At 43.1% G+C, this 72,089-nt stretch overlaps 2 protein-coding genes across 3 annotated transcripts; both read right to left on the bottom strand.

Annotated features, from left to right (window-relative positions):
- Window positions 1-42,267: 42,267 nt before the first annotated feature.
- On the bottom strand, window positions 42,268-55,995 carry LOC130294066 (alpha-tectorin-like). Of its 2 annotated transcripts, none has more exons than XM_056543462.1 (4): window positions 55,893-55,995; window positions 45,857-45,915; window positions 45,696-45,749; window positions 42,268-43,061 (listed from the first exon to the last, which is right to left on the bottom strand). In XM_056543462.1, the coding sequence occupies exons 2-4, from the start codon at window positions 45,900-45,902 to the stop codon at window positions 42,649-42,651; spliced, it is 513 nt and encodes a 170-aa protein (XP_056399437.1). In that variant the 5' UTR covers window positions 45,903-45,915; window positions 55,893-55,995; the 3' UTR covers window positions 42,268-42,648. The 2 variants fall into 2 exon arrangements, with proteins under 2 accessions (XP_056399437.1, XP_056399438.1); XM_056543463.1 differs by lacking the exon at window positions 55,893-55,995 and adding an exon at window positions 51,096-51,226.
- A 5,694-nt stretch (window positions 55,996-61,689) lies between these two features.
- On the bottom strand, window positions 61,690-65,310 carry LOC130294257 (otogelin-like protein). The gene is made up of 3 exons (XM_056543853.1): window positions 65,271-65,310; window positions 64,154-64,201; window positions 61,690-62,172 (listed from the first exon to the last, which is right to left on the bottom strand). The coding sequence occupies exons 1-3, from the start codon at window positions 65,308-65,310 to the stop codon at window positions 61,802-61,804; spliced, it is 459 nt and encodes a 152-aa protein (XP_056399828.1). The 3' UTR covers window positions 61,690-61,801.
- Between the last annotated feature and the right edge of the window lie 6,779 nt (window positions 65,311-72,089).

Below are 72,089 nucleotides of genomic sequence, written 5' to 3'. Positions count from 1 at the left end.
TATAATAATAATAATAACAACAATAAACTCTATGATGTAAACTGCATGAGTTACTGTGTGTCTGGTAAATAACAATGAGAACCACATATAAGAGATCACATAGAGTCATGTATGAAGTCATAGGTTATAGATGAGACTTACCTCCTTATTGGGGGCATTGTTCAGCAGGAATACAGGCATTGTTATAGATCACATACCCCTTTGTTGTACATTTACAGCCTTCCTTACATACGGTCATACACGCGAAATCTTTCCGTGGACAATAAGCATTGCAGCCGGAGCACCCAGACCACACCGCTCCTGGGGGGCAGGACTCTGCAAGTGACAGAGAAGTGAGGATCAATACACAGAGAGACATGGGCCCAGATTTACAAAGACGGTTTAATTCCTACACAGTGTAGACAGTCTAAGAACCTACCAATATCTTATTCTTAGACTGTGTTGTCAAAGGGCCCTTTAAAGGTGTTCTGTAGTGGAACATAATGTATTCCCTATCCACAAGGAATCCCCTAGTCCACATCAGCCCCCCTTAAAGGGGTACTCTGCCCCTAGACATCTTATCCCCTATCCAAAGGATAGGGGATAAGATGTCAGATCACCATGGTCCTGCTGCTGGGGACCCCCGGGATCGCCGCTGCGGCACCCCGCTGTCATTACTGCACAGAGTGAGTTCGCTCTGTGCGTAATGACGGGCAATACAGGGGACGGAGCAGCGTGATGTCATGGCTCCGCCCCTCATGACATCACTACCTGCACCCTTAATACAAGTCTATGGCAGGGGCGTGACGACCGCCACGCCCCTTCCCATAGACTCGTATTGAGGGGGGCGGGCCGAGACGTCACCAGGGGCGGAGCCGTGACATAACGATGCCCCGGCCCCTGTACTGCCCATCATTACGCACAGAGCGAACTCGCTCTGTGCAGTAATGACAGTGGGGTGCCGCAGCGGCAATAACGGGGGTCCCCAGCAGCGGGACCGCGGCGATCTGACATCTTATCCCCTATCCTTTGGATAGGGGATAAGATGTTTAGGGGCGGAGTACCCTTTAAAGGGTTGCTCGGGTGGAAAATGGAAAACTTTTTTTTGTCATATCAACTGGCTCCAGAAAGTTAAATGGATTTGTAAATTACTCCTATTAAAAATCCTAATCCTTCCAGTACATTTCAGCTGCTGTATGCTCCACAGGAAGTTGTGTAATTCTTTCGGTGAGACCACATTGCTCTCTGCTGACACCTCTGTCCATGTCAGAAACTGTCCAGAGCAGGAGAGGTTTGCTATGAGGATTTGCTCCTACTCTGGACAGTTCCTGACATGGACAGAGGTGTCAGCAGAGAGCACTGTGGACATCTGGAAAGAACTACACAACTTCCTCTGAAGCATACAGCAGCTGATAAGTACTGGAAGGATTAAGATTTTTAGAAAGATTAAGATTAACAGAAGTCATTTACAAATCTGTTTAACTTTCTGGAGCCAGTTGATATGAAAAAAAAAAAATTTCAAAGTGTTATTGCCCAGCATTATTGTCGAGTCCTGACTGCCTCCTGAGCTCACATCAAAGTCTTATGGTGGACACAGGGGCGTACATGTACACTCTGCACCCTTTCACAGTTAAAGGGCCTCGGACAAACTTTCATTCTTTTTCTTTTATAATTAAAGAAGAAAATAAACAGATGCATTTATCCAGCTATTTTTTTTATCTAATTTAGAGAAAACAATAAAACAATATGAAATAGAAAAACTATATAATCTATGGCCATTCTAGAATGATACAATTTCCTATCTAAATAGATATAGTGCAAATATAATATAAATAGTAAGAATTTTAAGTAGTGAGGACTTACTTTCAGCAGAAACACTGCTCATGCCGATCAGAGACACAAAATATACTAAAAATGACCAGAAAAAAGTCGTAAATACAAGGAAAGTAAATCTGATGCATATTACACTATACACTGGAGCGTCAGTGAGAGATCTGAGAGAGAAGTCACTTATATATTCTGAGTATTATGTGTCTCACCTGCTAGGACAAGTCCAAGGAGTTTACGAGAAGGAGACATCTTTGATTTGTTCCCTAAAGTTTAAACAGAGACTGATGGGGAAGAAAGGAGAATGAAAGATTTACATATTATTATCTAGAGCAAGAAGGAGAAGGACAAGGAATAATGAAATAGGAGGAAAAGAAGAAGAGAATAGGAGGAGAAGTAGAAGAGGGAGAAGAAGGAGGAAGAGCAGAAGGGAGGAGGAGAAATAAGAAGAAGAGGGAGGAGGAGAAGGAGGAAGAAGAGAGGGGAGGAGGAGAAATAAGAAGAAGAGGGAGGAGAAGAAGTAAGAGGAGAAGGGAGGAGGAGAAATAAGAAGAAGAGGGAGGAGGAGAAGTAGGAAAAGGAGAGGGGAGGAGGAGAAATAAGAAGAAGAGGGAGGAGGAGAAGTAGGAAGAGGAGAGGGGAGGAGGAGAAATAAGAAGAAGAGGGAGGAGGAGAAGTAGGAAGAGGAGAGGGGAGGAGGAGAAATAAGAAGAAGAGGAAGGAGGAGTAGGAGGAAGTAGAGAGGGGAGGAGGAGAAATAAGAAGAAGAGGGAGGAGAAGAAGTAAGAGGAGAGGGGAGGAGGAGAAATAAGAAGAAAATGGAGGAGGAGAAGTAGGAAGAGGAGAGGGGAGGAGGAGAAATAAGAAGAAGAGGGGGGAGGAGAAGGAGGAAGAAGAGAGGGGAGGAGGAGAAATAAGAAGAAGAGGGAGGAGAAGAAGTAAGAGGAGAGGGGAGGAGGAGAAATAAGAAGAAGAGGGAGGAGGAGAAGTAGGAAGAGGAGAGGGGAGGATGAGAAATAAGAAGAAGAGGGAGGAGGAGAAGGAGGAAGAGGAGAAGGGAGGAGGAGAAATATGAAGAAGAGGGAGAAGGAGGAAGAGGAGAGGGGATAAATAATAGAAAGAAGAAGAGGGAGGAGGGGGAGAAGAAATAATAGGAAGAAGAAGAGGGAGAAGGGGAAGAGGGTATAAATAATAGAAAGAAGAAGAAGAGGGAGGAGGAGAGGGAGAAATAAGGAAATAAGTGAAAGAATACATGAAAAGAGGAAAGAAGAGCCAGGGTTTTTTCAGGGCTCACACAGATTGGGTAGTATTGTCCTCCTACTCCTCAGACGAGGTGCTTGATGTTGGTAGCTCCAGTTGGTTAATCCTGACTGCCCACCATCCATGGGGTCCACGCATTGGGAAATACCTTACTACCTCTCCCAGTTGTAGAGTCTTCTTGAATTTGAAGGCTGTAGCCTGCCACCAGGATAGGTAGAAATCTATTGGCTTTGGGTATTCCTGGTCCACCCATTCTTAGGACCTCTGAACTACATTCTCCTCTGTTCTCAGATGGGCTCACCGGGAGGCTGGTCATCTCAGATGGGCATCTGCCAACAGAGGCAGTCCTAGAGCTACTTGCTGGAGGCATACCTTATCCAAACAACCAGACTGGGATGATAGGCTGGTCTGGGCCTTCCTGGTATCTGATGTGGGTTCACAACTGATTGGTCCTTGGGCATTGCCAGAGCCACTGATGCATCATCTTATGGGTGTTCGGAGGCAGAAATCTTAGACATTGGTTCTTCACATTGGTGTGATGGATTTCTGGACCAGGCACAGGCCATTTTGGGTTGGGGCTCATCACCTTTGGATTCTTCAGAAGGATCCTAAGCAGGAGGTTTAGTCTCAGGTCCTGGTGGGGCGAGAACCATGTATCCCAGTTCATGGCCAATGGATACAACTGTTCACTAGCCATGTTCATGAAGAATGACCTCTCCCTGTTCCTGGTGGCTTTGGTTTCAACCACTTTTTCGCAAAGATGCTGCTTGCAGGCAATGGTCTTACCCAGTGGTTAACAGACTCCAGGTCTCCGGGTAGATTCGGGTGACATCTTGACGATGTTTCTTGGATTCCTTGAAGGGTGGCAGGACGAAGCTTTTACACACTGTGGTGGAGCAAGAAGAAGAGGAGGAGAAGAGAAGAAAGAATAGATAGAAGAAGAAGAACTGCAGTCTACAATCTCTGTAACCATCAGGTCTCACCGGCAGGGACAGGACACCGGGGACCTACTAAGAATGAGGAGACAATAAGAAGAGTCCAGTGATACCTGACTGGTGGTTCCTCCGCTCTGCTGTGACATCTCACCAAGGTGTCTTATAAAGGACCAATCATTGGAGGATCTAGGACACCTTTTGCATAAATCTTAAGGAAGGACTTGTTTCCTCCCTGGTGAGCGATTCGGGATGAGTCACATATTTTAAGTATTGTTTGTCCTCATACTGCAATATTCCTGTCTAGTGTTGTAATAGGAAATAATAAAGATCATCATCTGATATTTAATAAACTTAATGGGATGTCCCAGATACACAAAAAAACAACAACCCTGCTTTTTTTTATATTTGTTGCCTTTGAAATACGAATGCAAAAGAAAAAAAATTGGGTAAACAAAGGGAAAGCGCAAATAAGGAAAGGAAACAAAATACGTGTGTAAAGTAATCCAGATCTTTATACAGAGGGCCTTTCTATAATGTACCGGAAAGAATCTTGTGTATAACATCCCAACATATCCGTAGATCTATTAATTTATCTCATGTCTATGTATCTATCTATATCATATCTATCTATCTATCTATCTATATCATATCTATCTATCGTCTCATATATATCTAATATCTATCTAGCTCATATCTATCTATCTATCTCATATCTATCTATCTATCTCATATCTATCTATCTCATATCTATCTATCTAACTCCTATCTATCTATCTATCTCATATCTATCTATCATCTATTTATCTATCTCATGTCTATCTATCTCATATCTATCTAATATCTATCTATATCATATCTATCAATCTATCTCATATCTATCTATCTATCTCATATCTATCTATCATCTATTTATCTATCTCATGGCTATCTATCTCATATCTATCTAATATCTATCTATATCATATCTATCAATCTATCTCATATCTATCTATCTATCTCATATCTATCTATCATCTATCCATCTATCTCATATCTATCTATCTATCTATCTCATATCTATCTATCTCATATCTATCTATCATCTATCTATCTATCTCATATCTATCTATCTAGCTCATATCTATCTATCTGTCTATCTATCTTATATCTATCCACAGGTTAGGGAATAAGAAGCTAGATATGACCTTGCTTTCAGTGAGTAGCGTGCTCCATTCATTTCTATAGAAAAGACCCCAGTACAGTACTGAGGCATCATCGGGGCTCCCATAGAAATGAATGGAGCATGTGCCATCTACCGGTAGACAACACACGCTCCTTCACTGACAGCCAGGGTCCTGTTACGGAAATTGGGGGTCACATCGGTCATTACCCTAGCGATCAGTTACTTATGCCCCGTTCGGTGGATAGGAGATATGTTAATTTTGGCTGGAGTTCTCCTTTAAGTACGGGCATATCTTTAAACTTATGCAAAGTTTGGAGCCTACACCTTTCATATGTGAACTAATTAAGACAATTAAAGGTCAATGTCACATGCTGTAACACTACAGTCTCTATGTCAATGTCTATGACTGAACCCCAGGACTATCTATGGTTTATTGTCCTACTCACCACCAAGAAACCAATTATGCAAAGTTGTTCATTTTGTGAGTTTCGGTGTTTGCTTCCTAGTGGAGCAGGTTTGTAGGTTTGTCGGGGAGATGTGTTCAGGGAATATTGGGGGAATGTGTCAGTGTCAATCAAGTTGTCTTCACCCCCATTTTCCAGTGAGTGCGTCATGTGTTCTCCCCCCTATTTATCAAGGAGGTAAACGTTCTTCGTGAATGGCAAAATAGCTTAGATGAAGACAAATGTGGCCTGGGCTGGCTTGAGGATGTGCAAAAATGTGTGTGCTTGTGCAAAAATTTTTTGACAATTTAGGTGGTAATTGACAAATACCCGACCACTGCAAAAAGAGTGTGAGAGATCTAAATGTTCTAAAATTTTCTTGGATTGAGGTTTACCCATGAGATTCATGAGGGCAGTTTCTGTTTACTAGATGTGTTTCTCAGTCAAAATCTGAGAGTAGGGCTGGATATTAAGGTTTACAGAAAACCTACAGTGGGCAACAACCTACTGATCCTAGACCTTTGAAGACCGGCATTCCAAAAGGCCAATACCTCTGGATTCCTTGCAGTTGTTCCCCCGACGCTGCCTTCAGATATGAGGCAAAATAACTTGTCCCTCTCAAGAGGCTACCCTCCGAAGAAGATAGGTCTGAAACATCAGAATCCAATTCCAATAAAGTTGTGAGTGAGAACACACCTGCCAAAAAAAGACAATAAAGTTAAAAGAAGATTTTCACATGCTGAAAAAGGAATACTTGTTGAGGAGGTAAGTGAAATATTTGCCTATCGTTAGGCTTCACACATTACATTTTATTTGCAGTGCCGGTGCAGTACTACCGTGTATCAACCATGATATTCCAAAATCATTGTAAAAATTCATGCTGGGAGTTGTATTTTTGAGACAGCTGGTTGCACACTGGTTGGGAAACACTGCACAAACCTGTGCTCTGGCTCCGCCCCTGGAACCTATGGGTCCGCCTCCTGTCTCCTTACTGCAATGTCATTACATGTGGATAGAGAAGAGGGGCCAGGCACACAAGATACACGGAGAGGAGAAGCTCCCTGTCCCTTCTTCTCTAGTGTATACTGTATCTGAATCTACCAGAGACCGATATCATTTTGTTAAATGCTGAGGGAGGACATAATGATGGGGGGCTACTGTGTGGAGGTATGGGGAACACGGTGGGGGGGGCTGGTGTGGATGTATGGGGGATATGCTGATGGTAGGGCTGGTGTGGATGTATGGGGGATATGCTGATGGTAGGGCTGGTGTGGAAGTATGGGGGATATGCTGATGGTAGGGCTGGTGTGGATGTATGGGGGATATGCTGATGGAAGGGTGGGTGTGGAAGTATGGGGGATATGCTGATGGTAGGGCTGGTGTGGATGTATGGGGGATATGCTGATGGTAGGGCTGGTGTGGATGTATGAAGCACATGGTGGTGGGGGACTGGTGTGGATGTATGGGGTACATGGTGGTGGGGGGCTGGTGTGGATATATGGGGGGCATGCTAATGAGGGGTTGGTGTGGATGTATGGGGATATGCTGATGGTAGTGCTGGTGGGGATGTATGGGGACATGCTCATGGGGGCCTGGGGTGGATGTATGGGGGACATGGTGGTGGTGGTATGGATGTATGGGGACATGCCAATGAGGGGTAGGTGTGGATGTATGTGGGATATGCTGATGGTAGTGCTGGTGGGGATGTATGGGGCACATGGTAGTGGGGGGCTGGTGTGGAAGTAAGGGGGTCATAGTGGTGAGGGGCCTACTGTGGATGTATGGGGGACATGGTGGGGGGGGGGCTAGTGTGGATGTATGGGGGACATGGTGGTGGGGGGCTGGTGTAGATATATGGGGGGACATGGTGGTGGCGTGCTGGTGTGGATGTATGGGGGACACGGTGTTGGTGGGCTGATGTGGATGTATGGGGGACAAGGTGGTGGGGGGCTGGTGTGGATGTATGGAGCACATGGTGGTGGGGGGCTGGTGTGGATGTATGGAGCACATGGTGGTGGGGGGCTGGTTTGGATGTATGGAGCACATGGTGGTGGGGGGCTGGTGTGGATGTATGGGGTACATGGTGGTGGTGGGCTGGTGTGGATGTATGGAGCACATGGTGGTGGGGGTCTGGTGTGGATGTATAGGGGACATGGTGGTGGGGGGCTAGTGTGGATGTATGGGGGACATGGTGGTGGGGGGGCTGGTGTGGATGTATGAAGCACATGGTGGTGGGGGGCTGGTGTGGATGTATAGGGGACATGGTGGTGGGGGGCTAGTGTGGATGTATGGGGGACATGGTGGTGGGGGGGCTGGTGTGGATGTATAGGGGACATGGTGGTGGGGGGGCTGGTGTGGATGTATGGGGTACATGGTGGTGGGGGGGCTGGTGTGGATGTATAGGGGACATGGTGGTGGGGGGGCTGGTGTGGATGTATAGGGGACATGGTGGTGGGGGGGCTGGTGTGGATGTATAGGGGACATGGTGGTGGGGGGGCTGGTGTGGATGTATGGGGGACATGCTCATGGGGGCTGGTGTGGATATATGAGGGACATGCTAATGTGGGATTGGTGTGTATGTATGGGCGGATATGCTGATGGTAGGCTGGTTTGGGTGTATGGAGACATGCTCATGGGGGCTGGTGTTAATGTATAGACAACATGCTCATGGGGGGCTGGTGTGGACGTATGGGGGTCATGCTGATTGGGGGCTTATGTGGATGTATGGGGACATGTTGAGGGGGGTCTGGTATAGATGTATAGGGGTTATGCTGATGGGGGTCTGGTGTGGATGTATGTCCAGTATGTGACAGGGTTTTATGATTTATTGTTCACATATTTAGAATAAGGATCTGATGACAATATGAGGAGCCGATCATTTCTTCGGGCGGTCTAGACCAGATAAAAAAGAAAAAGACTACATAAAGACTTATATCATGTCTTTGTGCGGCCAAAGGGGGGGGGGGGTTCAATATAAACCTTTAGTGTTTACTCCTTGTGGATGCAAACCTGATCTGGTCATGTGATGGACCCCTCCCCCCCCCCAACATTCTGATCAAAGTCCTTAATGGGGTGGCTTATTGTATCTCCCTAATAGACCTATGAACATTACACCACATTTGTCCATGGGCCATGATGGCCTTTACTGGAATATCCACAATAGTGGAAATCCCAAATAAAGGAACAAATTCAACATTTAGGGTAAATATATTTTTATTTTGTTGGCATCAAAAGCAAAAGAGTTGAGTAAACAAAGTAAAACCACAAATTATCAGAAAATGAAACAATTGTTGGAACAAAACAAGACACGAGCATGAAGATCTCAAGTTCAGTGTCCATACAAAGTGCTCGTCTATAAGGATCTTGTATTATAATATCCTGACGTATCCAGTGATGGACGTATAATGACCTTCATCTCCTATTATCAGACTGATTTATAGGTTTCTCCCAATACAAGTATTTTTGACAATATGATCAGAATGACATTTACAGATGGAAACAAGAATACCCTCCGTCCCTACGTCCTGCCTCTGAGCTGCTTTCCCGTGAGCTGACTGACCTTGATATAAAGGGGTTCTCCAGGTTAGGAAGAACATTGCTGCTATATTCCAGAAACAGCGCCACTCCTGTGCACAGTCTGTGTGTGGTAATGCCATTCAGTTCCACTGAAGTCAATACCACACACAACCTTTGGCAGGAAATAGCCATTTTGTCTTATCCTGGACATAGCCTTGAAACATTACTAGTTTCTAAACATTAAAGGGGTACTCCTTATGACGCCATGCAAACGCTGAGCAGTGGAGTACCCCTTTAATGCCTGATAACTCTATTGAAGACTACGGCTGCTCCTAGAATCCAGACTGATAGACATCTCATATCTGTCTATCTATCTCATTTCTATCTATCTCATATCTATCTATGCTCCAGGGGAAGTTGTGCAGTTCTTTCCAGTCTGACCACAGTGCTCTCTGCTGACACCTCTGTCCATGTCAGGAACTGTCCCAAGCAGGATAGATTTGCTATGGGGATTTGCTTGTACTATGGACAGTTCATAACATGGACAGAGGTGTCAGCAGAGAGCAATGTGGTCAGACTGGAAAGAACTACACAAGTACAGGAAGGATTAAGATTTTTTAATAGAAATAATTTACAAATCAGTTTAACTATCTGGATATGAAAATATATTGTTTTCCACCGAAGTACTCCTTTCATACTACAATGTTCATGTCTATGATTGACCTCCAGGACTATCTATGGTTATAATGTCCTACTCACCACCACCACCACACCAAGAAACCAGTTATGCAAAGTTATTCATTTTGTGAGTTTTGACGCCAACAGGAACATCAAAGTCACCGACTATTGAGATGACCAGAAATATAATCTCAGAACTTTGAGACTGCAGCGGTATCAAGTGATTCTACTGGAGTGAGCTTCAAGCATTGTATAAACGTTATACATACTGGGACCGGAGCATTAGACAGAATATACCCATTATTACAGACACATCGGGGCTGGCAGGGTTTGATTAGTACTGGTGGTTTATTCCTAGTGGCGCAGGTTTTCCGGTATGATGTGATACAGGGGTCAAAATGCATGTTTGGAGGGCAAAGGACATTGCAACTGGACACCGGAACACAGACATTGGAGGTTGCCGACTGGAAGACATAACCGTCCATACAATCACATCCATAGATGTAAGGCTTTACACAGACTTCTGTTGTGCTGTTGAGGTTGTCGCAATTGTTGTAGCACGTACGCTTTATGCGAAGAATTTTATATTGACCAAGGCACTCAACTATAAGGACACAAATATGCAAACAATAATAGTGAGATAAAATAAGATATTTTCAGAAAATGTCATGCATTTTAGAAGTAAAGTCCCAAATTATACAGAAAGATTCCTAGTCGTCCTTTGTCTAAATCAGTGGTCTCAGACTGTGGCCCTCCAACGGCTGTCCGGGCATGCTGGGAGTTGAAGTTTTGCACCATCTGGAGGGCCACAGTTTGAGACCACTGATCTAAATGTAGGAGACAAGTCTGGGGTCGGTGGTGGATCAATAGTGTAAAATTGGAAGATAAATTGTAAGTAAGTGTGAATTCACACCACGATTCTTACATACAGTGACCGGATTCGGCTAAAAGTTGTGAAAACAGGGAGCTCCCGTATCCCGGCCAGATCCCGTCAGACTCGGCGCGCATCTCTTTCATTTGAATGAGTTGACCTCTCAGTATCCGGTTTTGTGACCGGACTGTAAACCATGGTATACTACGATTTTCAGTCTGGTCACAAAACTGAAAACCAGACAAAAATGAGCCGATCAGAGTCACTATCTGACTCCGGTAGGCTCCTTCAAATGAATGAGATGAGGGCCAGGTTCGGGTGGGATAAGGGAGCGCCAGGTTTTCACATCTTCCAGCCGGATCTGGTCATCGCATAATGGAATCGTGGTGTGAATGCACCCTAATCCAGACACTATTTCAGTTCAATAATGACGGCTTTGCACAGTTAAAAAAAATATACTAATAAAATAAAGCAGTTGAACTGGCATTCTACCACTAGACGGCACTTTAAGGCATTGAATGTGATTGGAGCTCCATGTTGCTCCTGAAAATTTTGATCCTCATTAACACACAATCCTGGTACTACAAACATTGGGCCCAGATACTATATACATAAGAAACCATAATCTAAAACAGTGAAATATAAACAGTATAATATCTCAGAGTCATGTCTGTAATCATAGGATAAAGTTATATATGTATATTAGTTATTATGTAACCAAAGCTTATAGTCATGTACGTAACCATACGCAAATATTGTTATTTCATTACATAATAAATAAATTCATTATGTCCTATATATATGGATCTGTGTCTTATAGCAGGGATGTAGGTGTAGGGTATGGTTGCATATGGTCATATGTTATAAACATGGAATTATAATCATTTATTGGTCTTGTTAAAACATATGTTAGCCATAGGTTATAGTCCCGTCACATAGTAGCCATGGGTATATTTATTTCTACAGTATTTTTTGGTTTAGTCATTTATATAGTCATAGGTCCTATATATATATATATATATATATATATATACATATATATATATATATATAGTCATCGGGATAGTGATATATATAGTCAAAGGTTCTAATCAGGTATATAGTCATGCATATAGTCAAAGAGATAATTATATATGGTTAGTCTGCCAATTATTTTTTTATTTTTTTTATTTTTTTATATTACTTACGATTTGGAAGAAGTGAAAGATCTGGAAGTGCATTTTGAGCTTCTACTTCTGTAGACAGATAAGCTATAAGAAAAAATAAATAGTTTCTTCAGCATTGAATTAATTTACAAGCATAATGACAGTAACCAGCCCTAGGGCTATGAACGTTATGTACAAGGTGGACTACACGTACCAAATATCCCGAGCTGCAGAAAGAAAAGACTTCTCCCTATGGCCATGTTTGGTTTTTACCTGCAACATCCCCATTCAATGAATTATGAATAAAATGTAAAGTAAATCGTAATAAAGTTGATATTTTTCTAATCCTCCACATAAACAATAAGAATATATCATTACAAAATAAAAAATAACATTAAATTAGAAATGACAAGTAAGGGGGGCTTAACTTTCTATGGACAATATGTACAAGACAATAATCACAATTTTCAAATAATAAATTATAAATAGAAAACAAACACAATAAAAAATATTTTTATTCTCAGGAATCTGCTATTTGAAAAAAATAATATATAAGTACATAAATACTTATAGCTGAAATGCATTATAAAATCTAACATTATAAAATCTAACATTATAAAATCTAACATTATAAAATAATGACATTATCATTTTAAATATTGTGTTAATTAAATGATTCTATCCCCCTCACTGTCTGTGCATAGTTCTATAAAACAGCCGCCAAGATGGAAATACATTTAGGGGGATTTATTAAACTGGTGCAAAAAAAATAAAATCTAGTTACCAAACAAATGTATTACATCCTGCACTTTTATACCTAAGACTAAACGTAAGACCAATACATTAGACACCAGTCTTAGTAAATTCCTCCCATTATGTTTAAAGGATCTGTTTATCTTTCATAGAGGATACCGCATTTCAATGTTTCTAGTTAATTAAAAAACTATGGATATGGAACATACCTATTGCGGTTTCTTGATGGTTGATCCGTCTGTTTAGGTCTATCATCTATTTATACTGACCAGAAGAATGAAAAGGGTGGGGAGAAGGAAAACAATATCTATAATATTCAAATGTTCTTTAGCTGCAGGGTGTTTAGGGAAAATCCCTTTTATTGAAAAGTATTTTGTTTTGTTTTTTTGCTGCGCCCAGACACCCCAGGCCGACATTTCATTCTTGCTTTGAAAACTATTCAAGTCTTTGTCCCCAAGTTATGGCATTTAGATAATGACTTCATAAAATCTATTTTGTCCCACGGTTGACCTGAAATCCATTCATAATTTACTGAACCATTCATCTCACAGTATTCAGTCCAATAAAAAACTAGGGAATTTTCTTTTTATTGGTTTTAAGTTACATTTTTTTAAAACTGAGTTTGAAATCCTGTATTTGTTGGGGCATTTACCTTCTGGCCCTAGTGGTGGCTGCAGAAAGACAAAATGTTATCACTTAAAAAAAGTTGTGTAAAAAAGTATAAGTATAATAATAAAATAATTATTATAACTTGTATTATTGTTTGTTTCATGAGTTTTTTCCTAATAGAAAATTCATTAATGTGAAAAAAAAAACTTAATGGGGTACTACACCCACAGACATCTTAACCAGTATCTAAAGGATAGGGGATAAGATGTCGGATAACTGGGATCCCGTTACTGGAACCCCAAACCCCCCTCCCCCCCAGGATCTTCATGCAGCACCCCCGGAATTTCAACAACATATACATGAATGGAGGGGTGTGACATCATGTCTCTGGCCACCACAACCCAGCGTTCTAAACATACTGTAAACATAATGGTATTAGAAATGTATATATATATATATATATATATATATATATATATATGTATATACACTACCTATATATATATATATATATATATATATATATATATTTGGCAGAATCTGCAGCAGAGTTAGCAGGAAAAGAGACAGGACGGTGATGACGTTTTTATTTCTGGAAGAGATGTCAACCAAAGATAAGTGCCCTTTGAACTCCACAGTAAAAAATTGGGTTGCCAAATCTGACGATAACCTTTCCCGGAGACCTCCAGTAATGACCATTCTAGAGACAATATATGTCATCCATAATACAATACAGGAATATGGGTGCACTACTGTGGTAGATGTATACAGTGACATTGGCTATCCCTCAACACTGATGTTAAAATTGAGACATTCGCCAGTGTATCCTTATTGTTACGCCTAGCGCTCCGGGTCCCCGCTCCTCCCCGGAGCGCTCACGGCGTCTTTCTCCCTGCAGCTCCCCGGTCAGTCCCGCTGACCGGGAGCGCTGCTCTGTCATGGCCGTTGGGGATGCGATTCGCACAGCGGGACGCGCCCGCTCGCGAATCGCATCCCAGGTCACTTACCCGTTCCCGTCCCCTGCTGTCATGTGCTGGCGCGCGCGGCTCCGCTCTCTAGGGCGCGCGCGCGCCAGCTCCCTGAGACTTAAAGGGCCAGTGCACCAATGATTGGTGCCTGGCCCAATTAGCTTAATTGGCTTCCACCTGGTCCCTGACTATATCTATCCTCCTCCCATGCACTTCCTTGCCGGATCTTGTTGCCCTTGTGCCTAGTGAAAGCGTTTTGTGTGTTTAAAGCCTGTGTACCAGAACTTCTGCTATCTCCCCTGACTACGAACCTTGCCGCCTGCCCCCGACCTTCTGCTACGTCCGACTTTGCTTCTGCCTACTCCCTTGTACCTCGCCTATCTTCAGCAGCCAGAGAGGTGAGCCGTTGCTAGTGGATACGACCTGGTCACTACCGCCGCAGCAAGACCATCCCGCTTTGCGGCGGGCTCTGGTGAAAACCAGTAGTGTCTTAGAACCGGTCCACTAGCACGGTCCTCGCTATCCCTCTCTGGCACAGAGGATCCACCTCCTGCCAGCCGGCATCGTGACAGTAGATCCGGCCATGGATCCCGCTGAAGTTCCTCTGCCAGTTGTCGCTGACCTCCCTACGCTGGTCGCCCAGCAAGCTCGTCAGATCGCCCAACAAGATCACCAGCTGTCGTACTTGACCACCATGACACAGCAACTCCAGTCACAACTACAGCAAGTACAGTCACAGCTACAGCAGCAACAACCATCTCCTCCGCCAGCTCCTGCACCCCTTCCGCAGCGAGTGGCCACTCCTAGCCTCCGCCTGTCCTTGCCGGACAAATTTAATGGGGACTCTAAGTTTTGCCGTGGCTTTCTTTCGCAATGTTCCCTGCACATGGAGATGATGTCGGACCAGTTTCCTACTGAAAGGTCTAAGGTGGCTTTCGTAGTCAGCCTTCTGTCTGGAAAAGCTCTGTCATGGGCCACACCGCTCTGGGACCGCAATGACCCCGTCACTGCCTCTGTACACTCCTTCTTCTCGGAAATTCGAAGTGTCTTTGAGGAACCTGCCCGAGCCTCTTCTGCTGAGACTGCCCTGCTGAACCTGGTCCAGGGTAATTCCTCCGTTGGCGAGTACGCCATACAATTCCGTACTCTTGCCTCTGAACTATCCTGGAATAATGAGGCTCTCTGCGCGACCTTTAAAAAAGGCCTATCCAGCAACATTAAAGATGTTCTGGCCGCACGAGAGACTCCTGCTAACCTGCATGAACTCATTCATCTAGCCACTCGCATTGACATGCGTTTTTCTGAGAGGCATCAAGAGCTCCGCCAGGAAAAAGACTTAGATCTCTGGACACCTCTCCCACAGTCTCCACTGCAATCTGCGCCTAGGCCTCCCGCCGAGGAGGCCATGCAAGTGGATCGGTCTCGCCTGACCCTGGAAGAGAGGAATCGCCGTAAGGAAGAGAATCTTTGTCTGTACTGTGCCAGTACTGAACATTTTTTGGTGGATTGCCCAATCCGTCCTCCACGTCTGGGAAACGCACGCTCGCACCCAGCTCTCGTGGGTGTGGCGTCTCTTGATGCTAAGTCGGCTTCTCCACGTCTCACGGTGCCTGTTCGGATTTCTACTTCAGCCAGCTCTTCCCTCTCAGCCGTGGCCTGCCTGGACTCTGGAGCTTCTGGGAATTTTATTCGGGAGTCCTTAGTGAATAAATTCCGCATTCCGGTGACCCGTCTTGTCAAGCCACTCCACGTTTCCGCGGTCAACGGAGCCAAGTTGGATTGCACCGTGCGTTTCCGCACGGAGCCCCTCCTAATGTGCATCGGACCTCATCACGAGGAAATTGTATTTTTGGTCCTTCCTAATTGCACTTCTGAAGTTCTCCTTGGACTACCCTGGCTTCAACACCATTCCCCAACCCTGGATTGGTCCACTGGGGAGATCAAGAGTTGGGGCCCCTCTTGTTCCAAGGACTGCCTTCAACCGGTTCCCAGTACTCCCTGCCGTGACCCTGTGGTTCCTCCTGTATCCGGTCCCCCTAAGGTCATTAAGGACTCTGCCTGCCACAGGAAATGCCTCTCCCCCCCTCCCAGTCCCATCTGGCAAGCCCCTGTGTCCCCGCATGGCCCTCGTCCTGGTGTCACACTGCCCCGTGCCAGGTCTCGCCCTCTGCCCTCTCTCCCCATTCCTACTCCTGCTGTTCGGCCTTTCGTTGAGGAATCCCTCCATCCTTTCCCGGTGTCCTCATCCCAGGGGAGGCAGTTACCGGATAAAGAGAAGGGGAGACCTAAGGGGGGGGGTACTGTTACGCCTAGCGCTCCGGGTCCCCGCTCCTCCCCGGAGCGCTCACGGCGTCTTTCTCCCTGCAGCTCCCCGGTCAGTCCCGCTGACCGGGAGCGCTGCTCTGTCATGGCCGTTGGGGATGCGATTCGCACAGCGGGACGCGCCCGCTCGCGAATCGCATCCCAGGTCACTTACCCGTTCCCGTCCCCTGCTGTCATGTGCTGGCGCGCGCGGCTCCGCTCTCTAGGGCGCGCGCGCGCCAGCTCCCTGAGACTTAAAGGGCCAGTGCACCAATGATTGGTGCCTGGCCCAATTAGCTTAATTGGCTTCCACCTGGTCCCTGACTATATCTATCCTCCTCCCATGCACTTCCTTGCCGGATCTTGTTGCCCTTGTGCCTAGTGAAAGCGTTTTGTGTGTTTAAAGCCTGTGTACCAGAACTTCTGCTATCTCCCCTGACTACGAACCTTGCCGCCTGCCCCCGACCTTCTGCTACGTCCGACTTTGCTTCTGCCTACTCCCTTGTACCTCGCCTATCTTCAGCAGCCAGAGAGGTGAGCCGTTGCTAGTGGATACGACCTGGTCACTACCACCGCAGCAAGACCATCCCGCTTTGCGGCGGGCTCTGGTGAAAACCAGTAGTGTCTTAGAACCGGTCCACTAGCACGGTCCTCGCTATCCCTCTCTGGCACAGAGGATCCACCTCCTGCCAGCCGGCATCGTGACACTTATATGAAGGACACACCAGAGCCCGCACACCAACGCCAAGGTTTCTCAAATGGCGCGGGACCTAACACTAAACCTACCTGTGCGTGATAAGCAAAACAGGGGCCAGTGGGCAATTATGGCAGCATTCAGTCGACTCACAGCGTCCTCCCAGGTACCCTCCAGCGTGGCTGAGCACACATACAATGGGAGGAGAGAGGCAAGCTGCAAGCCCCACCTAAGTTGGCTAATATAGGTGCATGGCCTCACAGGTGCTACCCTAATGCTGCCTGGAAGATATTCAAGGCGCATTACATATGGAGTTTACACACCTCCAAGTATAAAATTTAAACAAACAACAAAATAATGCGCCTTGAATATCTACCAGGCAGCATTAGGGTAGCACCTGTGAGGCCATGCACCTATATTAGCCAACTTAGGTGGGGCTTGCAGCCTGCCTCTCTCCTTCCATTGTATGTGTGCTTAGCCACGCTGGAGGGTACCTGGGAGGAGGCTGTGAGTAGACTGAATGCTGCCATAATTGCCCACTGGCCCCTGTTTTGCTTATCACGCACAGGTAGGTTTAGCGTTAGGTCCTGCGCCATTTGAGAGACCTTGGCGTTGGTGTGCGGGCTCTGGTATGTCCTTCATATAAGGATACACTGGCGAATGTCTCAATTTTAACATCAGTGTTGAGGGATAGCCAATGTCATTGTATACATCTACCACAGTAGTGCACCCATATTCCTGTATTGTATTATTCTAATTGTTACACATCCACACCGTCTATCTGGTGTAGGATTCTATTGTGGCACTTGTAGTCCACTGCAGGCATCCTCCATTGTATGCATTTTTATGCTGGGGATCGCCCCTAGCAACGGGCTACAAGGGCAGGATCTGCTCCCCCAGTATAGATACACAACTGCATTTGGGGTTGAGCACCTCCAGCCATTTGAGACCACGTTTTTGACAAAGGGGCATGGACGTAAAGGGCTACTGAAAAGTGGGCGTGTCACCAACATTTTCACAAAAAAAAACGACATATTTACTAAGGTTTCCACATAAAATGTGGTGGATTTGAGCTGAGGAAAACCCCACAGATCAGGGCAGGTGTAAAAAAAAAAAAAAAAAAAGCAAAACGTAGGGAAAAGTGCTAAATGTAGGGAAACCTTAGTAAATACAGTGGAATTTTTTTTTAGTAGGGAATTAAAACAACACAACAGATTTATAAAATCAGGGCCATTGTGTCCATAATTCACAATCATCTGTTTATGTCAAAGGTATCTGCCTCGTTTGCCACACAGCAGCCATCGCCCAGTACAAACTATCCGACCTGGGCTAGATATATACCAATATACATATAATATCCATCTCAGTACATAAACATTAAATGCAGTGCAGGTGTATGATGTGAACATAATTAAAAACAATAAGAGGAGGGCATACTGTCATGACTCACCAGTATATAGTACGGTATATAGTATAGACATGCCATAGTATTATGTATTCACGGTGGATGCCGTCCAAAGTCGCATCACATGAAAAAATCTACAAAATTTACTCCAGCTCAGAAACGGAGCAGAAAAAGCCACTACCAAAGCTATAAAAAAAAAATTTGCACATAAGCAAAAAAATAGTAAGAAAAAAAGAACTTAAAAAACGAATACATAAGAAAACATCGATAAATGTCCCCCTCAGAGTTTCGCTCTAGATACAAACTCTTGTCTAATTCACAGGACTTAATACTGCTAAATATGGAGTTTCTCCAAAAAGATGTTGTGATAACTAAGGACAAGGCTGCAACTGCTTAATTAACTTTGAAATCGCTTCTTACTGAGGAAGACTTCAACAAATTCAATCACCGACATAATATTTATTTACAGAAATTAAGAACTGATTTAGAGGAAAACAAAAGGCACAAGTGGTTCCGTGATGCTACCAACATCACGCGGGGGCGGAGTCGTGACATCACAATCTCACGTCACCGTCTTCGTGAGGCGTTAGGATGAGAGCCTCCAGCGCTGCCGGAAGCCGCAAAAGGTGGGTGCTGCATCTGAGATCCCGGGGTCCCCAGCGGTGGGACCCCCGCGATCTGATATCTTATCCCCTATCCCTTGGATAGGGGATAAGATGTCTAAGCGCCGGAGTACTCCTTTAATATTCCAAGAGCACAACAGATCAGGACACAGAACAGAAAGAAGTGGTAAATATCTCTTCAACCACTCTCTCTGATATTAGAAAAAGTATTGAATTTTTGTCCTACATTTCGACCAGATTAGTTTCAGTAGAAACTCGATTGTGCACAATTTTTTTTTTGAAAAATTAGATTAAAAGTAAGGTTTGCTAATAAATCTTAGTGTCATATGGAACCAGCCTGTGGGTTATTGCACTAGGGACTTTGACCTCAGTACCCATAGCAACTTTAACCCCCAGGTTGATTCCTGTGAGATAAATATGTTCTGTAAACCTGTGAAAAAAGATCTTGAGAGGATCAAAATGAGTGAACAGACATCTTATGTGCCTAACCTGACTAAAAAACAGAGTACAACACTGAATCAATGAGTCCATGACCACAACTTGTAGTCATGGACCGATCAAAGTATCTCTTTGAAGTTAACCGACAGCTCAATGATGGTTGTACGTATCGTGAACTTAAAGGTGACCCTAAAAATCTGTATGTTTAAAATCTGCTTTTGATAATGGATTGATTGATAAACATCTACCTGATTATCTGAATGCGTCACATCCTACTACCCCGTTTTTGTATGTATTACCCAAAATACATGGCTCTGGATAACCCTCCCGGACGACCAATTGTCTCCGGGAGGGGGACCCATAATTATTTTCTGTACAATTCACGTATCTTCCATCAGCTCAGTGGGACTGGCATGGGAAGCCCAGTGGCCCCCACCTAACCTATGCTGACCTCCTAGTGGGCTGGTGGGAGGAAGTGATTGTATTTTAGCGAACACATGTCACACTACTGCTAGTCTATCATTTATTGGGGTTGTTACATCGATGACAGTGTCATTATATGGGCAGGGTCAAAAATGCTTTTTCGAGAATTTGTGAGAGATCTAAATGTTAATTTTATTGGATTGAGGTTTAAACATGAGATTCATAAGGGCAGTCTCTGCTTCCTAGATGTGTCTCTCAGTCGAAATCTGAGAGTAGGGCTGGATACTAAGGTTTACAGAAAACCTAAAGCGGGCAACAACCTGCTGATCCTAGACTTTTGAAGACCGGCATTCCAAAAGGCCAATATCTCCGGAATCCAATTGTTCCTCTGACACTGCCTTCAAATATGAGGCAAAAGAACTTGTCTCTCTCAAGAGGCTACCCTGACGCTTGTTACGCCGAGCGCTCCGGGTCCCCGCTCCTCCCCGGAGCGCTCGCTTCACTCCCTCCGCTGCAGCGCTCCGGTCACGTCCTCTGACCCGGGGCGCTGCGATCCTGCTGCCAGCCGGGATGCGATTCGCGATGCGGGTAGCGCCCGCTCGCGATGCGCACCCCGGCTCCCCTACCTGACTCGCTCCCCGTCTGTTCTGTCCCGGCGCGCGCGGCCCCGCTCCCTAGGGCGCGCGCGCGCCGGGTCTCTGCGATTTAAAGGGCCACTGCGCCGCTGATTGGCGCAGTGGTTCCAATTAGGGTTTTCACCTGTGCACTTCCCTATATTACCTCACTTCCCTTGCACTCCCTTGCCGGATCTTGTTGCCTTAGTGCCAGTGAAAGCGTTCCTTGTGTGTTCCTTGCCTGTGTTTCCAGACCTTCTGCCGTTGCCCCTGACTACGATCCTTGCTGCCTGCCCCGACCTTCTGCTACGTCCGACCTTGCTTCTGCCTACTCCCTTGTACCGCGCCTATCTTCAGCAGCCAGAGAGGTGAGCCGTTGCTAGTGGATACGACCTGGTCACTACCGCCGCAGCAAGACCATCCCGCTTTGCGGCGGGCTCTGGTGAAAACCAGTAGTGGCTTAGAACCGGTCCACTAGCACGGTCCACGCCAATCCCTCTCTGGCACAGAGGGTCCACTACCTGCCAGCCGGCATCGTGACAGTAGATCCGGCCATGGATCCCGCTGAAGTTCCTCTGCCAGTTGTCGCTGACCTCACCACGGTGGTCGCCCAGCAGTCACAACAGATAGCGCAACAAGGCCAACAGCTGTCTCAACTGACCGTTATGCTACAACAGTTGCTACCACAGCTTCAGCAGTCATCTCCTCCGCCAGCTCCTGCACCTCCTCCGCAGCGAGTGGCCGCTCCTGGGATACGCTTATCCTTGCCGGATAAATTTGATGGGGACTCTAAGTTTTGCCGTGGCTTTCTTTCCCAATGTTCCCTGCATCTGGAGATGATGTCGGACCTGTTTCCCACTGAAAGGTCTAAGGTGGCTTTCGTAGTCAGTCTTCTGTCCGGAAAAGCCCTGTCATGGGCCACACCGCTCTGGGACCGCAATGACCCCGTCACTGCCTCTGTACACTCCTTCTTCTCGGAAATCCGAAGTGTCTTTGAGGAACCTGCCCGAGCCTCTTCTGCTGAGACTGCCCTGTTGAACCTGGTCCAGGGTAATTCTTCCGTTGGCGAGTATGCCGTACAATTCCGTACACTTGCTTCAGAATTGTCCTGGAATAATGAGGCCCTCTGCGCGACCTTCAAAAAAGGCCTATCCAGCAACATTAAAGATGTTCTGGCCGCACGAGAAATTCCTGCTAATCTACATGAACTTATTCACCTAGCCACTCGCATTGACATGCGTTTTTCTGAAAGGCGTCAGGAACTCCGCCAAGATATGGACTCTGTTCGCACGAGGCGTTTCGTCTCCTCGGCTCCTCTCTCCTCTGGTCCCCTGCAATCTGTTCCTGTGCCTCCCGCCGTGGAGGCTATGCAGGTCGACCGGTCTCGCCTGACACCTCAAGAGAGGACACGACGCCGTATGGAGAACCTCTGCCTGTACTGTGCTAGTACCGAACACTTCCTGAGGGATTGTCCTATCCGTCCTCCCCGCCTGGAAAGACGTACGCTGACTCCGCACAAAGGTGAGACAGTCCTTGATGTCTACTCTGCTTCTCCACGTCTTACTGTGCCTGTGCGGATGTTTGCCTCTGCCTTCTCCTTCTCTACCGTGGCCTTCTTGGACTCTGGATCTGCAGGAAATTTTATTTTGGCCTCTCTCGTCAACAGGTTCAACATCCCAGTGACCAGTCTCGCCAGACCCCTCTACATCAATTGTGTAAATAATGAAAGATTGGACTGTACCATACGTTTCCGCACGGAGCCCCTTCTTATGAGCATCGGATCTCATCATGAGAGGATTGAACTTTTGGTCCTCCCCAATTGCACCTCGGAGATTCTCCTTGGACTTCCCTGGCTTCAACTTCATTCCCCAACCCTGGATTGGTCCACTGGGGAGATCAAGAGTTGGGGGTCCTCTTGTTCCAAGAACTGTCTAAAACCGGTTCCCAGTAACCCTTGCCGTAACTCTGTGGTTCCTCCAGTAACCGGTCTCCCTAAGGCCTATATGGACTTCGCGGATGTTTTCTGCAAAAAACAAGCTGAGACTCTACCTCCTCACAGGCCTTATGATTGCCCTATCGACCTCCTCCCGGGTACTACTCCACCCCGGGGCAGAATTTATCCTCTCTCTGCCCCAGAGACTCTTGCCATGTCCGAATACGTCCAGGAGAATCTAAAAAAGGGCTTTATCCGTAAATCCTCCTCTCCTGCCGGAGCCGGATTTTTCTTTGTGTCCAAAAAAGATGGCTCCCTACGTCCTTGCATTGACTACCGCGGTCTTAATAAAATCACGGTTAAGAACCGCTACCCCTTACCCCTCATCTCTGAACTCTTTGATCGCCTCCAAGGTGCCCACATCTTCACTAAATTAGACTTAAGAGGCGCCTATAACCTCATCCGCATCAGAGAGGGGGACGAGTGGAAAACGGCATTTAACACCAGAGATGGACACTTTGAGTATCTGGTCATGCCCTTTGGACTGTGCAATGCCCCTGCCGTCTTCCAAGACTTTGTCAATGAAATTTTTCGTGATCTGTTATACTCCTGTGTTGTGGTATATCTGGACGATATCCTAATTTTTTCTGCCAATCTAGAAGAACACCGCCAGCATGTCCGTATGGTTCTTCAGAGACTTCGTGACAACCAACTCTATGCCAAAATTGAGAAATGTCTGTTTGAATGCCAATCTCTTCCTTTTCTAGGATATTTGGTCTCTGGCCAGGGACTACAGATGGATCCAGACAAACTCTCTGCCGTCTTAAATTGGCCACGCCCCTCCGGACTCCGTGCTATCCAACGCTTTTTGGGGTTCGCCAATTATTACAGGCAATTTATTCCACATTTTTCTACCATTGTGGCTCCTATCGTGGCTTTAACCAAAAAAAATGCTGATCCCAAGTCCTGGCCTCCTCAAGCAGAAGACTCCTTTAAACGACTCAAGTCTGCCTTTTCTTCGGCTCCCGTGCTCTCCAGACCTGACCCTTCCAAACCCTTCCTATTGGAGGTTGATGCCTCCTCAGTAGGAGCTGGAGCTGTTCTTCTACAAAAAAATTCTTCCGGGCATGCTGTCACTTGTGGTTTTTTCTCTAGGACCTTCTCTCCAGCGGAGAGGAACTACTCCATCGGGGATCGAGAGCTTCTAGCCATTAAATTAGCACTTGAGGAATGGAGGCATCTGCTGGAGGGATCAAGATTTCCTGTTATTATCTACACCGACCACAAGAACCTCTCCTACCTCCAGTCGGCCCAACGGCTGAATCCTCGCCAGGCCCGGTGGTCTCTGTTCTTTGCCCGATTTAATTTTGAGATTCACTTTCGTCCTGCCGATAAGAACATTAGGGCCGATGCTCTCTCTCGTTCCTCGGATGCCTCAGAAGTTGATCTCCCTCCGCAACACATCATTCCACCTGACTGCCTGATCTCCACTTCTCCTGCCTCCATCAGGCAGACTCCTCCAGGAAAGACCTTTGTTTCTCCACGCCAACGCCTCGGAATCCTCAAATGGGGTCATTCCTCCCATCTCGCAGGTCATGCGGGCATCAAGAAATCTGTGCAACTCATCTCCCGCTTCTATTGGTGGCCGACTCTGGAGACGGATGTTGGGGACTTTGTGCGAGCCTGCACTATCTGTGCCCGGGATAAGACTCCTCGCCAGAAGCCCGCTGGTTTTCTTCACCCTCTGCCTGTCCCCGAACAGCCTTGGTCTCTGATTGGTATGGATTTTATTACTGATTTACCCCCTTCCCGTGGCAACACCGTTATTTGGGTGGTCGTTGATCGATTCTCCAAAATGGCACATTTCATCCCTCTTCCTGGTCTTCCTTCTGCGCCTCAGTTGGCTAAACAATTTTTTGTACACATTTTTCGTCTTCACGGGTTGCCTACGCAGATTGTCTCGGATAGAGGGGTCCAATTCGTGTCTAAATTCTGGAGAGCTCTCTGTAAACAACTCAAGATTAAATTAAATTTTTCCTCTGCATATCATCCCCAGTCCAATGGACAAGTAGAAAGAATTAACCAGATCCTGGGTGATTATTTGCGACATTTTGTTTCCTCCCGCCAGGATGACTGGGCAGATCTCCTTCCATGGGCCGAATTCTCGTATAACTTCAGGGTCTCTGAATCTTCCTCCAAATCCCCATTTTTCGTGGTGTACGGCCGTCACCCTCTTCCCCCCCTCCCTACCCCCTTGCCCTCTGGTCTGCCCGCTGTGGATGAAATTTCTCGTGACCTTTCCATTATATGGAGAGAGACCCAAAATTCTCTCTTACAGGCTTCTTCACGCATGAAGAGGTTCGCGGATAAGAAAAGAAGAGCTCCCCCCGTTTTTTCCCCTGGAGACAAGGTATGGCTCTCCGCTAAATATGTCCGCTTCCGTGTTCCTAGCTACAAGTTGGGACCACGCTATCTTGGTCCTTTCAAAATTTTGTGTCAAATTAATCCTGTCTCTTATAAACTTCTTCTTCCTCCTTCTCTTCGTATCCCTAATGCCTTTCACGTCTCTCTTCTCAAACCACTCATCCTCAACCGTTTTTCTCCCAAATCTGTTCCTCCCACTCCTGTTTCCGGCTCCTCGGACGTCTTCTCGGTCAAGGAAATTTTGGCTGCCAAAAAGGTCAGAGGGAAAAATTTTTTTTTAGTGGACTGGGAGGGTTGTGGTCCTGAAGAGAGATCCTGGGAACCTGAGGACAACATCCTTGACAAAAGTCTGCTCCTCAGGTTCTCAGGCTCCAAGAAGAGGGGGAGACCCAAGGGGGGGGGTACTGTTACGCCGAGCGCTCCGGGTCCCCGCTCCTCCCCGGAGCGCTCGCTTCACTCCCTCCGCTGCAGCGCTCCGGTCACGTCCTCTGACCCGGGGCGCTGCGATCCTGCTGCCAGCCGGGATGCGATTCGCGATGCGGGTAGCGCCCGCTCGCGATGCGCACCCCGGCTCCCCTACCTGACTCGCTCCCCGTCTGTTCTGTCCCGGCGCGCGCGGCCCCGCTCCCTAGGGCGCGCGCGCGCCGGGTCTCTGCGATTTAAAGGGCCACTGCGCCGCTGATTGGCGCAGTGGTTCCAATTAGGGTTTTCACCTGTGCACTTCCCTATATTACCTCACTTCCCTTGCACTCCCTTGCCGGATCTTGTTGCCTTAGTGCCAGTGAAAGCGTTCCTTGTGTGTTCCTTGCCTGTGTTTCCAGACCTTCTGCCGTTGCCCCTGACTACGATCCTTGCTGCCTGCCCCGACCTTCTGCTACGTCCGACCTTGCTTCTGCCTACTCCCTTGTACCGCGCCTATCTTCAGCAGCCAGAGAGGTGAGCCGTTGCTAGTGGATACGACCTGGTCACTACCGCCGCAGCAAGACCATCCCGCTTTGCGGCGGGCTCTGGTGAAAACCAGTAGTGGCTTAGAACCGGTCCACTAGCACGGTCCACGCCAATCCCTCTCTGGCACAGAGGGTCCACTACCTGCCAGCCGGCATCGTGACAACGCTACTGAAGAAAAGCGTATCAACATGCCGGGTGTCACGATGCCGGCTGGCAGGAGGTGGATCCTCTGTGCCAGAGAGGGATAGCGAGGACCGTGCTAGTGGACCGGTTCTAAGACACTACTGGTTTTCACCAGAGCCCGCCGCAAAGCGGGATGGTCTTGCTGCGGCGGTAGTGACCAGGTCGTATCCACTAGCAACGGCTCACCTCTCTGGCTGCTGAAGATAGGCGAGGTACAAGGGAGTAGGCAGAAGCAAAGTCGGACGTAGCAGAAGGTCGGGGGCAGGCGGCAAGGTTCGTAGTCAGGGGTGATAGCAGAAGATCTGGTACACAGGCTTTAAACACACAAAACGCTTTCACTAGGCACAAGGGCAACAAGATCCGGCAAGGAAGTGCATGGGAGGAGGATAGATATAGTCAGGGACCAGGTGGAAGCCAATTAAGCTAATTGGGCCAGGCACCAATCATTGGTGCACTGGCCCTTTAAGTCTCAGGGAGCTGGCGCGCGCGCGCCCTAGAGAGCGGAGCCGCGCGCGCCAGCACATGACAGCAGGGGACGGGAACGGGTAAGTGACCTGGGATGCGATTCGCGAGCGGGCGCGTCCCGCTGTGCGAATCGCATCCCCAACGGCCATGACAGAGCAGCGCTCCCGGTCAGCGGGACTGACCGGGGAGCTGCAGGGAGAAAGACGCCGTGAGCGCTCCGGGGAGGAGCGGGGACCCGGAGCGCTAGGCGTAACAGTACCCCCCCCCTTAGGTCTCCCCTTCTCTTTATCCGGTAACTGCCTCCCCTGGGATGAGGACACCGGGAAAGGATGGAGGGATTCCTCAACGGCAGGCAGAACAGCAGGAGTAGGAATGGGGAGAGAGGGCAGAGGGCGAGACCTGGCACGGGGCAGTGTGACACCAGGACGAGGGCCATGCGGGGACACAGGGGCTTGCCTGATGGGACTGGGAGGGGGGGAGAGGCATTTCCTGTGGCAGGCAGAGTCCTTAATGACCTTAGGGGGACCGGATACAGAAGGAACCACAGGGTCACGGCAGGGAGTACTGGGAACCGGTTGAAGGCAGTCCTTGGAACAAGAGGGGCCCCAACTCTTGATCTCCCCAGTGGACCAATCCAGGGTTGGGGAATGGTGTTGAAGCCAGGGTAGTCCAAGGAGAACTTCAGAAGTGCAATTAGGAAGGACCAAAAATACAATTTCCTCGTGATGAGGTCCGATGCACATTAGGAGGGGCTCCGTGCGGAAACGCACGGTGCAATCCAACTTGGCTCCGTTGACCGCGGAAACGTGGAGTGGCTTGACAAGACGGGTCACCGGAATGCGGAATTTGTTCACTAAGGACTCCCGAATAAAATTCCCAGAAGCTCCAGAGTCCAGGCAGGCCACGGCTGAGAGGGAAGAGCTGGCTGAAGTAGAAATCCGAACAGGCACCGTGAGACGTGGAGAAGCCGACTTAGCATCAAGAGACGCCACACCCACGAGAGCTGGGTGCGAGCGTGCGTTTCCCAGACGTGGAGGACGGATTGGGCAATCCACCAAAAAATGTTCAGTACTGGCACAGTACAGACAAAGATTCTCTTCCTTACGGCGATTCCTCTCTTCCAGGGTCAGGCGAGACCGATCCACTTGCATGGCCTCCTCGGCGGGAGGCCTAGGCGCAGATTGCAGTGGAGACTGTGGGAGAGGTGTCCAGAGATCTAAGTCTTTTTCCTGGCGGAGCTCTTGATGCCTCTCAGAAAAACGCATGTCAATGCGAGTGGCTAGATGAATGAGTTCATGCAGGTTAGCAGGAGTCTCTCGTGCGGCCAGAACATCTTTAATGTTGCTGGATAGGCCTTTTTTAAAGGTCGCGCAGAGAGCCTCATTATTCCAGGATAGTTCAGAGGCAAGAGTACGGAATTGTATGGCGTACTCGCCAACGGAGGAATTACCCTGGACCAGGTTCAGCAGGGCAGTCTCAGCAGAAGAGGCTCGGGCAGGTTCCTCAAAGACACTTCGAATTTCCGAGAAGAAGGAGTGTACAGAGGCAGTGACGGGGTCATTGCGGTCCCAGAGCGGTGTGGCCCATGACAGAGCTTTTCCAGACAGAAGGCTGACTACGAAAGCCACCTTAGACCTTTCAGTAGGAAACTGGTCCGACATCATCTCCATGTGCAGGGAACATTGCGAAAGAAAGCCACGGCAAAACTTAGAGTCCCCATTAAATTTGTCCGGCAAGGACAGGCGGAGGCTAGGAGTGGCCACTCGCTGCGGAAGGGGTGCAGGAGCTGGCGGAGGAGATGGTTGTTGCTGCTGTAGCTGTGACTGTACTTGCTGTAGTTGTGACTGGAGTTGCTGTGTCATGGTGGTCAAGTACGACAGCTGGTGATCTTGTTGGGCGATCTGACGAGCTTGCTGGGCGACCAGCGTAGGGAGGTCAGCGACAACTGGCAGAGGAACTTCAGCGGGATCCATGGCCGGATCTACTGTCACGATGCCGGCTGGCAGGAGGTGGATCCTCTGTGCCAGAGAGGGATAGCGAGGACCGTGCTAGTGGACCGGTTCTAAGACACTACTGGTTTTCACCAGAGCCCGCCGCAAAGCGGGATGGTCTTGCTGCGGCGGTAGTGACCAGGTCGTATCCACTAGCAACGGCTCACCTCTCTGGCTGCTGAAGATAGGCGAGGTACAAGGGAGTAGGCAGAAGCAAAGTCGGACGTAGCAGAAGGTCGGGGGCAGGCGGCAAGGTTCGTAGTCAGGGGTGATAGCAGAAGATCTGGTACACAGGCTTTAAACACACAAAACGCTTTCACTAGGCACAAGGGCAACAAGATCCGGCAAGGAAGTGCATGGGAGGAGGATAGATATAGTCAGGGACCAGGTGGAAGCCAATTAAGCTAATTGGGCCAGGCACCAATCATTGGTGCACTGGCCCTTTAAGTCTCAGGGAGCTGGCGCGCGCGCGCCCTAGAGAGCGGAGCCGCGCGCGCCAGCACATGACAGCAGGGGACGGGAACGGGTAAGTGACCTGGGATGCGATTCGCGAGCGGGCGCGTCCCGCTGTGCGAATCGCATCCCCAACGGCCATGACAGAGCAGCGCTCCCGGTCAGCGGGACTGACCGGGGAGCTGCAGGGAGAAAGACGCCGTGAGCGCTCCGGGGAGGAGCGGGGACCCGGAGCGCTAGGCGTAACACCGGGGACAACTGTACAACCACAACAAGATTTGTCCCAAACCATAAGAATTATAGCTACTTATGACTCCGCAGCAGCAGAAATAAGAAGCATAATCAGCAAATTCTGGCCTATTCTTAAAACTGATCCCACAGAATCAGAATTGGACAAACAGGAGTCCACTGAAGAAGATAGGTCTAAAACATCAGAATCCAATTCCAATAACGTTGTGAGTGAGAACACACCTGCCAAAAAAAGAAAAAAAGTTAAAAGAAGATTTTCACATGCTGAAAAAGGAATACTTGTTGAGGAGGTAAATGAAATATTTGCCTATCTTTAGGCTTCACACATTACATTTTATTTGCAGTGCCGATGCAGTACTACCATGTATCAACCATGATATTCCAAAATCATGGTAAAAATTCATGCTGGGAGTTGTATTTTTTAAACAGCTGATTGCACACTGGTTGGGAAACACTGCACAAACCTGTGCTCTGGCTCCGCCCCTGGCACCTACTGTATGGGTCCACCTCCTGTCTCCTTACTGCAATGTCATTACATGTTGATAGAGAAGAGGGGCCAGGGACACAAGATACACGGAGAGGAGAAGCTCCCTGCCCCTTCTTCTCCAGTGTATACTGTATCTGAATCTACCAGAGCCCGATATCATTTTATTAAATGCTGAGGGAGGACATACGGGGGGGGGGGGGGCTACTGTGTGGAGGTATGGGGGACATAGTGGCAGTGGGCTGGTGTGGATGTATGGGGGATAAGCTGATAGCAGGGCTGGTGAGGATGTATGGGGGCATGTTGATGGGGGTCTGATATAGATGTATAGGGGTTATGCTGATGGGGGTCTGGTGTGGATGTATGTCCAGTGTGTGACAGGGTTTTTTTTATTTATTGTTCACATATTTAGAATAAGGATCTGATGACAATATGAGGAGCCGATCATTTCTTGGTGTGAGATTTGGCAGAGAGCGGTCTAGACCAGATAAAGAAGAAAAAGACGACAGAGAAGACGTCACCTGCGTGTCACTTATATCATTTCTTTGTGCGGCCAGGGGGGGGGGGGGGGGGGGGAGGTCATTTAATATAAACCTTTAGTGTTTACTCCTTGTGGATGCAAACCTGATCTGGTCATGTGATGGACCCCTTCCCCCCCCCTCCCCCTCCCAACATTCTGATGAAAATCCTTAATAGGGCGGCTTATTGTATCTCCCTAATAGACCTATTAACATTACACCACATTTGTCCATGGGCCATGATGGTCTTTACTGGAATATCCACAATAGTGGAAATCCCAAATGAAAGGAAAAAATTCAACATTTAGGGTAAATATATTTTTTATTTTGTTGGCATCAAAAGCAAAAGAGTTGAGTAAACAAAGTAAAACCACAAATTATCAGAAAATTAAACAATTGTTGGAACAAAACAAGACAGGAGCATGAAGATCTCAAGTTCAGTGTCCATACAAAGTGCTCGTCTATAAGGATCTTGTATTATAATATCCTGACGTATCCAGTGATGGACGTACAATGACCTTCATCTCCTATTATCAGACTGATTTATAGGTTTCTTCCAATACAAGTATTTTTGACAATATGATCAGAATGACATTTACAGATGGAAACAAGAATACCCTCCGTCCCTACGTCCTGCCTCTGAGCTGCTTTCCCATGAGCTGACTGACCTTGATATAAAGGGGTTCTCCAGGTTTGGAAGAACTTTGCTGCTATATTCCAGAAACAGCGCCACTCCTGTGCACAGTCTGTGTGTGGTAATGCCATTCAGCTCCATTGTAGTCAATACCACACTCAACCTTTGGCAGGAAATAGCCCTTTTGTCTTATCCTGGACATAGCCTTGAAACATTACTAGTTTCTAAACCTTAATGTCTGACAACTCTATTGAATACTATGGTTGCTCCGAGAATCCAGACTGATAGACATCTCATATCTATCTCCTATCTATCTATCTATCTGATATCTATCAATCTCATATCTATTATCTATCTCATATCTATCTATCTATGCTCCAGAGGAAGTTGTGTAGTTCTTTCCAGTCTGACCACAGTGCTCTCTGCTGACACCTCTGTCCATGTCAGAAACTGTCCAGAGCAGGAGAGGTTTGCTATGGGGATTTGCTTGTACTCTGGACAGTTCCTGACACGGACAGAGGTGTCAGCAGAGAGCACTGTGGTCAGACTGGAAAGAACTGCACAACTTCCTGTGGAGCATACATCAGCTAATAAGTACTGGAAGGATTAACTTTTTTTAATAGAAGTCATTTACAAGTCTGTTTAACTTTCTTAATATGAAAAAAAATAGTTTTCCACCAAAGCACCACTTTCATACCACAATGTCCATGTCAATGTCTATGATTGACCTCCAGGACTATCTATGGTTATATTGTCCTACTCACCACCACCACCACACCAAGAAACCAGTTATGCAAAGTTATTCATTTTGTGAGTTTTGACGCCAACAGGAACATCAAAGCCACCGACTATTGAGATGACCAGAAATATCATCTCAGACCTTTGAGACTAAAGCGATATCAGTCAATTCTTTTGGAGGGAGCGTCAAGCATTGTTTAATCTTTATACATACTGGGACCGGAGCATTAGACAGAATATACCCATTATTACAGACACATCGGGGCTGGCAGGGTTTGAATAGTACTGATGGTAGATTCATAGTGGCGCAGGTTTTCCGGTATGATGTGATACAGGGGTCAAAATGCATGTTTGGAGGGCAAAGGACTTTGCAACTGGACACCGGAACACAGACATTGGAGGTTGCCGACTGGAAGACATAACCGTCCATACAATCACATCCATAGATGTAAGGCTTTACACAGGCTTCTGTTGTGCTGTTCAGGTTGTCGCAATTATTGTAGCATGTACGCTTTAAGCGATAGATTTGGTATTTACCATAGCAGGGAGCTATAAGGACACAAATATACAAACAATAATAATGAGATAAAATAAGATATTTTCAGAAAATGTCATGCGTTTTATTACCCATTCTAGAAGTAAAGTCCCAAATTAACCCCTTAAGGACCAGGCCAATTTTATTTTTGCACGTTTGCAGATCCGGTCACCATATGAAAGAATCGTAGTGTGAATGCACCCTAATCCAGACACTATTTCAGTTCAATAATGACGGCTTTGCACAGTTAAAAAAATATATATAAATAACATAAAGCAGTTGAACTGGCATTCTACCACTAGATGGCACTTTAAGGCATTGAATGTGATTGGAGCTCCATGTTGCTCCTGAAAATTTTGATCCTCATTAACACACAATCCTTGTACTACAAACATTGGGCCCAAATACTATGTACATAAGAAACCAAAATCTAAAACAGTGAATTATAAACAGTACAATATCTGCTACAATATATGGTACAAATCATGTATCTCAGAGTCATGTCTGTAATCATAGGATAAAGTTATATATGTACATGAGTAAATATGTAACCAAAGCTTACAGTCATGTACGTAACCATACTGTCACGGATCGGCAGGCAGAAGGTGGATCCTCTGTGCCAGAGAGGGATTGGCGTGGACCGTGCTAGTGGACCGGTTCTAAGTTACTACTGGTGTTCACCAGAGCCCGCCGCAAAGCGGGATGGTCTTGCTGCGGCGGTAGTAACCAGGTCGTATCCACTAGCAACGGCTCAACCTCTCTGACTGCTGAAGATAGGCGCGGTACAAGGGAGTAGACAAAGGCAAGGTCGGACGTAGCAGAAGGTCGGGGCAGGCAGCAAGGATCGTAGTCAGGGGCAACGGCAGGAGGTCTGGAACACAGGCTAGGAACACACAAGGGAACGCTTTCACAAGGCACAAGGGCAACAAGATCCGGCGAGGGAGTGCAGGGGAAGTGAGGTATACATAGGGAGTGCACAGGTGAAGACACTAATTAGAACCACTGCGCCAATCAGCGGCGCAGTGGCCCTTTAAATCGCAGAGACCCGGCGCGCGCGCGCCCTAGGGAGCGGGGCCGCGCGCGCCGGGACAGGACCGACGGAGAGCGAGTCAGGTACGGGAGCCGGGGTGCGCATCGCGAGCGGGCGCCACCCGCATCGCGAATCGCATCCCGGCTGGAGGCGGTATCGCAGCGCACCCGGTCAGTGGATCTGACCGGGGCGCTGTAGTAGCGAGGATGTGGCGAGCGCTCCGGGGAGGAGCGGGGACCCGGAGCGCTCGGCGTAACACATACGCAAATATTGTTATTTCATTTTATAATAAATAAATTCATTATGTACTATATATATATGGATCTGTGTCTTATAGCAGGGATGTAGGTGTAGGGTATGGTTGTATATGGTCATATGTTATAAACATGGAATTATAATCATTTATTGGTCTTGAATAATCATATGTTAGCCATAGGTTATAGTCCCGTCACATAGTAGCCATGGGTATATTTATTTCTACAGAATTTTTAGGTTTTTTCATGTATATAGTCATAGGTCCTATTTATACATATATATATATATATATATAGTCATAGGGATAGTGATGTATGTGGTCAAAGGTTCTAATCACGTATATAGTCAAAGAAATAATGATGGTTATATATGGTTGGCCTGCAGTAGTTTTTGTTTTTTTTAAAATATAACTTACGCTTTGGAAGAAGTGGAAGTGTTGGAAGTGCATCTTGAGCTTCGGCTTCTGTAAACAGATAAACTATAAGAAAAAAAAACAAAAAAAAAAGTTTCTTCAGCATTGAATTAATTTACAAGCATAATGACAGTAACCAGCCCTAGGGCTATGAACGTTATGTACAAGGTGGACTACACGTACCAAATATCCCGAGCAGCAGAAAGAAAAGACTTCTCCCTATGGCCATGTTTGGTTTTTATCTGCAAAATCCCCATTCAATGAATTATGGTGTTATATACAAAATAAAATGTAAAGTAAATCGTAATAAAGTTGATATTTTTCTAAGCCTTCACATAAACAATAAGAATATATCATTACAAAATAAAAAATAACATTAAATTAGAAATGACAAGTAAGGGGGGCTTAACTTTCTATGAACAATATGTACAAGACAATAATAAAAATTTTCAAATATTAAATTATAAATAGAAAAAAAAACGCAATAAAAAAATATTTTAATTCTTAGGAATCTGCTATTTAAAAAAAGAATATATAAGTACATAAATAATTATAGCTGAAATGCATTATAAAATCTATCATTATAAAATCTAATATTATAAAATAATAACATTATCATTTTAAATATTGTGTTAATTAAATGATTCTATCCCCTCACTGTCTGTGCATAGTTCTATAAAACAGCCGCCAAGATGGAAATACATTTAGGGGGATTTATTAAAATGGTGCAAAATAAAATCTAGTTACCAAACAAATGTATTACATCCTGCACTTTTATACCTAAGACTAAACGTAAGACCAATACATTAGACACCAGTCTTAGTAAATTCCTCCCATTATGTTTAAAGGATCTGTTTATCTTTCATAGAGGATACCGCATTTCAATGTTTCTAGTTAATTAAAAAACTATGGATATTGAACATACCTATTGCGGTTTCTTGATGGTTGATCCGTCTGTTTAGATCTATCATCTATTTATACTGACCAGAAGAATGAAAAGGGTGGGGAGAAGGAAAACAATATCTATAATATTTAAATGTTCTTTAGCTGCAGGGTGTTTAGGGAAAATCCCTTTTATTGAAAAGTATTCTGAGATATTTTGCTGCGCCCAGACATCGCAGACCGACGTTTCATTCTTGCTTTGAAAACTATTCAAGTCTTTGTCCCCAAGTTATGGCATTTAGATAATGACTTCATAAAATCTATTTTGTCACACGGTTGACCTGAAATCCATTCATACTAAAATTACTGAACCCTTTATCGGACATTATTCAGTCCAATAACAATTTTCTTTTTATCGGTTAAATTTCTCTAAAACTAGTTTGAAATCCTGTATTTGTTAGGGCATTTAAAGGGGTACTCCCGTGGAAAACTTTTTTTTTTCTAAATCAACTGGTGCCAGAAAGGTAAATAGATTTGTAAATTGCTACTATTAAAAAATCTTAATCCTTCCAGTACTTTTTAGGGGCTGTATACAACAGAGGAAATGCTTTACTTTTTAGATTTCTCTGATGTCACGAGCACAGTGCTCTCTGCTGACACCTCTGTCCATTTTAGGAACTGTCCAGAGCAGGAGAAAATCCCCATAGCAAACATATGTTGCTCTGGACAGTTCCTAAAATGGACAGCAGAGATCAGCAGAGAGCACTTTGGTCATGACATCAGAGAAATCTAAAAAGTAAAGCATTTCCTCTGTAGTATAGAGCCCCTAAAAAGTACTGGAAGGATTAAGATTTTTTTAATAGAAGTACTTTAAAAATCTGTTTAATTTTCTGGCACCAGTTGATTTAAATAAAAAAAATTCCCACAGGAGTACCACTTTAACTTCTGGTCCTAGTGGTGGTTGCAGAAAAGACAAAATGCTATCACTTAAATGGGTTGTCTGGTATGGGGTAAAAAGTATAAGTATAATAATAAAGCAATTATTATTATTATTATTATTGTTTGTTTGTTTCATGACTTTTTTCCTAATAGAACATTCATTGAGGTGAAAAAAAACTTAAATGGGTACTCCACCCATCTAAAGGATAGGGGATAAGATGTCTGATCACAGGGATTCCGCACCTGGAAACCCCAACACAGGAGGATCAAAATGAGTGAACCAACATCTTATGTGTCTAACCTGACTAAAAAGCAGAGTATAGCACCACTGAATCAATTAGTCCATGACCACAACTTGATCATCAAGCCCGCCGACAAAGGCAGAACAGTTGTGGTCATGGACCGATCAAAGCATCTCTTTGAAGTTAACCGACAGCTCAATAATGGTTGTACGTATCTTGGACTTAAAGGTGACCTTAGACATGATATTGCTAAAAAAAAATTCTGTATGTTTAAAATCTGCTTTTGATAATGGATTGAATGATAAACATCTACTTGATTATCTGACTGTGTCGCATCCCACTACCCCATTTTTGTATGTATTACCCAAAATACATTCCTCTGTACAACCCTCCAGGACAACAAATTGTCTCCATGAGGGGGTCCATAATGAGCTGTATTTACATTTTTCTGGATCAAATTTTAAGACCTTATAGGGAAAAAACCTGCTCTTTCATTGGCAACACAGATGATTTTCTAAAGAAAATAGAGACTGTTGTTATTCCATCTAATATAATTCTTGCTACACTAGATGTGACATCTTTGTACACCTCCATTCCGCATGTTGCAGGATTGGAGTCTGTAAAGAGAGCCATTTCACCCGACTTTTCGCCAGAAAAATGCACACTAATACTTATGTTACTGAATATCATAGGTACTTGTAATTATTTTTCATTTAATGACAAATTTTATTTACAGTTGACAGGGACCGCCATGCGTACGATTGTGGCACCAACTTATGTCAACGTGTTCATGGTAGTCCTGGAAGAGATGTCGGTCTATGGGTGCCACCACTTCAGCCACGTGCTGGGGTGGTGGCTCTACATTGACGACATCTTCCTCATTTGGATTGGCTCTGAATCACAACTAGTTGATTTTTCTGCATATCTGAATGATCTTCATAAACATATCAAATTTACTTTGTCATTTTCCACTTCATCTATACGTTTTATAAATACGTTGGTGTACATAGATGGCGAATGTTTGGTCACGAATCTTTATACTAAACCAACCGATTGTAATTCAGTTTTAAGATTTGATAGTCATCATCCGTGGTCTATAATCTGGTCCCTTCCTTCTAGCCAAATGACTAGAGTGCATCGCGTAGTTGGCATAGAGGAAAGGATAAAACCGGCTTTACAGAATATGTCATTTAATTTTTCCAGAAGAGGTTATCCACTTGAATTACTACACCAGAGCGAACAGAAAGCTCTTTCTCTTGAACGCAATACCCTCATTCATCAATCCAATAGAAAAACTAAACCTTCACGAGTTAGCTTCATCTCTACTAATAATACAGCTTCTAATAAAATAGCACTGAAGATCATGCATGAATTGTTCACGTATGAATAAAGGTCCTGTTTTCTGTCACCCTGGCACTGGTAACATAGTAACATAGTTCATAAGGTTGAAAAAAGACCAGAATCCATAAAGTTCAACCTATAACCCTAATAAGTCCCTATTGAGTTGAGTTGGTAAAGAGTATAAATTACGATATTACTTAACTTGCAAATCCAATTTTGTTATTTACATTTTAACTTGTCCATGTAAGTTGCTTTATGTGGGAGAGACCACTCTTGATTTCCGTACCCGCCTCAATCAACACAGGTACTCCATACGGAAAGCTCATATGGATCTACTGGTGTCGAAACACTTCATTGAGGCAGGTCATACGGAATTTGATCTACGGTATACATTGATTGACCATATCCCTAGGACTAACCGCGGCAGAGACAGAGAAAACTGCCTTAAGAAAAAAGAACTCTATTGGATCTACAAATTAGGTAGCTTATGTCCACAAGGTTTAAATGTAGATTTTTTTGTTACACCAGCTATTAATTATGCCTAAATGTCACCTCAGATGACATTGGTTATCAGATTTCTCTTTATTCTTCTATATATACCTGTAACGTACTATATACTTATTATATCTAATATATATGTTTTCTTTTGTTGTACAGATTTTGATATAGTTATGAACATGGAGATGGTTGTTATGACTCACCAGGTATATTATTTAAGAATGCGAGAGTTCGCTAGTACTTTAATATGGATTGCATATTATGTATGTCCTTGAGCTGAAAAATATTAAACACTCTATATTTATGACATTTGTTTTTCTACATTTTTCTCTTTAGGTGAGACACTTTTTCTTTAGGCGGGACACCAATGTGTGCGTATGCGTGAGCGTACCTGTGCCTACATGTGTGAAATAATTTTCCATGCACGTGCATGTAGGTGGACACGCATGCTTAGCTATCCATTATAGATTTATATATCACATTTCATATAACTACTAGTATTTTATTTTCACATTGAACTCACATAATCTCCGCAATATATTATATATATAAAAAAAAACATTTTTAATATTTTTCATCTGTATTTTTTAGATATCTATTCAGTATACTTATTCACATAGTTTTATTATAAATTACGCTATGGGATCACTATTTGTTATATTGTCATTACTGTATGTCATCATCTATACTTGCACACATTTAGTATATATTATTAGACAACAGTAACACTACTTTGTATAACACACATTTCATTTTACTTACACTCTATAATTTTCACTATTCTAATACACACCCTTACATGCTTCTTTATCTAAATTGCTACTACTATAGTGTTAATGCGATATCCATTGAATATATGCAAGATATATTGCCAATTATGCCTGCCCCTATGTACGATTGCCGCTGGGACTTTGCACATCTTCCGCGCATGCGCAGCCCTCGTACAGATGCCAGGACTAATACGTATGATGTAAATCACTGGCGTGGAGACGCCGATCACGTGACACCGCTGCTGAGCACGCCGGGATCATGTGATTTCGGCATCCACCGTGGATACACAATACTATGGCATGCCTATACTATATACTGGTGAGTCATGAAAGCCTGTCCTCCTATTATTGTTTTTAATTATGTTCACGTCGTACACCTGCACTGCATTTTATGTTTATGCACTGATGGATATTATAGAATTTTTTTTAACAGTATGCAAATTGATGTTGCACTTTATATATTTTTGTAAGACTCTGTACTTCACTATTGATATATTTGTGTATTTTTTGTATTTTTGCATCAATTGATGTTGATTACGCACTTTATTGTTCACCTGATATATTGGAACACTGATACCCATTGTATTATGCTTGAGAAAGGTAGCGAGATACTGCTGAAACATTGTATCTGAACATTGGGAATTAAAACCACTATTGTTTGCAACTTTTTGCTGTGCTGCTGAACCTTTTTGCTTGGATACCTTTGTACTGTCTGCGACCGGGACTGTTCATTGTCAGCTTGCCTGGTTGTGCTGCCTCAACATCTCTTTGCTCTATTTATCTATCTATCTCATATCTATCTATCTCATATCTATCTATCAGTTTAACAGGCATTGTCTGAGATGTCCATTTTGCACTATAGCTGTATAGCATTTCATGTTTTATCTATATCTTTGTGCTGGCAGTCTGTTGCTGTATATTTAGCCCAGCAGCGTGCACCTGTATGCCAGGTCCATATAGTAGTTTGGTATCAGTAGTGCTGGCTAACTTATCCTTGTTTGTATCTATCTATCTATCTATCTCATATCTATATATCTATCTATCTCATATCCATCTCATATCTATCTATCTCATAACTATACATCTATCTATCTATCTATCTATCTCATATCTATCTATCAGTTTAACAGGCATTGTCTGAGACGTCCATTTTGCACTATAGCTGTATAGCATTTCATGTTTTATCTATATCTTTGTGCTGGCAGTCTGTTGCTGTATATTTAGCCCAGCAGCGTGCACCTGTATGCCAGGTCCATATAGTAGTTTGGTATCAGTAGTGCTGGCTAACTTATCCCTGTTTGTATCTATCTATCTATCTATCTATCTCATATCTATATATCTATCTATCTCATATCCATCTCATATCTATCTATCTCATAACTATACATCTATCTATCTATCTCATATCTATCTATATATCTCAAATCTCATATCTATCTCATATCTATCTATCTATCTATCTATCTATCTATCTCATATCTATCCATCTATCTCATATCTATCTATCTATCTCATATCTATCTATCTATCTCTCATATCTATCTATCTTATTATCTATCTATCTCATATCTATCTATCTATCTCATATCTAACTCATATCTATCTATCTATCTATCTCATATCTATCCATCTATCTCATATCTATCTATCTATCTCATATCTATCTATCTATCTCTCATATCTATCTATCTTATTATCTATCTATCTCATATCTATCTATCTATCTCATATCTAACTCATATCTATCTATCTATCTATCTCATATCTATCCATCTATCTCATATCTATCTATCTATCTCATATCTATCTATCTATCTCTCATATCTATCTATCTTATTATCTATCTATCTCATATCTATCTATCTATCTCATATCTAACTCATATCTATCTATCTATCTATCTATCTATCTATCTATCTATCTATCTATCTATCTATCTTATATCTATCCACAGGTTAGGGAATAAGAAGTTATATATGACCTTCCTCTCAGTGAGTAGCGTGCTCTATTCATTTCTATAGAAAAGACCCCTGTAAAGTACTGAAGCATCATCGGGGCTCCCATAGAAACGAATGGAGCATGTGCCATCTACCGGTAGACAACACACGCTCCTTCACTTCAAATTTTGGAGCCTACACTTTTTTATGTGAACTAAGTAAGACAAATAAAGGTCAATGTCACATGCTGTAACCTTAAGGCTATCTATGGTTTATTGTCCTACTCACCACCAAGAAACCAATTATGAAAAGTTGTTCATTTTGTGAGTTTCGGTGTTTGCTTCCTAGTGGAGCAGGTTTGTAGGTTTGTCGGGGAGATGTGTTCAGGGAATATTGGGGGAATGTGTCAGTGTCAATTAAGTTGTTTTTACCCCTGTTTTCCTGTGAGTGCGTCATGTGTTCTCCCCCCTATTTATCAAGGAGGTAAATGTTCTTCGTGAATGGCAAAATAGCTTAGATGAAGACAAATGTGGCCTGGGCTGGCTTGAGGATGTGCAAAAATGTGAGTGCTTGTGCAAAAATGTTTTGACAATTTAGGTGGTAATTGACAAATACCCGACCACTGCAAAAAGATTACTGTGCCACATTATATTCAGGTAATTTTCTTGAAAGAGTCTAAATGATTAGATGCAAACCTGATCTGGTCATGTGATGGACCACCCCCCCCCCCCCCCCCCTAACATTCTGATGAAAGTCCTTAATAGGGCGGCTTATTGTAACTCCCTAATAGACCTATGAACATTACACCACATTTGTCCATGGGCCATGATGGTCTTTACTGGAATATCCACAATAGTGGAAATCCCAAATGAAAGGAAAAAATTCAACATTTAGGGTCAATATATTTTTTATTTTGTTGGCATCAAAAGCAAAAGAGTTGAGTAAACAAAGTAAAACCACAAATAATCAGAAAATGAAACAATTTTTGGAACAAAACAAGACACGAGCATGAAGATCTCAAGTTCAGTGTCCATACAAAGTGCTCGTCTATAAGGATCTTGTATTATAATATCCTGACGTATCCAGTGATGGACGTACAATGACCTTCATCTCCTATTATCAGACTGATTTATAGGTTTCTCCCAATACAAGTATTTTTGACAATAGGATCAGAATGACATTTACAGATGGAAACATGAAAACATGAAGAACATTGCTGCTATATTCCAGAAACAGCGCCACTCCTGTGTACAGTCTGTATGTGGTAATGCCATTCAGTTCCATTGTAGTCAATACCACACACAACCTTTGGCAGGAAATAGCCATTTTGTGTTATCCTGGACATAGCCTTGAAACATTACTAGTTTCTAAACCTTCATGCCTGACAACTCTATTGAAGACTACGGCTGCTCCTAGAATCCAGACTGACAGACATCACATATCTGTCTATCTATCTATCCATCTATCTAATGTCTGTCTATCTATCTATCTATCTAGGTAGCAAAGCTCTTGACCTGGGCCCGACCAGCTTGCACCTGCAGACACCCCGGGAGTGCGGTCCTTTTTGTTGAACTTTATCTATCTATCTATCTATCTATCTCTCAATCTCATATGTATCTATCTCATATTTATCTATCTATCTATACTCCAGAGGAATTTGTGTAGTTCTTTCCAGTCTGACCACAGTGCTCTCAGCTGACAACTCTGTCCGTGTGAGGAACTGTCCCAAGCAGGAGAGGTTTGCTATGGGGATTTGCTTGAACTCTGGACAGTTCATAACATGGACAGAGGTGTCAGCAGAGAGCACTGTGGTCAGACTGGAAAGAACTACACAACTTCCTGTGTAGCATACAGCAGCAGATAAGTACTGTAAGGATTATTTTTTTTAATAGAAGTGATTTACAAATCTGTTTAACTTTCTGGATACGAAAATATATTGTTTTCCACCAAAGTACCCCTTTCAGACTACAATGTCCATGTCAATGTCTATGATTGACCTCCAGGACTATCTATGGTTATAATGTCCTACTCACCACCACCACCACACCAAGAAACCAGTTATGCAAAGTTATTCATTTTGTGAGTTTTGACGCCAAAAGGAACATCAAAGTCACCGACTATTGAGATGACCAGAAATATAATCTCAGACCTTTGAGACTAAAGCGATATCAAGTGATTCTACTGGAGTGATCCTCAAGCATTGTATAATCTTTATACATACTGGGACCGGAGCATTAGACAGAATATACCCATTATTACAGACACATCGGGGCTGGCAGGGTTTGAATAGTACTGATGGTAGATTCCTAGTGGCGCAGGTTTTCCGGTATGATGTGATACAGGGGTCAAAATGCATGTTTGGAGGGCAAAGGACATTGCAACTGGACACCGGAACACAGACATTGGAGGTTGCCGACTGGAAGACATAACCGTCCATACAATTACATCCATAGAATAAAGGCTTTACACAGGCTTCTGTTGTGCTGTTGAGGTTGTCGCAATTGTTGTAGCACGTACGCTTTATGCCACGGATTTGGTATTGACCAAGGCACTGAACTATAAGGACACAAATATACAAACAATAATAGTGAGATAAAATAAGATATTTTCAGAAAATGTCATGCATTTTATTACTCATTTTAGAAGTAAAGTCCCAAATTATACAGAAAGATTCCTAGTCGTCCTTTGTCTAAATCAGTGGTCTCAGACTGTGGCCCTCCAACGGCTGTCCGGGCATGCTGGGAGTTGAAGTTTTGCACCATCTGGAGGGCCACAGTTTGAGACCACTGATCTAAATGTAGGAGACAAGTCTGGGGTCGGTGGTGGATCAATAGTGTTTACAGTGACCGGATCCGTCTAAAAGTTGTGAAAACAGGGAGCTCCCGTATCCCGGCCAGATCCCGCCAGACCCGGCACGCATCTCTTTCATTTGAATGAGTTGACCCCTCAGTATCCGGTTTTGTGACCGGACTGTAAACCATGGTATACTACGGTTTTCAGTCTGGTCAAAAATGAGCCGACCGGAGTCACTATCTGACTATTAATGAGATGAGGGCCAGATGGGATACGGGAACGCCTTTTCATTTCTTACAGCCGGATCTGGTCATAGTATGAAAGAATCGTAGTGTGAATGCACCCTAATCCAGACACTATTTCAGTTCAATAATGATGGCTTTGCACAGTTAAAAAAAAATAATAATAATAATAATAAATAAATAAAATAAAGCAGTTGAACTGGCATTCTACCACTAGATGGCACTTTAAGGCATTGAATGTGATTGGAGCTCCATGTTGCTCCTGGAAATTTTGATCCTCATTAACACACAATCCTGGTACTACAAACATAGGGGGAGATTTATCAAAACCTGTCTAGAGGAAGAGTGGTGCAGTTGCCCATAGCAACCAATCAGATCGCTTTTTCCATTTTTAAATAGACCTGTGAAAAATGAAAGAAGCGATCTGATTGGTTGCTATGGGCACCACTCTTCCTCTACTCAGGTTTTGATAAATCTCCCCCACAGTGCCCAGATACTATGTACATAAGAAACCAAAATCTAAAACAGTGAATTATAAACAGTATAATATCTCAGAGTCATGTCTGTAATCATAGGATAAAGTTATATATGTACATTAGTTATTATGTAACCAAAGCTTACAGTCATGTACGTAACCATACGCAAATATTGTTATTTCATTACATAATAAATTAATTCATTATGTCCTATATATATGGATCTGTGTCTTATAGCAGGGATGTAGGTGTAGGGTATGGTTGTATATGGTCATATGTTATAAACATGGAATTATAATCATTTATTGGTCTTGTTAATAATCATATGTTAGCCATAGGTTATAGTCCAGTCACATAGTAGCCATGGATATATTTATTTCTACAGTATTTTTTGGTTTAGTCATTTATATAGTCATAGGTCCTATATATATATATATATATATATATATATATATATATATATATATATAGGGATAGTGATGTACAGTGATCCCTCAACTTACAATGGCCTCAACATACAATAGTTTCAACATACAATGGTCTTTTCTGGACCATTGTAACTTGAAACCAGCATCAACATACAATGCTACGGACAATCCAGATCTGTGAAAGGTGTCAATGGCCATGAGAACCGACCAATCAGAATGGGCATTCACTGGTATAACACCTGCATTACTGAAGTACATGTACTGACTGGTGTCTGGTAGCGCCCCCTACAGTACAGGGAGGTATTACATGTTCTGTACTATTCTTTACCTGTATTACTGAAGTGTATGCACTGACTGGTGTCTGGTAGCGCCCCTTACAGTACAGGGAGGTATTACATGTTCTGTACTCTTTACCTGTATTACTGAAGTGTATGCACTGACTGGTGTCTGGTAGCGCCCCCTACAGTACAGGGAGGTATAACATGTTCTGTACTCTTTACCTGTATTACTGAAGTGTATGCACTGACTGGTGTCTGGTAGCACCCCCTACAGTACAGGGAGGTATTACATGTTCTGTACTCTTTACCTGTGCAGGGTCACCTGATCCTTTGGACACCAGGTGAGGGCGGCTCCATTTTAAATTTTTTGGACATTGCGTGTACTGTATAGGACCCTGAAGAAGCTCCTGTCCTCTACATAGACCAGTGTTTCCCATTCAGGGTGCCTCCAGCTGTTGCAAAACTACAACTCCCAGCATGCCCGGACAGCCTTTGGCTGTCCGGGCATGCTGGGAGTTGTAGTTTTGCAACAGCTGGAGGCACCCTAGTTGGGAAACACTGACATAGACAGAGATTTACAGCTCCCAGCAGATCTTTCTTACTTTTATATGTAAGGATTTGCTTTATCTATATTAGTTATCTACTTATTTTTGTTTAATCCTCACTTTTTCCTATTTTCAGATGACATTTTGGGGGCTTCAGAACCAATTACCAGGTTTCCATAGAGTTCTGGTCTCAACATACAATGGTTTCAACATACAATGGTTGTCCCGGAACCAATTAATATTGTAACTTGAGGGACCACTGTATGTGGTCAAAGGTTCTAATCACGTATATAGTCATGCATATAGTCAAAGAGATAATTATATACGGTTATATATGGTGGTTATATACGGTTATATATGGTGGTTATATACGGTTATATATGGTTAGCCTGCCAGTAGTTTTTTTTTGTTTTTTTAATATATCTTACTCTTTTGAAATTCTGGACGTGCATCTTGAGCTTCTGCTTCTATAGACAGATAAACTATAAGAAAAAAAAAGGTTTCTTCAGCATTGAATTAATTTACAAGCATAATGACAGTAACCAGCCCTAGGGCTATGAACGTTATGTACAAGGTGGACTACACGTACCAAATATCCCGAGCTGCAGAAAGAAAAGACTTCTCCCTATGGCCATGTTTGGTTTTTACCTGCAAAATCCACATTCAATGAATTATGGTGTTATATACAGAATAAAATGTTAAGTAAATCGTAATAAAATTGATATTTTTCTAAGCCTTCACATAAACAATAAGAATATATAATTACAAAATAAAAAATAACATTAAATTAGAAATGACAAGTAAGGGGGGCTTAACTTTCTATGAACAATATGTACAAGACAATAATCAAAATTTTTAAATATTAAATTATAAATAGAAAAAAAAAACACAATAAAAAAATATTTTAATTCTCAGGAATCTGCTTTCTATGAACAATATGTACAAGACAATAATCAAAATTATAATTAAAAAAATAATAAATTATAAATATATGGAAAAAAAACGCAATAAAAAATGATTTTAATTCTTAAAGAAGATATAAGTACATAAATACTTATAGCTGAAATGCATTATAAAATCTAACATTATAAAATCTAACATTATAAAATAATAACATTACTATTTTAAATATTGTATTAATTAAATGATTCTATCCCCCTCACTGTCTGTGCATAGTTCTATAAAACAGCCGCCAAGATGGAAATACATTTAGGGGGATTTATTAAACAAAATGAATCTTTATGTTCTTTTTTCTCTTTCGGCATATAGGACACGTCGTACTCTATCCGTGACCTCACATAACTCTAGTTTCACAATTTTTACTTTCTGCTTTGCACAATTCAGCAGTAAGAAAATACTCTGTGCCTCGGGGAAGGGAGCAACACATTTCCTAAATTACATTCTTATTACACATCTGTTTACCTCTCTAATAGAGGAATTTCAATAGTAATTTGCCTTTACAGTGCAAAATAAATTCTGCAAAAAAAATTTAAAAAAAATATTGACCCAAAATTCATTCACGTTTCCTGGGGTTATCTTAGATTCATAATATGACCCTTTATTTATCAACTGACTCTATAGAATGCCCCATTAATTATCAACTGACTCTGTAGAATGACCCATTATTTATCAACTGACTCTGTAGAATGACCCATTATTTATCAACTGACTCTATAGAATGACCCTTTATTTATCAACTGACTCTATAGAATGCCCCATTATTTATCAACTGACTCTGTAGAATGCCCCATTATTTATCAACTAACTCTATAGAATGCCCCATTATATATCAACTGACTCTATAGAATGCCCCATTATTCATCAACTGACTCTATAGAATGCCCCATTATTCATCAACTGACTCTATAGAATGACCCATTGTTATCAACCGACTCTATAGAATGACCCATTATATATCAACTGACTCTATAGAATGCCCCATTATTTATCAACTGACTTTATAGAATGACCCATTATTTATCAAATGACTCTATAGAATGCCCCATTATTTATCAACTGACTCTATAGAATGACCCATTATTTATCAACTGACTCTATAGAATGCCCCATTAATTATCAACTGACTCTATAGAATGCCCCATTATTTATCAACTGACTCTGTAGAATGACCCATTGTTATCAACCGACTCTATAGAATGACCCATTATATATCAACTGACTCTATTGAATGACCCATTATATATCAACTGACTCTATAGAATGCCCCATTATTTATCAACTGACTTTATAGAATGACCCATTATTTATCAAATGACTCTATAGAATGCCCCATTATTTATCAACTGACTCTATAGAATGACCCATTATTTATCAACTGACTCTATAGAATGCCCCATTAATTATCAACTGACTCTATAGAATGCCCCATTATTTATCAACTGACTCTATAGAATGCCCCATTATATATCAACTGACTCTATAGAATGCACCATTATTTATCAACTGACTCTATAGAATGACCCATTATTTATCAACTAACTCTATAGAATGCCCCATTATTTATCAACTAACACTATAGAATGCCCCATTATATATCAACTGACTCTATAGAATGCCCCATTATATATCAACTAACTCTAAAGAATGCCCCATTATTTATCAACTGACTTTATAGAATGACCCATTATTTATCAAATGACTCTATAGAATGCCCCATTATTTATCAACTGACTCTATAGAATGACCCATTATTTATCAACTAACTCTATAGAATGACCCATTATATATCAACTGACTCTATAGAATGCCCCATTATATATCAACTAACTCTAAAGAATGCCCCATTATTTATCAACTGACTTTATAGAATGACCCATTATATATCAACTGACTCTATAGAATGCCCCATTATTTATCAACTGACTCTATAGAATGCCCCATTATTTATCAACTGACTCTATAGAATGACCCATTATTTATCAACTGACTCTATAGAATGCCCCATTATATATCAACTGACTCTATAGAATGCCCCATTATTTATCAACTGACTTTATAGAATGACCCATTATTTATCAACTGACTTTATAGAATGACCCATTATATATCAACTGACTCTATAGAATGCCCCATTATATATCAACTGACTCTATAGAATGCCCCATTATTCATCAACTGACTCTATAGAATGACCCATTGTTATCAACCGACTCTATAGAATGACCCATTATATATCAACTGACTCTATAGAATGACCCATTATATATCAACTGACTCTATAGAATGACCCATTATATATCAACTGACTCTATAGAATGCCCCATTATTTATCAACTGACTTTATAGAATGACCCATTATTTATCAAATGACTCTATAGAATGCCCCATTATTTATCAACTGACTCTATAGAATGACCCATTATTTATCAACTGACTCTATAGAATGCCCCATTATTTATCAACTGACTCTGTAGAATGACCCATTGTTATCAACCGACTCTATAGAATGTCCCATTATATATCAACTGACTCTATTGAATGACCCATTATATATCAACTGACTCTATAGAATGCCCCATTATTTATCAACTGACTTTATAGAATGACCCATTATTTATCAACTGACTTTATAGAATGACCCATTATTTATCAAATGACTCTATAGAATGCCCCATTATTTATCAACTGACTCTATAGAATGACCCATTATTTATCAACTGACTCTATAGAATGCCCCATTAATTATCAACTGACTCTATAGAATGCCCCATTATTTATCAACTGACTCTATAGAATGCCCCATTATATATCAACTGACTCTATAGAATGCACCATTATTTATCAACTGACTCTATAGAATGACCCATTATTTATCAACTAACTCTATAGAATGCCCCATTATTTATCAACTAACACTATAGAATGCCCCATTATATATCAACTGACTCTATAGAATGCCCCATTATATATCAACTAACTCTAAAGAATGCCCCATTATTTATCAACTGACTTTATAGAATGACCCATTATTTATCAAATGACTCTATAGAATGCCCCATTATTTATCAACTGACTCTATAGAATGACCCATTATTTATCAACTAACTCTATAGAATGACCCATTATATATCAACTGACTCTATAGAATGCCCCATTATATATCAACTAACTCTAAAGAATGCCCCATTATTTATCAACTGACTTTATAGAATGACCCATTATATATCAACTGACTCTATAGAATGCCCCATTATTTATCAACTGACTCTATAGAATGCCCCATTATTTATCAACTGACTCTATAGAATGACCCATTATTTATCAACTGACTCTATAGAATGCCCCATTATATATCAACTGACTCTATAGAATGCCCCATTATTTATCAACTGACTTTATAGAATGACCCATTATTTATCAACTGACTTTATAGAATGACCCATTCTTTATCAACTGACTCTATAGAATGCCCCATTATTTATCAACTGACTGTATAGAATACCACATTGTCATCAACTGACTCTATAGAATGACCCATTATTTATCAACTGACTTTATAGAATGACCCATTATTTATCAACTGACTTTATAGAATGACCCATTATTTATCAACTGACTCTATAGAATGACCCATTATTTATCAACTGACTCTATAGAATGCCCCATTATTTATCAACTGACTCTGTAGAATGCCCCATTATATATCAACTGACTCTATAGAATGACCCATTATTTATCAACTGACTCTATAGAATGACCCATTATTTATCAACTGACTCTATAGAATGCCCCATTATTTATCAACTGACTCTGTAGAATGCCCCATTATTTATCAACTAACTCTATAGAATACCCCATTATATATCAACTGACTCAATAGAATGACCCATTATATATCAACTGACTCTATAGAATGACCCATTATTTATCAACTGACTCTATAGAATGCCCCTTTATTTATCAACTGACTCTGTAGAATGACCCATTGTTATCAACCGACTCTATAGAATGACCCATTATACATCAACTGACTCTATAGAATGACCCATTATTTATCAACTGACTCTATAGAATACCCCATTAAATATCAACTGACTCAATAGAATGACCCATTATATATCAACTGACTCTATAGAATGACCCATTATATATCAACTGGCTCTATAGAATGACCCATTATATATCAACTGACTCTATAGAATGACCCATTATATATCAACTGACTCAATAGAATGACCCATTATTTATCAACTGACTCTATAGAATGACCCATTATTTATCAACTGACTCTATAGAATGACCCATTATTTATCAACTGACTCTATAGAATGACCCATTATATATCAATTGATTCTATAGAATGAGCCACATACATGACGGCCCATTCCCTCCTCGTGACGTTTCTGATGCCACGAAACATGTAGAGGGGGCACGCATACTGTTTTTAACATAGGCTTTGATGTTGGATAATAGCTGTGGACACTGCAGGTCCAGAAGCACTGTATAAACCCGCTGGCAATAAACATATTCACTACCAACATCAATACCTAAGTTTTAATAAACACTCTTTTATAATATTACAGTTTTAGTTTTTTTTTTTTACCCCAGGCTTAGGCCCGTGGGTTTGGTAATTGGTCATAGGTACCCTTACTCACCTGGGGAGTATATAGTATAATATTGAATTTCAGGTGCAAAATTGAAAGGGTCATGATTTTTTAAAGGTAAGGAGGAAGAAACGAAAGTGCAAAAACTGAAAAACCCTGAGTCCTTAAGGGGTTAACACTACACCTCCGCAATAAAGCAGGGCATGACTAAATTTCAAGCCAGTTAATTTATCAATATTTCAGATAATAAAATCTATACCTTACCGGATATGTAGGTTTTCAGCCTCCAATGTAATGATACCCTAGGAAGGTGTTTTCTTAGGATGAGCTCTGTGTCTTGTGATGAGAGATTCCCTGAGATCTCCTTCTGCCTTGGACATGGGATTTTATCTTATTTCTTATCTGATCTCTCCACCCATAACAAACATGATGTCATTCGGTGGGTGTGGCTATGTATATTGGGACCTAGTTATTCCTAGGTTAACCACAGAGGGCAGTCTACGGAAAAAAAATGGACTCTACAACTAGCTATATTTACTACAATTGGGATATATATATATATATATATATATATATATATTATATGATTATTATTTATACAATTATTTATGTCCCTGTCCAATTAGATTAGATCATTTCCATAGATTCATTTCTCAAATAGATGACTGGAAATATAGGAATATTATGTATCAAAATGGAAAATCAAAAATAGAAGTTTTATCCGCATGTGTGTTCAATCTACATGGCCAATATCTTATTGGATGCTGCCATAAGAAATTATATAAAATATATTGTTTCGCTATATCTACCATTATACTTTGTCCATTTAACCTCAGATAAAAATATTCAGGAATTAGACAATTCAAATATATGACTAAACATCCCAAACATTATTATTATTATTTTTTTTTTAATAAATTTTCTTTTATTTTACACCAAAACAATTATACACTTAAATCAAAATCATTTTACATCATATATCGTAAAAAATATATATCTTAGGTCCCCTCCCCCGCCTGGCACCCCCTTCTACTTTGGATCTTTCAGGGGTAAACCAGTGTCTCAGTATAATAATTTTTTTCCAAACACAATAGTTTAAGAATCTGCTCTCTATATTTTAGCCGTCAAATCAAGTCCTAAAACTGCGGACCGTAATTGAAACTGAACTTCTATTCCACACATTTCTTAAATATTTTTGGAAACCTCCTCCCAAAATTTCCTAACCTCACCACAATTCCATATCATATGTGTAAATTCAGCATTGATCATTTGACATTTCGGGCAGCAGGAATTCTCTCTGCACCCCATCTTATTCAACAGGACCGGGGAGTACCGTATTTTACGCCGTATAAGACGCACTTTTTCTTCCCCAAAACTGGGGGGGGGAAGTTGGTGTATGTTATACGGCGAATACACCCCATCGCAGCGGTCCCTGCGGCCATCAACGGCCGGGACCCGCGGCTAATACAGGACATCACCGATCGCAGTGATGCCCTGTATTAACCCTTCAGACGCAGCGATGAAAGCTGACCGCCGCGTCTGAAGGGAAAGTGACACTAACCCGGCTGCTCAGTTGGGCTGTTCGGGACCGCCGCGGTGAAATCGCGGCGTCCCGAACAGCTTACAGGACCTTAACTGCCTCCTCAGTGTCTGCACCGTGCCGGGATCCCCTGCTTGGCCGGCGCTCTCTTTCAACGTCATCAAGTCGTCGCGCACGCCATCCTGTCATCCAATAGGAGCGGCGTGCGTAGCGACGTGATGACGGTGACGGAGAGCGTGGATCCCGGGGAAGAAGACGTCCGGAGAGTCGGGGACACCACGAGGACGCGGCGACAGCGATGGAGCGACATCCAGGGCAGCGGTAACGAGCGGTGACGGGTCCGGAGCGGCGGGGACACGTGAGTGCTACCTCTTTTACCAGTGGTCTTCAACCTGCGGACCTCCAGATGTTGCAAAACTACAACTCCCAGCATGCCCGGACAGCCAACGGCTGTCCGGACATGCTGGGAGTTGTAGTTTTGCAACATCTGGAGGTCCGCAGGTTGAAAACCACTGTTGGGTTTAGAATCTTTATTTTTTTAGATTTTGCACCTATAAATTGGGTGCATCTTATATGCCGGTGCGTCCTATAGGGCCAAAAATACGGTAATATATAAGGTAAACTATCTTGAATTGTGAAATCCTGTAATTAATATTTACAGACGACTCTCTAATACTTCTGAATATTTCTCTCCACTCCTCTTCGTGAATTTCCCCTATATTCCTCTTCCAGCACTTTTTAAATTCCGGCTCTTGTAACATATTTCTCTTACTAATGATCAATCTATATAGTTTACTTTCCTTCTTATAACCCATTATCCCCTCCATAACTTCTTGTGATTCACTTAAAGGGGTATTCTGGGCAAAAATATTTTAAGGTGTCTGATCACGGGGGGCCTGCTGCACAGACCCCCCGCGATCTCCATGAAGCACCCACATTCTATGCGGGTGCTGAATCTCCAGTTTCGGAAACGTCCAGGTTTCTGGGACTGGGGATGTGATGTCACGCCATGCCCCCTCCATTCATGTCTATGGGAGGGGGGGTGACGGCCTGGAGGTTTCCGAAACTGGAGATTCAGCACCCACATAGAATGCGGGTGCTGCAGGGAGATCGCGGGGGTCTCAGTAGCGGGCCCCCCCACCATCAGACACCTTATCCCCTATCCTTTGGATAGGGGATAAAATATTTTTGCCCGGAATACCCCTTTAATAACCGTTTTTTTTTTCTTTTCCATTCTAATCGCATTAGACACTTGAATATACAAAAATGTATCTTTCCCATTTAAAGAAAATTCCCTTGACGGTTCATCCCAAACATTATTTAGACTATTGAATCCGACATTTAACTGCCTATCTGTATACATCAGTGCCATAACTATCTATCAGTTGTATAATGGAGTAAGAAAGAAAGGAATAGCACTACTTGCGATTACTACAGAACTGATAGGGTTAAACTTCAACCGAACAGCTCACACGGAGGCGGGTCCGAAAAGGCCTTCAGCTATGGTGGTGCTGGGAAGATCCGAACATAGGAAAAATCAATGTGCATAGAAGATAGATTCAAAGATAAAATACCCGCACTCACCATTAGGTTAGCGACAGCCAGCTCCTAGGAATTAATGATGGTTAGACCAACGGAACGGGGACCATGCTGTAACGGGCGCTCAGGTGAGCGCCCGTTACAGCATGGTCCCCGTTCCGTTGGTCTAACCATCATTAATCCCTAGGAGCTGGCTGTCGCTAACCTAATGGTGAGTGCGGGTATTTTATCTTTGAATCTATCTTCTATGCATCTATCAGTTGTATATAGACAACAATCGTGTTAATCATATTAATATCATAGTATAAAAGCTTCATTTCACCTTTTTGCGGAGTTCATACATTCCACTGGGAGTTTTGGGGGAAGACACTTTATAAATTCCCTGGTAGACTTGTTTTGCCATTGGAAGCTTACAGTCCATTGTATCGGTGTTGGATTAGGTTGAACATACACTTGAAATAACTCATTAGAATACACCCCGGGAGCAGTTTAAACAATAGCGTCTTGTTTGTAAGTGATCTTATATCTGATTTACAGACATCTGGTCTAGGGCTTCCATTGTTTTTACGCTCCTTGTAGACAAGTTTCAGTATCCGTCTATCTTTGAACAAAGGGCAAAAAGGTGACGTCAACATTATAATCGGGCCTGACAGAAAACCGGACAATTCTGCCTTCAGAACCCTGATCTATGGATTCTATAAGCAAACAACCAAAAAAGAGAAGAATCGGAGTCACTTGTAAACATATATTGTGTCTATATAACACCAAGTTTATTGAACACATAAAAAAAGACAATAACATTCAGTTTAAAAATTGTAACAGCAAGAGAAATACAGCATCAATATAGTGATATCACCGGCCCAGCCCGTTAGCAGTCAATAGAGGTTTATATTAATAGGCCGTAAGCCAAAGCGACAAACATGGAAGTCACAGGATGTATATATAGGGTATCACAGCACTAAATGCTATAAAATGGCATACACACAATAAAGCCTCAAGTGAGGTTGCTGTATATATATATATATATATATATATATATATTTATTTATATTCGAGTATAAGCCAACCTGAATATAAGCCGAGGCACCTAATTTCACCACAAAAACCCAGGAAAAGTTATTGACTCGACTATAAGCCTAGGGTGGGAAATACATCATCCCCCCATGTCATTATCCCCCCCCTGTCATCATCCAGACCCCCATCATTAACACCCCGTCATCATCACCCTGTCATCAAACCCCCGTCATCATCCAGACCCCCGTCATCATCACCCCCGTCATCATCCAGACCCCCGTCATCATCACCCCCGTCATCATCCCCCCTGTCATCATCCCCCCTGTCATCATCCCCCCTGTCATCATCCCCCCTGTCATCATCCCCCTTGTCATCATCTCCCCTGTCATCATCCCCCCAGTCATCATCCAGACCCCATCATCATCACCCCTGTCATCATCCCCCCTGTCATCATCCAGACCCCCATCATCATCCCCCCCGTCATCATCCCCCCTGTCATCATCCCCCCTGTCATCATCTCCCCTGTCATCATCCCCCCTGTCATCATCCAGACCCCATCATCATCCCCCCCGTCATCATCCCCCCTGTCATCATTCCCCCTGTCATCATCCCCCCTGTCATCATCCCCCCTGTCATCATCCCCCCTGTCATCATCTCCCCTGTCATCATCCCCCCTGTCATCATCCAGACCCCATCATCATCACCCCTGTCATCATCCCCCCTGTCATCATCCAGACCCCCATCATCATCCCCCCCGTCATCATCCCCCCCTTAATCATCACCGCCTGTCAATCCCTTCATCAGTGGTCTTCAACCTGCGGACCTCCAGATGTTGCAAAACTACAACTCACAGCATGCCCGGACATGGCATGCTGGGAGTTGTAGCTTTGAAACATCTGGAGGTCCACAGGTTGAAGACCACTGCGGCCTTCGTCATCATCCAGACCCCCCTTTAGTTTTCTACTGACCTCCCCTCGGAGGGAAGGAAGGGTGAGCTGGTCCGGGCCATCTATGCTGCAGGGACTGTCCGGTGGGAGGGTAAGTCGTTACGGGCTGTCCATTTTCACTGGGAGGCCCTCTTCTCCGCTCGGGGCCGGCCCCAGCATAGTGACGTTGCCTTGATGACGACGCACAGGGACGTCCGTGCGCAGCAGACGTACCTGAGCATGAATGTCCCTGTGCGTCATCGTCAAGGCAACGTCACTAGTCCGGGGCCGGCCCGGAGCGGAGAAGAGGGCCTCACAGTGAAAATGGACAGCCCGGAACGACTTACCCTCCCTACCGGACGGTCCCTGCAGCATAGATGGCCCGGACCAGCTCACCCTTCCTTCCCACCGAGGGGAGGTCAGTAGAAAACTAAAGGGGGGTCTGGATGATGACGAAGGCCGCAGTGGTCTTCAACCTGCGGACCTCCAGATGTTTCAAAACTACAACTCCCAGCATGCCCCAGCATGGCTGTTGTAGTTTTGCAACATCTGGAGGTCCTCAGGTTGTAGACCACTGAGAAGGGATTGACAGGCGGAGAGTTCACTCGAGTATAAGCTGAGGGGGCGTTTTCAGCACGTTTTCGAGTATATACGGTATAAATATATATAGTTTCTTAAAAACAATGCAGCAACACTTCAACACTTGGTTTTCCGGTGCCAGCGCCCCAACTCAATCACAGTCCTGGTTAATACAATAGCAATGGCGCAGCACTCCAAAAATCCCAAAATAGTGAATTTATTTGCTCATTTCAAACAAAAATAGAAACGTTTCAGCTCCTCAATGAAGCCTTTTTCAAGCATGGTGATACATCAAACCAGGGTCTATTTCTACCCAGTGCAATCAATAACAATAATCAAACAATAATGTAAAAAATAAGAATGAATATACATCTGTGCAAAATACATGTGAATTTACGAGTACCACCGTACATAATAAAGTGCATGATATTCACATAACGTGTTATTAAAAACATTAGGGCCTGAAATGCATAATAATTACCAATTATAGTTACAGCCGTACAGAATAAACAGGGGGGGGGGGGGGGGCATTTCTATGGATACACCTTAATAAAATGGGAATGTTTGTGGCACATTAGTATATGTGAGGGGGGAAACTTTTCAAGATGGGTGGTGACCATGGCGGCCATTTTGAAGTCGGCCATTTTGAATCCAACTTTTGTTTTTTCAATAGGGAGAGGGTCATGTGACACATCAAACTTATTGGAATTTCACAAGAAAAACAATGATGTGTTTGGTTTTAACGTAACTTTATTATTTCATGAGTTATTTACAAGTTTCTGACTACTTATAAAATGTGTTCAATGTGCTGCCCATTGTGTTGGATTGTCAATGTAACCCTCTTCTCTATATACTGCTATATACTACTATATACACCGCAGGAGAAATGCTAGCACAGGCTTCCAGTATCCGTATATACTGCTATATACTACTATATACACCGCAGGAGAAATGCTAGCACAGGCTTCCAGTATCTGTATATACTGCTATATACTACTATATACACCGCAGGAGAAATGCTAGCACAGGCTTTCAGTATCCGTATACACTGCTATATATTACTATACACCACAGGAGAAATGCTAGCACAGGATTCAGTATCTGTATACACTGCTATATACTACTATATACACCGCAGGAGAAATGCTAGCACAGGCTTCCAGTATCCGTATACACTGCTATATACTACTATATACACCGCAGGAGAAATGCTAGCACAGGCTTCCAGTATCCGTATACACTGCTATATACTACTATATACACCGCAGGAGAAATGCTAGCACAGGCTTCCAGTATCCGTATACACTGCTATATACTACTACATACACCGCAGGAGAAATGCTAGCACAGGATTCAGTATCTGTATACACTGCTATATACTACTATATACACCGCAGGAGAAATGCTAGCACAGGCTTCCAGTATACACTGCTATATAGTATTATTTACACCGCAGGAGAAATGCTAGCACAGGCTTCCAGTATCCGTATACACTGCTATATACTACTATATACACCGCAGGAGAAATGCTAGCACAGGCTTCCAGTATCCGTATACACTGCTATATACTACTATATACACCGCAGGAGAAATGCTAGCACAGGCTTCCAGTATCCGTATACACTGCTATATACTACTATATACACCGCAGGAGAAATGCTAGCACAGGTTTCCAGTATCTGTATACACTGCTATATACTACTATATATACCGCAGGAGAAATGCTAGCACAGGCTTCCAGTATCTGTATACACTGCAATATACTACTATATACACCGCAGGAGAAATGCTAGCACAGACTTCCAGTATCTGTATACACTGCTACATACTACTATATACACCACAGGAGAAATGCTAGCACAGGCTTCCAGTATCCGTATACACTGCTATATACTACTATATACACCGCAGGAGAAATGCTAGCACAGGATTCCCAGCTAAAAAGACTGAAACAAGTAACCATTTAGTGGATACACTATCTATTATATCATCTGCTCATACATTTACTGCAAAGACTTATTGTATCAGCTGCATCAAAGAAGGAAACAATATTTTTTCCAGACTGGAATTTCCAGTACTATATATTATATATTTTATGGTTGCCAGAATATAAAGTCTTCCATTTTTACATTTAGGCGATTAATACCACTAGAGCCCAGTGGAGTATTCACCTTTAATATATCTGTGCCAGGATTAGAGTAATTTTACACAATTGTTTTAAATATGTTTAATAAAATTTTTATTAATTGAAGCATCTCTATATTAATTTGGAATTCATTGTGTACCCTTTGGGGTAAAATCCTAGAAGGATTGGTTATATATTCTTTTTATATTATTTTATTCCCGGCCGTTGGGGTTTCAGCATATAACCAACCATATCCTCAGATTTTTGATTTGTGAGCTGCACACATTTTCCCTTTTTTTTTTTTAATGTAGTTTACTTTCACTTTAGACGCGGCGATCAATAGTGCCAGTCTAAAGGGTTAATAGCTATTAGCCACGGTTTGCCTCACATTATGGAAAGGGAGAGGACTCACGATGTACCGGTACGTCCTGAGTCATTAAAGAGTACCTGTCATCAACTAAACTTTCCCTGATCCCCCTCCCCATCTGTCCCTTACTCTAACTATGCCTATCCCTGTGTTTATTGAGGTTTAAAACGCAGTGGAATTACCTTTTTTTATCCCTCTTCATTAGCTCAGGAGCACTGTCTTTCTGAGGGGTGGAAGGAGGCGGGTCCCGGCAGGCATGATGTCACATGAATCCTGGCCGGGAATCTGCTTCTGCCAGTCTTCCTGTATGCTGCTCTCCCTCTGCCGCAGTGTTTCCCAACCAGGGTACCTCCAGCTGTTGCAAAACTACAACTCCCAGCATGCCCAGACAGCCAACAGCGGCATACAGACTAAGTACAGGGGAGGGACGGCATCCTCTGTCTCTCTCCTGTGTCTCTCTGCACTAAAAAGTCAATGCTGAGAACCAGGGGCGGTGGGAGCAAATACAGAGTCAGTAATTAAGATAAATGTCGGGGGGGGGGGGCACAGAGCAGGGAGTGCAGTGAGATAATACAATGGATAAGATAACGTGTGGTGAGGGGCAGGGAGAACACAGAGCAGTGGGGGGGGGGGGAGGTGACTGGCCTCTGTTATATGAGAGGCATGTGTAGGCTTGTAGCTCACAGTGCTGCTCCAGGCTGGGAGTGAGTCCTGAGCTGAGAGTACTGAACTTCCTGTGGAAGGACCAGAGCCCTTTCAGCATTAGTCCTAACAGCTGTACACTTACTATGAAAAGCATAGGAAGCTGCCTGAAGACCAGGCATAGAAGAGAGACCCCTAGTGGCCAAAAGTATAAAATGAAAAAAATGGTATAAATATTAATATTTTTTAATGAAGATATATTACAATATGTCTTTATTAATTATTATAAACAACTTATTAAAAGTTTTTGTTGATGACAGGTACTCTTTAAGGGGTTAACAGATCCTCATAACATCAAGTGCTGTGCAGACAAGGATAAGTGCAGGGGTGTCTTGTAGGACAATTCACAATATGTATCGCCCTACGAGACACCCCTGCACCGATTCTTGTCTGCACAGCACTTGATGTTATGAGGATCTGTTAATAAACCCTTCACTGAAGCATCCTATCGTGTGGTGAGTGCCCTGTTTTCTTGTACTTTTGGATTACATTTTATAGATAGTCAGTTTATAAAAAATGGGGTATTTTACAAAGTCAGTTCATAAATAACGGCTCATTCTTTAGAGTCAGTTCATAAGTAATGGGGCATTCTATAGAGTCATGTCTTCCCTCCTGGATCTTCAACTAGTAGGCTACATTCACACTACTGTTGCACCTCCGTCAAACCCTTTTTTTTTTTTGCTTGATGGCCGTCGTCTTTGACAGGGTGCAATGGGCAACAGCGGGTCCTGATGGACCCCATTATAGTCATAGGGGTCCGTCGGCCGTCAAGCTATATTTTTTCCTGCTATTCTCCCTGGCGGCCCTGACGGCCATCACACTATTGTGTCATAACGGTAGTGTGAAAGGGGCCTTAAATTTAAGTGATATTTTTGAGCAGTGGAAGTATTCAGGAACATCAGCTCAGCTATGATGGGAAGACAATGTAAAGTTACAGAGCGCGGTCACCAAGTACTGAGGTGCATTGTGCATGAGAGTCACTGACGCTCTACTGACTCAATAACTGTAGACACCAAACTTCATTTGGCACTACAATAAGCACGCCAGGAGCTTCATGGAATGGGTGTCCATGGCCTCGCAGCTGCACACGAGCCTTACACCTGCGAGCACAATCCTGTGGACTGGCATAAAGTCACCACCCGACTCAGAGGAAACATGTTCTGTAAAATGGTGGGTCAAGTTACTCTATCTGGTGGCTGATGGACGAGTCTGGGTTTCGCAAATACCAGAAGAACGTAACCTGCCTGACTGCATTGTGCCGAGTGTACAGTTCGGTGGAGGAGGGATGATGCTCTGGGGTTGTATTTAAGGGATCGGCCTTGGCCCTTTGTTCCCATGAAGGGAAATCTTCAAGCCTCAAATACAAAGACTTTTTAGACATTAGAACGATTTCAACAATGTGGGAACAGTTTGGGTTTGACCCTTTTCTTCTCCACCATGACTACGTCCCAGTGCACACACAAGGTCCATAAAGACCATAAAGAACTTATCTGGCCAGAGTCCTGACCTCAACCCCAACCTCTGGGATTAACTAGAATGGAGATTGTAACCCAGGTCTTCTCCTCCAACATCAGTATCTGACCTCACACATGCTCTTGTGGATGCAAAAATTTCCATGGCCACCTCCAACATCTTGTAGAAAGTCTTTTTAGAAGTGTGGGAGCTGTTAGGGAGGGAGGATGACCTTCTTATTCTTGTCTATGTGTCTACAATGGAATGTCCTAAAAGCTCCTGTAGATGGAACATGGAGGGGCCCGATACTTTTACTAATATACCGCAGTGTATGTTTCCAAGCAGCAAAGATTCGAAAATGTAAGTATCGAAAACAATGTAGATTACCAGGAGACCACTGCATATAGACTGAGTAGGAGGAGCCATACTATGTGGGAGGGGCCTGAAGATCATCTTTAAAGGGAAAGGGCCATCAAATTATCCCTTGATTATATACTGTATATACTTTAATGGATTGGTGCTTATTTTCAACACAAGACAAATGAAAATAGAACTCAATACATTTCAATAAACTTTATTTATCCAAAGCAACTCTGACAAACTGACCACTCACATACAACACACATTAAGTTACAATAAGAAATACACACATTCATTTATACATAAATAATATCTACTCCTCCCCCATCTCTGGAATGATGGACCTATGTGACGTCTCGCTCCTCCTTACTGAGTATTCGTCTGGTTCTGACATTCGCTGACCTTGATACAGTCTTGAGGTTTCTTACCAGAGAAGATATAACCCTCCGCACACTGGCAGCGAGGTTTGCACTCTTTATACTCGGCCACCTCGCTGTTTCGGGTCTCACAGGTCAGGGTCTTCTTCACACAGGGGTTGAACACCATGTTCTCCGGGCACTGGACGTTGCACTGGGACACGGGGACGCACTCATTGTTCTGGAGGTAATAGTCCTTCTTGCAGACACAGGCCGGGGCACATTGACTGGTGCAGGAGATCTGTATATGATTGCTCAGGCTGTCACATGTCCCGCCCCAGCAGGGCCGGCAGCCTTGTTCCTGATTGGTCGGGCAGTTCACTAGAGAGAAAAAAGATATATTAAGGGTTAATTATAAAATGTAAAGGGGATGTGATTTCAATTTGATGTTCCAGAAATAGCACCTAAAGATAATAAATGACCCCCCCATCTCAAAAAGGTTGCCTATAAAAAACCTTAAAATTGGACAATTCTTCAAATGTGCAGCTTGTCTCGCGGTCAGGATCTTCATCAATGTGATTGACTGGAGAGCAGTTGCTTTGTCTCGCTATCTATCTATCTCATATCTATCTCATATCTATCCATCTCATATCTATCTCATATCTATCTATCTATCTATCTCATATCTATCTATCTCATATCTATCTATTTATCTCATATCTATCTATCTCATATCTATCTCATATCTATCCATCTCATATCTATCTATCTCATATCTATCTATCTATCTCATATCTATCTGTCTTTCTGTCTATCTATCTATTTATTTATCTATCTGTCTATGTATGTCCGGTGGACACACTCAGCTCATTTCAGTCTCATATAATGTAATGCTTCATTTCTCCTCTGGGGGTGATGTGGGAATATTAAACACTTGCTTCCGTGTTTCATCATAGACAACAGGCGATCACTATGGGTTCCTCCATTAGAACAACCTGTAATCAGCTTTTTTTTTATTTTGGAAGACCCTAACTAAAACAGACCCTAACAGCCCCTTTAATGCAAACCGTCCAATTGAACGAGCCGTCTTGTCTGCTAGTGTCATGTTACAGAGCAGGAGGAGGTGTATAAAGTGATATAATACATATACAGATTTGTGGGGAACAATTTGATATAACTGTATTGAAAATTTAGAAACCAACTCTTCCTGGGATTGGGAGGTAAGTGGGCACTCCAACTCAGTGACTGACAGCTACCTATGTAGTGATACTCACACACGGGGGGGGGCTGTCAACCTTGAATGAGACCACCCTCTACCCCCGGTGGGTGCCTACCACCAGCGTTTTGTCACTCACAGCCCCATCTGAGCTCCGCTCCCTGCTGGCTGCTGTTACTCCTTAACACTGTTTTCTGTTCTCCTTTAGTCACCACCATGCTTGTCTGTGACCTCACCTCTGCCTGACCCCATGTGCACCATATTGCTTTACCTGGGCTGTTGACTATGCTCTCTTGTCTCATCCTCTGGTGTCATGCCCTGGCACCACCTGATCCACTGAGCCAGCCAATACTCATACCAGGGCCAAATTTGTGGAGTGACCCGGTGCCCTCTAGCAACAGAAGTCTAGTCTCACGGATAAAGAAGATGAGACAGGAAAATCTTTATTTTCTTAGCGGGTACATTGTGTGCAGGGGAGTGGACTGTCGGGAACGACTTGGGGCAACAGACCATATCGCGTGTCTGCGCTTCCTAAGGCCCTTCAGGGCCTCAGAAAGCCCAGACGCACGATACGCTCTGTTGCCCCAAGTCGTTCCCGGTAGTACGCTCATGCGCAAATGACGTACCCACTAAGAAAATAAAGATTCTCCAGCATCAAGATTAACCGGTCAGTGCTCAGCATTTTCATCTACTTTTTCCGTGCATACCTCTGTTCTAGCTCTATTATGTAGTAACGCTAAATACTTGGTGAAGTTATAGGTTCATTACATTATTGTAATCTAAGCCGCCAAATGGTTCTATGCTATTGTCTGATAAATGTGGATAGAGAGGTGCTGTGATCTGCAACATTTCTGACAGAGACTGTTACTAGAAGTCTAGTCTCTACATCCTGGAGTACGATGATGGGTGAAAACCTAGAGGATGCAGAGACTCCGCTCTCGTATTTGGCCCAAGGTCAACCCAAATCGGCATCATGGTGGGTCCACACCAAGGTTTTGTTCCACACCCATTGGACTCTTAATCCCAGAAAGAGAAGGGATTTTAATCAATTTATACTAAATGCAACTGGTCAATCTGCTCTATAACATGGTGCTGCGGTATTATTCATGGTGAAAACATCTATCCAAAACATAACGTCCTACTCACATACAACGTTCCTGGCGTTCAACTTTTCCACGAACACAGCAGAAAATGCTGTAACAGAAAAAAGAGATTAATTTATAGAATCTATTTCCTTTTCCCCATGTCCAAAGCAGAAATTCATATTCTTAAACATTTGTTGTTCACTTGGGGGAAATAGTGTTGAGCACGAATACCCGTAATGCAAATTTTTATCACGAATATCGGCACTTCGCGATTTCGCGAATATTTGGAATATAGTGTTATATATTCATAATGACAAATATTCGTTTTTTCTTAGTTTTTTTTCACATGCAAATTTTATGTGGAATTTTCGCATGGAAAAAAAGTGAACAAACTTAGCGAATATGCGAATTTTGGGAACATAGGACACATAATCATCAATATATTCATGAAATATCGCAAATTCGAATATGGCCCCTGCCGCTCATCACTAGAAAGGAATCCAAGGGACCCACTGTGCAGGTTCTTTTTTAGGGAAGTTCCATGTATATTTTCATTTGTTCCTCCAATAGTTTATTTGGGAAAAAGCCAATCAATGGCGAAACGTTAGGCAGGAGGGACATAAATTTTAGCTCAGCACTGTGACATTGGATTCAAGAGTTATACAGGGAATGTTGTACAGCTAATACATACCAATGCTGGACGCATGGTACATTGAAAGCGTAAATAGTGGCTCTCAAGCCAGCTACCTGTTTAACACAATACCAGAATAAAATCAGCTTATCCTGTGGTAAAGGTATTTTTAAGATTTGCTTATTTCATTTTTATTTATTTTTTAAAAAGCTTTTTACTTTTTTATGCTTTTTTTCCCAAAGTCAAGAAGAATGATTTTACTAACAGCTAAATGGTTTCTTTTGACACCAATTGTTGACACGTTTCAGGTGCACATGGCACCCTTACTCATGTGAAAATGTTTAGACACAGTTATGCTTAGATTTCATTTTATTTTAAGCCTGGCTGTGTCTAAATATATGAGTAAGGGTCTGTGAGCACCTAAAACGCGTCACTTTATTCCCCCTTTTTTTTTGTATCCTGCACATTTTATGATATGAAACAAACCTCTAATCACTGCATTAGACTCTTTTTAATAGGAACATTTCAGTAACTTATACCAACTTACCGAACATAACCAGCGAAACCAGGACTCCGCGGCTCATCATCTTGGTATATATCTGAGAAAACTAAGAGAAAAATATTTATTTATTTATTTTTACAAATATCTTTTACAGTTTAGTTTAACTCTTGTGTTTTTGTCCACCGGGACAAAGAAAGGGTGATATCTGACAAAGCTCATAGTGGGGAGAAGGGCCACTGATCATGACCAGGAAGATGGATATGTGGGGATATGTTCTGGAGTCTCCACCAACTTACGGACCTACAGACTGGGTGGACATTTCTGGCTCAGGTATCTCCATAATTCCCAAAGACTATGGCAGAGAGGACCAGACACAAGCACCTACCATAGATTTAGATTAGTTTGGGAAATGTTTACCTGTTGTCCACAGGGAACTGGGCAAGACTTTAAAGGGGTACTCCAGTGGAAAACTTTTTTTTTTTTTTTTTAAATCAACTGGTGCCAGAAAGTTAAACAGATTTGTAAATCTAATAAAATCTTAATCCTTCCAATACTTATTAACTGCTGGCTGAATACTACAGAGGAAATTGTTTTCTTTTTGGAACACAGAGCTCTCTGCTGACATCACGAGCAAAGTGCTCTCTGCTGACATCTCTCTCCATTTTAGGAACTGTCCAGAGTAGCATATGTTTGCTATGGGGATTTTCTCCTACTCTGGACAGTTCCTAAAATGGACAGAGATGCCAGCAGAGAGCACTGTGCTTGTGATGTCAGCAGAGAGCTCTGTGTTCCAAAATGAAAAGAACTTCCTCTGTAGTATTCAGCAGCTAATAAGTACTGGAAGGATTAAGACTCTTTTAATAGAAGTAATTTACAAATCTGTTTAACTTTCTGGCACCAGTAGATTTAAAGGGAAAAAAAAGTTTTCCACCGGAGTACCCTTTTAATCAATGGACTCTCCAAATTAAAAACTGTTCTAAATAACCCCCTTTTAAGCTCTTTAACATTAAAAGAGTAGTCTGATGGAAAATAACTTATCTCTTGTTCGGAGCCCTGCGTCAAAACCCCAGCTCAAAGTGGGGGCCGCCATGCCCCCTCCATATATCTTTATGGAAAAGCCATTTGGCTATCTTTGGCTCTCCCACAAACATATATGAAGGGGGTGTGGTGGCCTCCGCTACAGGCACAGGGGAGAGCCAGGGCTCCGTACAGGAGATTGCAGGGGGTCCCCAGCGCTCGGACCCCCTGCAATCTAAAACGTATCCCCTATCCTGCCGGGATAAGTTTTTTTTTTTTTTTTTTTGCATTAGACTACACCTTTAAGACACTTTAAGTGCACTGATATCCCTCACCTATGGTTGGGGTCAGAAGGCTTTAGTAAGCATTAGGGTCCCTTTAAGGTGTTATCCAGGAATAGAAAAACAGAGCTACTTTTCTTCAAAAACAGCTCCCCGTCTGTCTCCAGGATGGGTGTGGTTCTGCAACTCAGTTCCATTGAAGTGAATGGAGCCAAGTTGTAAAACCACACCCAACCTGGAGACAGACATTGAGCTATTTTTTTTTAAAGAAATTAGCTCTTTTTTGGGATTCCTGGATAACCCCTTTAACCTTAAAGGGGTACTCCGGTGAAAAACTTTTTTTTAAATGAACTGGTGCCAGAAAGTTAAACAGATTTGTAAATTTGTAAATTACTTCTATTAATAAATCTTAATCCTTCCAGTACTTTTTAGGGGGCTATATACTACAAAGGAAATGCTTTTCTTTTTGGATTTCCCTGATATCATGACCACAGTGCTCTCTGCTGACCTCTACTGTCCATTTTGGAACTGTCCAGAGCAGAAGAAAATCCCCATAGAAAACATATGCTGCTCTGGACAGTTCCTAAAATGGACTGGAAAGATCAGCAGAGAGGACTGTAGTTGTGGCAGAAGAGAAATCCAAAAAGAAAAGCATTTCCTCTGTAGTATACAGCTCATAAAATGTATTGGAAGGATTAAGATTTTTTAATAGAAATAATTTACAAATCTGTTTAACTTTCTGGAACCAGTTGATTTAAAAAAAAAAAAAAAAAAGTTTTCCATGGAAGTGCCCCTTTAAGTCTTGTTCTGATGGCTGCAATCTAGAGGGATTGTCCTGAAACAAATCCCCAAAAAGTTTTGGATTCCATTTGTACTGAATCATCAATCCACGGACGCAAGCCTATGGACCCAGTCTACTGGATTTTCATAAGGTCAACAACTTAGAACTAATGTTCAAATAGAGATAATCTACATCCTTCTACATCTTCATGTGTCTGAATATGTTGTTGTCCCCAGAGATGATACCAGACGCAATGGAAGAGGATACAGCTAAATGACAGGATACTTTAGAACAGTGGTCTCGAACCAAGGCCTACCTGATGTTGCAAAACTTCAACTCCCAGCATTCCTGGACAGACAAACACCTGTCTGCCTCCACCAGAGGATCCACACTGACCATGAAAGGTAAATCAAGGCTTCCCTTTTGCAAAACTTCAACGCCCAGCATGCCCAGACAGCCGTTGGCTGTCCGGGCATGTTGGGAGTTGAAGTTTTGTAACATCCGGTAGGCCCCAGTTCGAGACCACTTAGGTTAGAAAGATATAAAGCCATGTAAAGTCTCCATGATATCTGTACCTGAGTAAGAAGTTCTATGATCTCCGCTGCTGGTGGATGTGATGGTGAGGCTTCTGTTCACACTATTTATATTCTCTTCTCTTATATGAATCATCCTCTAATGATCTAAATTAATTGACCGACGTTATGACGTGGCAACCTACTTATTAGTGATGACTGGGCTCGGCTCTATTGTTTCTACCACTGAATAAATTATCGAAACGTCTTCAGGAATGTCATGAATTATTGTGTCAGTGGTTCAGATTACACAGATATCATGTGATGTCTACACAGGACACGTGCCAGGAATGAGGGTGACGTATAATGGGGATTGATGGGCGGCGGTGATAGAAGAATCCGGTAACTTACTTATTGGAAAATCAATTCTATAAATTCTCTGATTGGATTAAAGTTGGATTGGATTGGACACCCCTACTATACAGAGGTTTTGTGATTGGGCTTTCTACTCTTGCTAGGCATATGTGTTATGCAATCGGTGATAGATGTGTGGGCGGGTGTTAGAAAGTCTGTGAAGCGGTCCACAATCTGTCTAAGCAGTGGGGAGATGTGCAAATAAACTGTGTCCCCGTCTACCTGAGAGAGGGTAGTGGGATTGGAGTGAGAGGGAGTGGGCTGTAAAACAGAAAACGGTGTCCCCATGTGTATATTTAGACTTGCAGCTGGCTATCTAGGTTTCCTGTGAGTGGTATATCCCTTCACCAGCGTTCCTTTTACCCTTTGATATTTCCATATGACCTAACCTGACCTCTGTTTGTGACCTGACCTAGCACATGCTTGCTCACTTTGTACTGCGCCATCCTCTAGGTTGGCCCTTGCTTGTCCTAATTCTATTTCATATTCTGCTTTTGTACTACGCTCCCTTCTAGGTTTTGACTCTCTTGCTTTTCATGGTTTACCCTTTGTCTGCTGATTTCGCTACTTTCTTGCCTGGTGTGTTGCTGACCTGACTATCCTTGATGCTTTCTGAACTTATTCTAGACTACGGGCCGTAGCCTAGTTGAAGGCCCCTGTTCCTTGTCGATCATCCAAGTAGTGAAGGACAAAGGTTTATGGAGAGCTTAGATGGCACTGCTCACTACCCTGCCTGACAGCATATATACACCTAGGCAACATGTGTTCTTACTGGAATCATGTGAGGATAAAGTGTATCAAGTCTTGATCTCCAAGAAGGAGGTGTTTGTCTTTATCAGAGGAGGATAACAAAGCTGAACAAGGGTTCCACTGCAATACACTAATTTATTTTGTGTCATAGGGTTGGAGTCAGTGCTGGATGGCTGCCACGTCAAAGTTTTCCTGCATACATTCCTACGAGTATTGTGATGCAAACAGGTGTTGTGTGCGTAGAAGTATACATATTGGGGCTGGTTTGGATGTATGGGGGACATGGTAGTGGGGGGCTGGTTTGGATGTATGGGGGACATGGTAGTGGGGGGCTGGTATGGATGTATGGGGGATAGGGTGCTGGGGGGGTTGTGTGGATGTATAGGGAACATGCTCATGGGCGCTGGTGTTGATATATGGCTGACAAGCTAATGAGGGGTTGGTGTGCATGTATGGGGGGATATGCTGATGGTAGGGCTTGTGTGGATGTATGGGGACATGCTCATGGGGGGCTGGTGTGGATGTATGGGGACATGTTCATGGGGGCTGGTGTTAATGTATAAACAACATGCTCATGGGGGGGGCTGGTGTGGACGTATGGGGGCATGCTGATTGGGGGCTTGTGTGGATGTATGGGGGACATGTTAATGGGGGTCTGGTATAGATGTACAGGGGTTATGCTGATGGGGGTCTGGTGTGGATGTATGTTCAGTATGTGACAGGATTTTATTATTTACTGGCTGAATACCAAAGGAGGAAGCTTTTGACTTCATATCCCGTCCTCATATATTGTTGTCATATCCCAACCCCATATCCCGTCCTCATATCCCAACCTCCAATTCCGTCATCATATCTCGACCTCATATCCCGTCCTCATATCCCGTCCTCACATCCCGACCTCCTATCCTGTCCTCCTATCTCGACCTCCTATCTCGACCTCCTATCCTGACCTCCTATCCTGACCTCCTATCCTGTCCTCCTATCCCGTCCTCCTATCTCGACCTCCTATCTCGACCTCCTATCCTGACCTCCTATCCTGACCTCCTATCCCGACCTCCTATCCCATCCTCCTATCCCAACCTCCTATCCCGATCTCCTATCCCGACCTCCTATCCCGTCCTCCTATCTCAACCTCCTATCACGACCTCCTATCATGACCTCCTATCTTGTCCTCCTAACTCGACCTCCTATCCCATCCACCTATCCCGTCCTCCTATCCCGGTCCTGCTATCCTGTCCTCCTATCCCAACCTCCTATCCCATCCTCCTATATTGGCCTGTAATATGTGTACCGGGTATTGAAATATCTCCAGCCGTACAGAAGTTATGTGGGAACATACATTTCCCATTGATTTGCATGGGACTTTACACAAAAACCCCGACCCTCACAAATGGGGTTAGTTAAGGGTCAAATTAACTATCCTATATTTTAAGTGGACATATAAGTAACATGTGACCAAGTAATATCAAAATATCTTCCGTTTGGAAGTTATGCAGTAACTTATATTTCCCATAGACTTGTATGGGACTTTAAACATAAACCCCGCCCCTAGCAAATGGTGGTGAGTAAGGGTTAAATTACCTATCCTATGTTTGTTGTTGACATATAAGTAACATGTGTGACAAGTTTCATGTTAATATCTTTACCCATTTGTAAGTTTTCGTGGAACATACACACACGTTGAGTTTTACATATATATATATTGTTCACATATTTAGGGTAAGGATCTGATGACAATATGAGGAGCCGATCTTTTCTGGGTGTCAGATTTAGCAGAGGGCGGTCTAGACCAGATAAAGAAGAAAAAGACTACAGAGAAGACGTCACCTGTCTGTCACTTATATCATATCTTTGTGCGGCTGTGGGGGGGGGGGGGGTTGTTCAATATAAACCTTTAGTAGTGTTTACTCCTTGTGGATGCAAACCTGATCTGGTCATGTGATGGACCTCCCCCCCTCCCCCCCATCCCAACATTCTGATGAAAGTCCTTAATGGGGCTGCTTATTGTAACTCCCTAATAGACCTATGAACATTACACCACATTTGTCCATGGGCCATGATGGAAATCCCAAATAAAAGGAAAAAATTCAACATTTAGGGTAAATATATTTTTTATTTTGTTGGCATCAAAAGCACAAGAGTTGAGTAAACAAAGTAAAACCACAAATAATCAGAAAATGAAACAACTGTTGGAACAAAACAAGACACGAGCATGAAGATCTCAAGTTCAGTGTCCATACAAAGTGCTCGTCTATAAGGATCTTGTATTATAATATCCTGACGTATCCAGTGATGGACGTACAATGACCTTCATCTCCTATTATCAGACTGATTTATAGGTTTCTTCCAATACAAGTATTTTTGACAATATGATCAGCTTTCCCGTGAACTGACTGACCTTGAGATAAAGGGGTTCTCCAGAATTGGAAGAACATTGCTGCTATATTCCAGAAACAGCTCCACTGAAGTCAATACCACACTCAACCTTTGGCAGGAAATAGCCATTTTGTCTTATCCTGGACATAGCCTTGAAACATCACTACTGTAGTTTCTAAACCTAAAAGGCGTACTCCACTGCCCAACGTTTGGAGCAAACTGTTCCGAACGCTGGAGCCGGCATCGGGAGCTCGTGATGTTCTAGCCCCGCCCTCTTATGACGCCACACACGCACTGAGCAGCGGAGTACCCCTTTAATGCCTGATAACTCTATTGAAGACTATGGCTGCTCCTAGAATCCAGACTGATAGACATCTCATATCTGTCTATCTACTGTATCTCATATCTATCTATCTATCTATGCTGCAGAGGAAGTTGCGTAGTTCTTTCCAGTCTGACCACAGTGCTCTCTACTGACACCTCTGTCCATCTCAGGAACTGTCCAGAGCAGGAGAGGTTTGCTCTGGGGATTTGCTCCTACTTTGGACAGTTCTTGACATGTTCAGAGGTGTCTGCAGAGAGCACTGTGGTCAGGCAGAAAAGAACTACACAACTTCCTGTGGAGAATATAGCAGCTGATAAGTACTGGAAGAATTAAGATTTTTTTTAATAGAAGTAATTTACAAATCTTTTAACTTTCTGAATATGAAAAAAATAGTTTTCCACCAAAGCA

The sequence above is a fragment of the Hyla sarda genome, chromosome 10 (genome assembly GCF_029499605.1).
Source record: "Hyla sarda isolate aHylSar1 chromosome 10, aHylSar1.hap1, whole genome shotgun sequence".
Classification (NCBI taxonomy): Eukaryota; Metazoa; Chordata; class Amphibia; order Anura; family Hylidae; genus Hyla; species Hyla sarda.
The sequence above is the reverse complement of the archived record's forward strand: the minus strand, read 5'-3'. Positions and strand labels throughout refer to the sequence as shown.

Excerpts from the sequence above, each read along its gene's own strand:
- LOC130294066 (XM_056543462.1), bottom strand. The coding sequence starts at position 45,902 with ATGGCCATAGGGAGAAGTCTTTTCTTTCTGCAGCTCGGGATATTTG. Across the intron at positions 45,750-45,856 it reads TCTGCAGCTCGGGATATTTG|TTTATCTGTCTATAGAAGCA; the intron begins GTACGTGTAGTC and ends TTTTTCTTATAG. Across the intron at positions 43,062-45,695 it reads ACGTCCAGAATTTCAAAAGA|TTCAGTGCCTTGGTCAATAC; the intron begins GTAAGATATATT and ends GTGTCCTTATAG.
- LOC130294257 (XM_056543853.1), bottom strand. The coding sequence starts at position 65,310 with ATGATGAGCCGCGGAGTCCTGGTTTCGCTGGTTATGTTCG. Across the intron at positions 64,202-65,270 it reads GGTTTCGCTGGTTATGTTCG|CATTTTCTGCTGTGTTCGTG; the intron begins GTAAGTTGGTAT and ends TTTCTGTTACAG. Across the intron at positions 62,173-64,153 it reads GAACGCCAGGAACGTTGTAT|TGAACTGCCCGACCAATCAG; the intron begins GTGAGTAGGACG and ends TTTTCTCTCTAG.